This window comes from Amblyomma americanum, chromosome 2, assembly GCF_052857255.1.
Source record: "Amblyomma americanum isolate KBUSLIRL-KWMA chromosome 2, ASM5285725v1, whole genome shotgun sequence".
NCBI classification, from domain to species: Eukaryota; Metazoa; Arthropoda; class Arachnida; order Ixodida; family Ixodidae; genus Amblyomma; species Amblyomma americanum.
In genome coordinates this window covers 122,770,738-122,831,685 of record NC_135498.1, presented here as the reverse complement: position 1 = coordinate 122,831,685, position 60,948 = coordinate 122,770,738, and the positions used below count along the sequence as shown (strand labels likewise).

Sequence of the window (60,948 nt, the reverse complement as noted above, 5' to 3'; positions counted from 1 at the left end):
AGCTCTGCTAGGTCGCGGAGGATGCCGAACTTCCACGTGGTATCGTATGCCTTCTCCATGTCGAAGAAGACCCCGATACACTGCTGCTTGTGGATGAACGCCTCCCGTATGGTGTTCTCTAGGCGGACAAGGTGATCGGTGGTTGAGCATGCTTTTCTGAATCCACATTGATGTACATCTAATAGTTGCCGAGATTCGAGTACAAAGGTGAGTCTAATGTTTATTACACTTTCAAAAGATTTAGCAATGCAGCTGGTGAGGGCTATTGGTCTGTAATTGTCAGGACTTGTTGGTGGTTTTCCGGGTTTCAGAAAAGGTACTATTACTGATTTCTTCCACTCCTCAGGTATTCTGCCAGTCATCCATATTTTATGGAAGAATTCTAACAGTGTCTGTACGGCAGTATCAGAGAGATGGGCAAGCATATTGTAATGCACATTGTCTGGGCCTGGTGCTGTCTTTTTACCGGAAGATAATACCCTATTTAATTCCTGGAGTGTAATGGGCTGGTTGTAGTCTTCCTGCATGCCTGTTCCGAATGGAAGTTTTTGTTTTTCAGCTATAGCTTTGTGTTTCTGGAATGTGTTTGTGTAGTGGGATGACCTTGAGACTTCAGCAAAGTGCTCGCCCAATAAATTGGCCTGTTCTTCCAACGATGTTTGTGTACCGAGTGTTGTCAAAAGTGGAAGTGTGAAGGAAGTACGGCCACCAGTGAATTTACGAACTTTGTCCCATATTTTCTTTGATGGTATTAAACTATTTATAGAGGACACATATTTCTGCCAGGAGGTTTTCTCAGCATTCCTGCGCACGTACCGCGCTCTCGCCTTGGCCCTCTTAAAAGTGAGTAAGTTCTCTGCAGTGGGGTACCGACGCAGGGTGCCCCATGCTTTATTTTGCTGCTTTTTTGCAAATGTACATTCTTGTGTCCACCATACTTTGTGTTTGTTCTGTACGAGTCCTGTTGTTTGTGGTATAGCGAGTGTTGCAGCAGATATTATGCATGTAGTAAACCTTTCATTAATTTCATCTATGCTGAGGTCTTCAGAAAATTCTTTATCTAGAGTGGCACCTTCTGTAAAAAGTGACCAGTCGGCGAGGTGAAATTTCCAGCGCCGTGGTCTTGTGGGGATGACTGGTGTGGAAGACGAGAGTCTGATGACAGTGGGTAGGTGATCACTTCCCAGAGGATCATTTAAAACATCCCATTTAAAATCATTAAAAAGCGATGGTGATGCGAAAGCTAAATCGAGAAAGCTCATTTTTTCCCGAGCTTGGGCAACAATAAGTTACTTTTCCTGTATTTAAAAGACAGATGTTATTTGAGAGGATAAAATCTTCGATTGTTTGCCCCCTAGAGTCGCAGCGCTCGCTTCCCCAAAAAGAGGAGTGAGCGCTAAAATCCCCAACTACCAGATATGGCTCTGGAAGTTCATCTATCAATTCTTCTAGCTCATGGACTGTTAATGTAAAATGTGGAGGAATGTATACGGAACAGATTGTTGGTGTTTTATAGCTGACGATGCTGACTGCAACCGCCTCAAGTTTTGTATTGAGCTTGATTTCTCGAGCAGGGACGCCGCTTTGGACGACAATTGCGACGCCTCCTGAGAGTCGATTTGCCTGCTCTCGATCGCGTCTAAAAGTTTGATAATGTTTCAGGATATGCACATGTTGTGGACCAAGATTGGTCTCCTGAAGACATAAAACTATGGATAACATTGACCCTAAGATATGTGCTATGTCACTATAATTCCGCATAAGTCCTCTGCAATTCCTTTGAATTAAAAAAGCCATGCTTGTGTTTTTAGAAGAAAATGAAAGGGGATTTACTTATGTGGTGGGCCCGTTATGAGGGGCCTGTCTTTTTTTCGCTCAAGAGAGCTGTTCCGCCGCTGTAATGGAGGCGGAGTGGGTGTTGTATCCATCAGCTCAACAGAGGTGCTGGAGGACCACGCAGCCGCGGTTGTGTTAGTTTCAGGCCTCTCCCGATGGGGGGAGGTCCTGCGGGATGCCGACCCATGGACCGGCGGTCCCTGCTTTGACAGTGACAGGGCAGCTTTCGCTGACCCTGCCTGGGGCGTGGATGGCCCTGCCATAGGCTCGGTGGGAGGGGCCTTGGCAGGTGCCGGAGTGCTGTGTGGTGCTACGCCCCTGCGCACCACATTAGCGAAGTTTTGTTTTGCTGTGAAGGAGAATGTGTTTGTAAGCGCAAAACGCCTTCTCGCTTCTTTAAAAGAAACGTTTTCTTTGGTCTTTATGGTGATAATTGCTTTTTTTTCTTACAGGACGGACACGCCCTGGAGTATGCAGCATGTTCTCCTTCACAGTTTGCACAGCACACGGCTGCGTCACATACATCAGACTGGTGATCGTTAGAGGCACATTTTGCGCAAGTTTTACGACCGCGGCAGCTCTGTGAGTCGTGGCCGAACCTTTGGCAGTTGAAACACCTGCGAGGGTTTGGTATGTATGGTCTTACATTGACTTTCAAATATCCCACGTCGATTGTGTCGGGCAGGGTGCTGGTGTTGAACGTCAGGATCATGTGTTTTGTGTCTATTTCCTTGTTGTCCTTCCGGATTTTGATTCGGTGGACATCTATAACGTCTTGGTCGATGAGCCCTTCGAGCATTTCTTTTTCAGTTATGTGAAGAAAATCATTTTCCGATATTACGCCTCGGACAGTGTTTAGTGAGCGATGAGGAGTCACGGAGACCGGGATTTCTCCTATGGACGTTAGGTTGGAGAGCTTAGAATGTTGGACATTGTCACACAGTTCGAGCAATAAGTCGCCGCTGGCCATTTTTGACAGCTTATAGCCAATGCCTAGGGTTTCAGTCAAGCACGTTGACACAAGGAAAGGGGATATTATTCTTGCCTGTTTATCTTGTTGTTCACTGTGGATCACATGATATTTGGGGAAAGGTACTTTTCATTTTTGAAAGAAGTTGTCTGCCTCGTTCCGCCCTCTTTTGAGAGAGCGATCAGGTTTTGAAAGTTGGGGAGCCATAAAAAACTTAGTTTTTCGGTCATGGTGCCAGCCACCCACCACGGAGTCCAACAAGGGGACGGGACAGGAACTTGATAGCAAGTCCTGCCCACGCCAGCTGTACACCTCAACTATAACCAAATATGACGCAACTCAGGGTAGTTGGTCACACAAGGTTAACCCTCGCCGCCAGGAAAAAAGGAAAAACCAAGAAGCGAGTAGGATATAGGAGAGTTGTGAGACAGAGATAGGAAAGTTAAAGATGAAGAGGAGGATAGGAAAAGGCGACTGCCGATTCCCCCCGGTCTGGTCAGGCCGGAGGTGCCGTCTGCATGAAGCCGGGGCCAAAGTGGTGTGTTGCCTCCGCCAAGGGGCCTTAAGGGTCCAAACGCTCGGCATCGGCTCAACCACCAGGATCCCCTTTTCCCCGGACACGGCGATGCCACGCACGGCGAGGCGCGGGTGCTCGGGTCCGTGGTGATGCACAGTTCACCATCATCCCCTTGCGGAGATGTCCCTGCGGATGCTCGGGAACCCGCGGTGTCGCCACTCACCGTCGCGACGCCTGCAAGCTGCAGGCGCCCCCCTGCGAAGAGAAGGCAGATGAAGAGATGTTGTCAATGTGGGCGTTCCATGACAGATCATGAGTAATTGTCACACCCAAGTACTTGACCGAAGTGACTTCCCTAAGCAGGGATGATCCAAGAATATATGCATGTTTAATGGGATTCATTTCACGAGTGATGCAGAGAGAAACAGTCTTGTTCGGAATTAAAGCCATTCCCCAACGACTGCACCAGTTCACTATGTTAGTGAGGCTATCATTCAGGTCTATTTGATGCTGAGAACTCGATATTTCGCAAAACAACACACAGTCATCAGCATATAGTCACATCTGAACACCAAGCAAAACTCAATTGACAATATCATTAATGTACAGTAAGAACAGTAAAGGCCCCAGGACGCTTCCTTGGGGCACACCATACGCGACAGGAAGACAGCCGGATTGTTGTCCATACAGGGCGACCTATTGTTGTCGATTATTTAAAAAATCACTTATCCAAGAAATAAGAATATGCGGGAGGCAAATGGAATGTATTTTTAATATTAGGCTGTTGTGGGGAACTATGTCAAACGCCTTGCGTCAATCTGACCTTTAATATCTAGCACTGACGCGAAGGAATGAACTACGGATGCCAGCTGCGTCACAGTCGAGCAGCCTTTCCGGAAACCGCGTTGGTTATTTGTTAGTACCGAGTTACAATATAAAAATTCGTTGATGCGAGTGGTGATAACATGCTCCATCTACTTGCAACAGGACGAAAGTAATGATATAGGGCGGTAATTTTTTAATACAGGTCGGTTACCTTGTTTAAAAATGGGCACAAGTTGTGCTTTCTTCCATTCACTTGGTACTTTCGCTGATAACAAAGAGGTGCGAAACATAATAACAAGAAATATGGCAACAGATTCGGCATTTCTATGGAGAAAATTTTTTTGGAATATTGTGAGGTCCGGGCGATGTTTTGTTTTTCAAGTTGAGAAGCATTGAAAGCACAGTTTCGTATGTAATAAAATTCGCTTTAGAGGGGTAAGGAGGTGCAGCTTCACGTGTGTATGGGTCTGACACCGCTGAACACGCTGTGGAAGTATTAGTTGAAATGGTGAGCAATGACCCTTTGAGCATTTCTAGTGTGTCAGCAACTAATACTTCAGAAACCGGTTTCCTCGTGTCACTTAAAATGCCCAGAATTTGTTCGAGGCATTATGTATAAAGTTTGGGAGAGATATTTTGAAGTAATAATCTTTTTATTTGCGTACCGCGCCAGCGAGAGCACCTTTAAGTTCCGAGATCAGATCAAGCTGCACCCTGGTTTTTTTTGCAATTTTATTTCGCGCTTATGGTGAATAATGTCCTGATTCATCCAAGGCGTTTGTTTACGGACATTTTTGTGCTTTGTTGGCACAAAATTATCTAGACTGTAATGACCGATTTCCTTGAATTTGGTCCAGAGTGCGCTTGCGTCCGTTCCATCAAAATCTACAAGGCACGTTTCCAAGTGCTGTATTATGAGGTCGTCATCAGCGCTTGCGTTGTCTTTGAATGTGCGTACTTGTTGCTGTTTGCGTGCGCTGCGCGCGTGAAACGGCACAGAAATGCTCGCAAGGTGATGGTCAAAAAGCCCTTGCTTAACCGATACAGTGCAGTCACTAAGAGCGCGAGGTACAAGTGCGAAATCTAATATGGAATCGCGACTGCGGCATTCACGTGTTTGCTGGCGTGCAATCTGGGCCAAGTGATGTGTGAACATAATATTGTAGACAGCATTCACATGTTTCTTAGAACCTATACATTCAAGGCGAGCCCAGTCAACACCCGGAAGGTTCAGATCTCCGATCAGCAGTATTTTATTCTTTGTGTGTTTTGACATATGGATTTGTAATTTGTCTAGGTAATCATCGTTGACGTCAGGGGGCCTATAAACCGCACAAAAAATGAAACCAGATCCCCAGCAAAACTTAAGACATAGGCATTCAAGGGCGGAAACGTGTTTTATTAAGGCTGATTCAATTTGGTTTTTGATAATAACAGCTACGCCACCGCCCCTTGAGGGCCTGTCTTTCCTGAATACCTTGTCTGAGGGCGGAAAAAAGGCGTCATCACTTATATCATTATGTAGACAAGTTTCTCTTACAACGCATATGTGCGGATCGTATTCGAACAGCAAAATTTCAAATTCGCCCGCCTTATGTACAAGGCTTCGGGTGTTAACATTGATTATTCTCAGCTGTTTTTCGGGCTTTAAAAGGACGCGACTGCCGCGGATGCGCTTGTTTTTTGTGCAAGCAAGTAGGTAGGAGTGGGGGCCAGTATGCCTTTTGAGTTCAGTGGGGGCCTGTTTTCGACTGCGCCTGAAGGCGAGTCCTGGGGTGAAGCGGTTCTTCTTCGTCGTTTTTTTTTATAATGGTACCTTCCCGTTTTTATTGTCATCCCAGATGTATGCTTGCATGTTTATGAATAGCCTGGTGGACAAAGATACCTTATAATCCTTATCACGGTTCGGTTTAGAACTGTCTCAGTGCCTTTCTTCTAATACCTCTGACATTGTGTGAAAAATCTTCACCGAGAGAAAGCGAGCTGTTTTTGAGTTTGAAAGTGTTTTACATAATTTCACCCTTGCGTCGCGAATCCAGAAGCTCAAAGATAACTGGCCTAACTTTCTTCGGTGCTGGCTTTCCTAAGCGGTGAATTCGCTCTATGTCAACTTTGGTGTGTCCGAGCGTTTTTCAATTATCTTTTCATTAATAGCGTATTACACTGATTCTCTAGACACATCTTTTTGTTCTGGGGGGCCATGAACAATTAATTTTGCCCTCCTGCTACTATTTTCCAAGTCTTCAATCTTGTTCTCCAGGACTTCAACTAGGCGGTTCAGTGAAGCAAGCTGGCCATGGCAGGAGGCGACTTTAGAATCTAGCGCTGACAGGGCGTCTACTTTGTCTTCCATGTCGGGGAGTCTCTTTTATTTTATGGCCTTTATATCTATTGCAATTTCTTTCAGTTGTTTCACGATTTGGGACAGGTCGGGCTTGGATTTAGTTCGATATCTTCGGCCAGTAACAACCGTTCTTTGAGGAACAGAGAGACTTGGCAGCAGACATTTGGGCGCGGCAGCACAAATAGAAAGCTGCCATTGGAACGAAAGCATTTTCCGTAATATTTCCTCACCTGCGGAGTGAGCGCGAACGGGTTAGACACTTGCATCCTCATAGTGCAGCCGTGTCCATTGGCCGTCCTGCTTGTCGGAGGGCAATATAAAGTCGGAAAGCTCGGGGACGTTGTCCACGGGTCACGCGCACATTCCACGGAGCGTGTAGCCGCCGAGTGGAAAATGCCGCCGAGTGGAGACATCAAAACGTTAGGAGTAATAATTGATGAGTAACCGTCTTTTCTAGCGCATTTAATTACTATTCATGATAAGGTAAATAGGATTACACATAACTTCTGTAAATCTCCAAGTTTGAATTGGGGAATGAAGCCGCCTGAATTATGTATTTTAGCTTACTTATTTCTGACCCATCCGGTTTCCCGCACATACACCGAAAATGAGAAAATTAATAACCATACAATTAATACAGCTATTAAAAACATGCAAAGCTTATAGAACTACCCTGAATGTCGCTCTGTAATATCCTACCAGCAAAGCTAATTATTGAAAGAGAAAACAGACCTTACGATATTTTCCATGCCTAATTTAACAATGTCCAGTTTAACTGGAGAAAACAGGCCCATAAAATGAACATTATAGCACGCAGTTAAACGTTTTTCCTAGCCAAGAAAGTTAGCATTGGCTTAAACGCAAAATAATCTCATCCGACGATCATATATTTAGGATGGCTCCGAATCAGGTAAAACTGTGGGAGCAGCATTCATAGTATTTGATCAAACAGGAAACATTGTACATTCAGCCAAGCGCAAATTATCAATCCTGATTAGTGCAGTACCAGTACCAATAAGCAACAATTGCGGAAACTGTTGCAATAGCTAAGGTAACAGCTTATGTCAAAGAACAGAATAAAGAAAAACGCTATCAAATTCTATCTGACAACTTATCTGCAATGGAAGGTCCCCGCAATCCTTATAACACCAGTTAGTTTATCCAAGAGAATCACACACACAATTTTAACCGAAACTTCACCGTATCAGATATAACTAATTTATGTAAGGGCAAATTAAGTAAATACAGAAAATGAACCTAGTCACCGATTAGCCAATAAAGCGAGGATTACTGGAATCGCCGTAGATATTTCCCATAACCAATGCTGTTATAAAATCTCAACTTGTTGAAGAGTAAAAAAACAAGCAATGGAGTTTACTTTGTGAACAGTAATGAAAAAATACTTGCAGTTACCACTTGGTAGCGAGCATTCACAATATCACAGAGTTCTTCCCCATATCCCATCTTACTACACAAGCCATAAGTGGTGGCTGCAGATGTCTATATAATTTGAAGAGACTTGCTATTTTAAACACGGAAGAATCTATTTGTAGGAAACAAACATTGCCTTTTGGTGACTATATATAGGAGAACGTGAAATAACTAAACAAAATTAACTTAGCGACAGGATACGGAACAAATCAAAAACCAGAAATGGTAAAATAATAAAAATCTCAAAGTAATTGAAAGAATCGTAAAGACTATCAACGGAAAAACTTTCTAAACTACTTAAATCTCACCCTAATTTAGGATTTCCGTGTTGGCCAAAGGAAGGGGGGATGAAAGCTGGAAAAAATGTTCAGAGAATTTGTTTAAGACTTCAAGGCTGGCTTATTCTAGTCAGGTCTTCCGAAAAAACGATCCAGCACTTTTGCAATGCAGTTAACCTATTTCATGATTTAAATATAAAGAACCACAAAAGGAGAGCTTTAACGAAGTCTAGCAAATCGAAAACAAGAAAACATAGACCCTGGTCCAGACGCGTCGCTGCCTGCAGGTCGAGAGTTTCCACATTAACATCATCATCACTACTCACTGGTCGAGTCCTGTGTTCGTGCTCCATTATAGTGAGGCAGAACGCATACCATGCTCACATTGTAAAGATATTTGTGTACACCTCCAATCGGATTGAGAATTTATTGAGGTCTCGTAAGGAAAAGTATTCGCTGCCTTCGGGTCGAGGAGTCATGGAACTCCTCATAAGAAGTGAAATGCTAATTACGCCTCCGATGACCCCACCGACGAAGGATGTGGCCAGGTGGTATTTTCCAAGATGCTTAACTGTCATGCTCATAAAGTTAGAAAATTTAAAATAAAGATTCTTAATCAGAAGTGTCTCGGACAGCGCTAGTTGCCACAACTAGGACATTTTTCAAAGTGGTAAAACAGCACAGGCGAAGAAAAAATAGGCTAGGACGAGCGCTCGTCCTTTTCTCTTCTTTTTCATGTCTATTGTTTTAGCGCATGAAAAAATGTCGGTTCTCAATATAAGAATGCACGATTTTATTATCCTTCTTCCTCCTCATTCAAAGTTCTTCGAATGGATTCGCGCAATACCGTGGCCTACCTTCCCTAGATACTTAAACTTAGCGCAATTAATAGTGCGACATTATGCATATATAATGGGCACCCAAAAATTGCCTTATTTTAACCAGGAAGTAGAATATATGTGGGTTCAACCTATCCGTATATGCAGGGTGTTTCACCTAAGACTTTCGCCAATTTTTCAAGAAAGGATTTTTCAGTAGAGAACAGCACTTTTTTTCGGCATAGCATTGTCAGCGCTGTAGTACATCAGAATACAGCTAAGACATTCTAACCAGCTAGATGGTTAAATAACATTGAATACCTAACTTTTTAACCATCACAGTGTGGCTCCCTGATTATGGAAAGCCGTGTAGCCCACTGTGAGTAATATCCAGATCAGTTTTTAGGATTTCGATTGAGAGGACATAGTAGTAGACCTAAAGAAGCAGGGACGACAGGATAGTACAAGATAACACAGGCATTAGACATCAACTGAATGTTCTCTCCAAAATACCACGCAGTCATAGGTGACAATCAGGCGCCAAAAAAAAATCAACAACAAATTAACATGAGTGACGGCACTTCCCGATAAAAGAACTTCAATTGTTTAATTGAAAGATAAACATTCGGTTTGCTCACACACGATTGCCTTTCCGCGTGTATAACAAAGGCTTCCAATAGCTCACGCTCCTTCGGGTCTGCATTTACATATATCACACGTGTCTGCTCAAAAAATGGGTACAAGTCTTTTTATTATGTTTACATCGTTTGCAGTGTGCCGCCAAGTATCCAAGGCAAGATGTAGCAGCTGCCAGATTTGTGTGCCTCATGAGGCAAACATTGATACACTGGCCAGTTTGGCCGATGTAGCATTTTCCGCAAGATTGCGTAATTTAATAGACCATATTGGTCCTGCAGGTCAAAAATGGCTTCCAATGTTTAATGCGGCATGACAGTTTTCCTCTGGAGACATCATTAACAAATCGGCATAGTTTGCCGAGTCTGTTGGGTGCAGTCAGCACAACCCTGTATTTCCTTTCATGGCCACCTTTTTAAGGCGGTGCTTAAGCTGGCGAACATAGGGCAGTCCCACGCATCTATCCTCTTCATGAGCTTGCCGCTCAGTCGTCTGCGTATGATCTCCAGCTTTTATCTTGCATATATCAAGCTCTCAGCGACCGATACACCAGTTCTACAGGAAAACCTGCCTTGGTCATGTGACCAGCCTGCTCTTGTACACCTTCAGGCACCATGTGGGAGTAAGACTTTTCTAGAGCTGCAAGAAGGCATGTCTTAGCAATGCCTCGTTTAACCACTTTGGAGTGGGCCGAATCAATATTCAAAATTCATTTTTTTGACCTTGGATGGTGCATGTTGCAAACGTGTGATTCGTAAAAGAAAACAAGATCATCAAAAAATTCCAGACTACCGTTATTTTCACGTTCATGGGTGAAATGGAGAATCCGGGCACAGGACTTAAAAAGATAGAAAGTTTGTTGGACTAGATCCTCATTTTCGTGGTCAGCACGTTTAGCTACTACAAGAAAATCGTCTACATATCTAAAAATCCTTAAAATCTTGTGATTGAGGCGCACTTCAATGCGTTTGTCCAAACTCGCTAAAATCAGTTCGCTAAGCAAAAGGGCGATGAACGAGCCAATGCGGGCGCCCTCACGCTGAACGAATTTCCCGCCCTCAAAAATACCAGAAGTACTATAAAGATGAAATTCTAAAATCGATAAAATTTTCGCCACAGGAACTCATACATCATTTTGAAACCCTAGAGTGCCTTTAGTTTCTAAGCTCTCCTTCACTATCATTAAAATATTTGTTTGGGGAATAGAGTAGAAAAGATTTTCAACATCAATCGAGAATGCCCGCTTAGATGCCGAAGACAGGTTTTCCTGCGAGAAATATTCAATTATTTTCTGCGAATTACTCACCCTAAATGGGTCGATAAGAGGAAGGAACTTCAAGCATTTTCGGAGGAACCTGGATAGGGCACCTTCCCGAGATCTTACTTCCGTGACAATCGCGCGAAAAAGAACAGCCGGTTTTTGCGTTTTTTTCCAAATACTATACTGTCAGTCCATCTTTTCCGGCTTCTCTTATCCTTTTTTTAAGATTAGTTAAGTTCATCTTATCACAGAGTACAAGAGAACGCTTCTTGATCCCCGCACCTGTTGAATTCTTTTGAACAAAATTTTTTGAAATTGCCTGATTTGCCTTTTCTAAGTAGAATTTTTTGGCATAACAACAAACCAGCCTTCCTTGTCCGATACTGGTAACCTTAGTTCGTTAGATTTCATGTTAATAACAGCGGCTTTAACTTTGAAATGAGGATCTAGTACATCAAACTTTAGATCTTTTTAAGTCCTGTGCCCGGATTCTGAATTTCACCCATGAACTTGAATATAACGGTAGCCTGGAGTTTCGTGATGTTCTTTTTTCATTGGTGAACCACACATTTGCTACTTATAACAGCTAAGGTTGAAAAAAAATTCTGAATTTTGATTCGGCGCACTCCAAATTGGTTAAAATTGGATTTGCTAAGACTTGCCTTCTTGCAGCTCTAGAAAAGTCCTGCTCGCACAAGATGCCTGAAGGTGTACAAAAGCATGCCGGTCGCATGAATAAGGCAGGTTTTCCTGTGGAACTGGTGGCATCGGTCGCTGAGAGCTTGATATGCAAGATAAAAGCTGGAGATCATACGCAGACGACTGAGCGGCAAGCTCATGAAGAGGATAGATGCGTGGCACTGCCCTATGTTCACCAGCTTACGCACCGCCTTAAAAAGGTGGCCATGAAAGGCAATACCAGGGTTGTGCTTACTGCACCGAACAGACTCGGCAAACTATGCCGAGTTATTAATGATGTCTCCAGAGGAAAACTGTCATGCCGCATCAAGCATGAGAAGCCGTTTTTGGCCTGCAGGACCAATGTGGTCTATCGAATTTCGCTTTCTTGCGGAAAATGTTACATCGGCCAAAGTGGCCAGTGTATCAATGTTCGCCTCATGGAGCAAAAGAATTTGGCAGCTGCTACATCAGGACCTGGAAACTTGATGGCACATTGCGAACTACGTAAACACAATTAAAAGATTTGTACTCATTTTTTGAGCAAACACGTCTGATATGTGTAAGTGCAGACATGAAGGAGCGGGAGGTATTGGAAGCCTTTCTTGTACACATGGAAAGGCAATCGTATGTGACCAAACCAAATTTTTTTTTTCAACAAAGCAATTGAAATTCTTGTATCGGGAAGTGCCGGCACTGATGTGACTTTATTTTTTATTTCTTTGCCACATGATTTACACCTATTAATGCGTGGTATTTCTTAGAATAAAGTCAGATGATGTCTAGTGCCTGTGTTGTCTTCTTCTATCCAGTCGTGCCTGTTCCTTTAGAACTACTACTATGTCCTCTCAATCGAAACCTTAAAAAACTGATTTGGATATTATTTACAGTGGGCTACACAACTCTCTATAATTAAGGAACTAAACAGTAGTGGTTATAAAGTTAGGTATTCAATATTATTTAACCATCCAGCTAGTTGTAATGTCTTAGCTGTATTCTGTTGTACTACACCGCTGACGATGCTATGCCGAAAAAAGAGCTCTTCTAAGTCAAAAAGCCTATTCTTAAAATTGTGAAAAGCCTTGGTTGACAGTAGAGTGATAAACGCACTGATAGTTATAAAGCTGCACAAACATTGGAAATATAAAAAATACTAACAGGTCATTTGTTCAAACCAAAAAGAGGAAACAGTCGGATAAATAACAACTGCTATGTTGGAAACGCGAAAGTTTATTACAGTCTATACCTGTTCTAATAGATAAATGCAAACATAGCTCCACAACTGGAACAAATTAAGACTCTCTTTTTACAGTAGTCTGTCTGTAAATACCCAATTATAATCAGATGTCTTATGTTTGTCTTCAAGCTTACCAGATTCATTGCTCGAGCCAATTCTTCTCAAATCATTATGCCAGTAAAGCAACAAATCACCGACATTTCAAGGCATATCTACCACTGAAATGACCCCGGACACCTATGAGGACCTTCAAATCACCTGAAAACTGGGACCTTCAAATGACCCAGGACATTCAAGCCATTCCTTTATTAACTGTTATGAAAATCAAACAAGCTAAAGCTCTGTAATAACAAATATTTGCCAATACTCCTGCACTTTCAACGACTTTTGTATAATGTTCAACTAAAATTACCTAAATGCGTTCGACTCCTTGTAACGGCCATTACTATTACAAAATCAAATAGTCATACAGTATACTGTCACAAGTGTTGCATCTTTTTTTTAATTTTTCATTCAACCACTGCTGTGTAATTTTCATTAATATTATGTAAAAAAACTTATTATTTATCGTGAACTAATAACAATTATATAATCTAATAGACAAAGTGTGTGCTTTATTGAGTGTTTTAGCGTAATATTTCTACTACTTTTTACATAGCTTAGCATGTATTTTGGTTTCTTTCTTAGACTAAACTACAAGCGCACATTTAAGAAATGTTTAGACGACCTGTAGCGCAGTCTTTCCTGGGCACGTAGAGCTACATTAGATCACGTTATCTTTTTTTCTGGTACGCAACGAAAAAAGTTTTCTGATTGACTTGCGTCTCTTTGTTTATTTTTAATTTTTTTAAGCCCGTTGTGTCATGCGCAATGCAGGCAGGGCAAGATTTATTCATTTTTATTTTTCTGGGCTTCACACAATTTGACGAAAGTGCCAATACTAGAGTTTCTGTGTATGGCCCCGCAGGGATGAGAGTTGCGAGAAGGTCCGCCTTTATGTTCCAAGCAATGCAGGCCAGACGCTACTTGTGTGGCAGAGCCAATGATATGGGGCATCGCTGGCAGTGCTCAGTACTTGGCTTGCTTTTCCTTATGGCGCAAGTTACGACCGATTCGAAGCAACATGTTTTCCTTGTACTGTTTAATATCCCAGCCACTGATGCAATAGTCCAGCATTCATTCGAATGAAAACACTAAACTGAAAACTCCACCGCAACAAAAGTCGCCCGAAAATCTTCGGTATTTGCCGGGCGTGTTGCAGTCTCATAGCGTAACACAGTACAAACTATGCTAAAGAGAGACATTTAGCATAACGTGCACCGGTCACCGCCAGTGGCAGCGCCGGAGGGAAATCTGTGCATACAAGCAGCGCCGCACCTGTGAAGTCGGTTGCCTCGCAACGAATTGGAACTTTTGACGTCAGCGAGATAATCTTATTGCGGCTGGAATTCTTCAGCACGCTAACGTAGGCAGTAGCAATGTCGGCCATTTCAGTAGTCGGTGGCCTCCAAAAGCGGCGGCGATGTAAGCTGCCTAAGTGACGGGAAGACGATCATCTTAAATGGCGACCACCTAAGAGGGCATTCCCTGTAATCTATGTCGGGTGCTTTTATTATTGCTTTAGTTTTTAATGTGCCATAAGACCCAACGCAATACAACATTTTATTCTTACTTTATTTCTAACAATTCTCGCAGCTTTACACTGCGTTGAAAACACCATCGACGTTTCTCGATTATCAGTCTTGCACTGCATCCAGCAAACCACTTACTGACTGCCGGTGCCGCTGAAGCACACATTGGCGCGACACCAGCAGACGCTCTGTCACGATTCCTCAGTTTGATCGGGGCAGCGGAGGTCATGACACTGCGCCTCCTAGTGGCGCGCTCTTCCGACTGTGGCTGCATGCCCACTCCAGCCACGAGGTTTCGGTCTCACACGATGTGACAGCCCAGGATTTGCACAAAGTCTCGCACAATGTTAAGAAAGTCGCCGAGCGCCAAGGGGTCAATTTGATTTTTTCGGCTCCCGTTAAGCTTTCAGGTTTTTGTGCACGAATTATGCCTGGCGGAAACAAGAAGCGTTGCGCGACCAAACATAGAACTATGTACGCAGAGTGCCGCTCTGAAGTGATTTACAAGATTCCGCTGACCTGTGGGAAATTTTAAATAGGTCAGACGGGTGACTGTGTGAACGAGAGGGTGCGCAAGCACAAAACAAAAGTTGGCGCCAGTGAAGATGGCAATGTTGCTTGGCACTGTAGTAGATGTCCTGGCAAATGTTCCCCACGTTTCTTTGATGTCCCCATTCTGGGCTATGGAAAAACACGGAAGACCCGCGAAATCTTTGAGGCCTTTCAAATAGCCAAACATGGCGATGCTTTCGTCAGTTCCCCATCGATAGCGCTGGCGATAAAAGAACTTGATTATTTGAATAACCATGTCTGAGTGTCTGTCCTGCCTATGCGCATGCGTTGAGATTACTCGGTGGTCTGTACTCGGGAAAGAATTCATTTGTTAGTCCAGTCGTTGTCCTGTGTTGTCTCTCCTTGTGTGTTCGTCTTTTTTGCCTGGTTATTTCTTCTTTAACAGGATTTGTTGAGCCGTATCCGCAAGCAGAACCGTGCTTTCAAAATTCTTCAGCAATATATGGCTAAAATCCTACTACAAATCTCTAATTGCAACCACACACTTAACTGTAATAGGCATCAAGGTAACAATCAAAATTTGGTAGACCAGCTTGCTATTCACACGATTCACCTATTTTCTGACGCCCACCAACACTGGTATTAAAATGCAGCAGAAGCGACCTTTACACTGCAAAAACAGCGATTTTCCAAGGTGAGTGGCGGGCTTCCCTTAAACACCTCTTACATATATGCTGTTATTTTTTGTCTATATATATCTTTATCGAAAGACGCGAATTATACGCCCATGCTTCCTGAGCGGGTGGATTTAACGGCGAGAGACATACATCAGGGATAGAATGGAATTACAAATCAATTATTAACTAAAATTCCCGGGTCAACTTTGTAACGCTTTGTTTTAAGAGGCAAGATTACCCACTGAAATTCAGGCCGGAAACGGCGAAGACGAGACTACTATTAAAATCTTCTGACATCGCAGCTCGGTGTGAAATATCCACCATGAAAAAGTCGCTTCAGAAAATTCTCTATGCTTATTTTCCCAAGGTACACATTGATGAAATAGCGCCGCTTAAATTTCTAAAACAGTAAATACGAGCAAGGTCTTGTATTTTATTGCGTGTAAGAAGTTGACGGGGCCTTTTGTGATTATGCCCCGCACATCATGAAAGAATTAGGAAGCACAGCCAGAGCAGAGACTTTCTCTAACTGTATCACTAGGCACCCGCTGACCAAGGCAAATCAATAAGAAAGTTAACTCACACCTATAGACTACAGTACAACAATTGACTACAAATATGTCTACAACAAAAGACACCTTGATTTTATTTCGGATTTTATTCTGCACTTCGTAACGGAATGCAGAGGACCCTGCTATATCAGGACAAGCTACACGCCTGTGAAGCAAAAATGCGCTTTAAAGAAATATAACTTAAATTTCATCCGAAATTTATTTACGCGGAACGAAACCAACGCGCAAAAGGCGCTCATTTTCGTTTCAGCGACACGGCGCCGTCATTTTGCCGCCAGGCCTTCATTGGCAATTCTCGTTGTATATCTGGTACTTGGGCGAAGTGCCGCAAAGCAGTTCATACACGAACTCGCAGCAAGTCCTCTCGTCGCCTAGTGCCTCATCGGTCACCCAGTAGCTGCAGCCGGCTCCTAGAATTTGTGAAAAGAGACCCGAATCATTCTGCATAACTCGACAGCTCAAAAAATTACTTGCACATGAAATATGGCTTCAGGGAAAGAAAATGCACAAATATTAAATGAAGTCGCAATCGGAGTTCTTGTCAGTGATTGCAATAGTGACAGGTCACTATGTATGGTACGTTTTTCCACTTCGTCGTGTCATGCATCTCAACACTAAAAAGTATTCCATAGGTCGGTTTTTATCACCCTACTGTTCTATTCCTGTTTAGCACAAGGGAAGAGCAACCGTGTCGCCTGTCTTTGCTCGCCATTTATTTCTGACATCGCGCTGCAACAATATAATTCCCCTTTCACGTCACTCTGCCCTTCTAGACGCGGCTGTAGTGTACAGTGCAACCCATACAGCTGAAGTAGTTATCATCTCTTCAGAATATCTTCATCGTACCTTAATCTCGAATATGTGCTGCAATAAGGGTCTAGCCTAATGTCAATCTATAGAGCTAAATGACCATGCCCAAAAAAGCTGTGCAACATGTATTGTTCAACGGGGAATGAAACGCACGTACTGGATCTGCAGTGCTTTTCGAGAGCCAATGCTGTTAAAAATGAGTGTGTACTTGGTGGAAAATTTAAAAATGCTCGAATTCTCAAATGTGGTTTTTATGTTTTTCAAATAACATATAGCTTTCTGGAGCGATAGCATCAGATCAAAACGCTTGTTTCTAAAATACAAACAAGGCAGGCTGTACATTCGTAATGACGCTTCTGCTTGAGAACTGATGTTCCTATCTCTGACTGACACATTTGCGCCGTGCACCCGCTTTAAGCACCACGTCGATCGCTGCTTGTAATAAGCTCTAAAGAGCCATCTCAACAATGACAATCAAAGGAGAAATTTCTTTCCCTACAGCGACATTTTTCCTGCTGTTGATGGTGAAGAGTGTCTTGTAAAATATATTTTTTACACTTTTATTGCGCACCCTCTCGAAGCCATAGCCATACACTGAAAGATGACATAAATCTGATACATCAGTTGAAGTGCACCCCGCGGACCACTGAATACCTTCAGCACGAATCGGTGACTTTAAGGCTGGTCTATAAGTCAGCTGTGTTTTCCTACTATAGATGACCTACTTGAGTGGCCTAGACCACAAGCAAAACTGAAAGAGCTGTTTTATTTACCGTTCTTGATGTAGCTGTGACGAATTACCTTGCACTTCGAGCAGTCCCTGTAAGCTACAGTTAGGTTAAAAGGCTCCAGACTACCTGTAGAAAAGAAGAAAAAAACACGACGTGAGTATAATCTCTACTTTGAAGTTTTTTACGTCCCCAGAAAAAAATACCCAGTATGGCTCGAAAGAAAGCCCATCTACATACAGAAGCCTCCTTGGCTCTGTTTCCTAGGTGCTAAACATGTGAGGCACTGATGCCGGCCAGCATTGATGCGGGAAACATTACTCTCGCCCCAGTTCCCGAAAATGGCCAACCTGAATACCACAGTGTTCGCTTAGTTCGGACAGGAAGCGGTTTAATTATAAGGATTTTTCGCCTTTTCTCAAAAACATGAGCTTAAATTATTGCATATAAATTTCAAGAGCTTCCCATTCCTCTTTTCGTGCGAACTTGGAACGACCGCCCTGATCCGCACGGCGGTGGAATATGCACTGCTCCTCGTGCTCTGGACAGTTGAGACGCTTTGAAGGGCAGTCCACGTGACCGCTATAAGGACATACAGGACTGCCTGAGACGTATCTACGCTGCAAGAAGCCTCCAGAGAGCAATGAGAGGTTCAGGAGGGCCACCGCAAACCTCGAAGACTGTTGTGAGCAAACGTAATTTAGCTTAAGCGTAAAGACCAGGAATGTCCTTTCCGCTCCTAGATCGGTACCTTCTGATCTAGAAACAAACTTAACCTATTTTTATCAATAAACACATCTCTGCCTGTCCCTCATGGCTACCAGTTCAGACGAAACACATCCACGCTTTTCTTTCACTGTTGGTGGCTGGCCAGAACTGGTTATATTTGAGTGAAGTTGCTTGCATTTTGTTGAATGAGTTCTTTTGCTGCACCGCTGTTTCAATTTGAACTTAATCGCGTTACAACACTTCGCTCAATCTGCCTTGATGTCCTTGGAGAATATCGCCTACTTCTATCTCCGCTGAACCTGGGGGAACGACTTTCCCGATTACGGCAGCTTCATAGTTTTTCGAAGCGATTGCGCTGTCGTACTCCAGAATGAAAATTTTGCCCACTAAAATTTGACCTGGCGGTCTGCATCCTGTACCCGCTAAGTGCTCAATCATAACGTGCACAACATTTAATGTTCTCCTGTCGCCACGGCGTATTCAGGAGAAATATTTCGGCAAATTGCGCAAACGGGAACAGCCCAAGCTCACCTTTAAGCTGTTTTCCCTGAGGCCCTTTTTTTTGGGATGCAGCCGCAGCGTATAATTGGGCACGCATATTGTCCTTCAAAAAATAGAAGCAGCTATTCTGCTGAAAGTACGTTCGGCTGTTCTTTTCTCTGTATTATCATCCCTGCTGATTGACCATTCCTATTTTTGTTATTATTCTATGTTCTTTAAAACCCAGTGACCTCATTCAGTTCATTTTGACTCACACGTCTGCCACTTTTAAATTCCTCTTCGAATAGACCTTATTCAGTTCATTTGTGCCTATGCGTGTGAGTTTTAAATTTGTCTTCGAGTATCGCCAAATTTTGCATTAAGAGTGGATTATGTGGCACGCGCCAAGCCCTTCGCCAATGTAGAATCGAATGTCAGCAATCACAGGAAGTAAAAGTTATTTTTTTAAAAAAGCGCTAACACATGAGCCATTCGGTGGACCATGACTCAAATGTGCACACTACTTAGGAGACAAGACACAAATAGACAGACGGACGCACACTGCAGACACAATGAGGTGTGTGTCCTTTTGCCCATTTGTGTTTTGGCTCCTAAGTAGCGCGTAGATATCACTGTGAGTTAATTTCTCGCCTTAACGAGTGTTCAATACCATACCATACAATAGTATCAGCGCGTTTCATTGCAAACTGCATTCCTGAAGCTGCAGACCGGCGTCGACCTTATTTTCTTCCTCGCGTTGTACTTATAACGGTCACCTGTTGCACATTACTCACCATCTAGAGGCTGAAACTGCACCACATTCCCGGCAGTGTAACCCGGTGACGACAACGCAGTCGTGACGAAGTCACTAGAAGAAGAGGAAGAAATAAAAGCGATACTTTCAATCATGAATACCACGCAGTGAAGATTGTACTGTTTTTCTCAAAAAAGAGCTGCATATTCGCATAAGTCCCGTGTCTTTTGAGCCGCATTCTCTTGGGTATGGACCCTTTCGTCATCTTTGGATATCAAGTACTGAGGAAGAAGGACAGCTCTCCGTTGTGTTTACGCCCATGAATCCGTGCTATTCTATGTAAATTAACTTGCTGTACCCTACACACACGCGCGCATGTATGGGATTAAAAAGGAATCAAGCTGTTATCTAACGCACTCCAATTTATAGAATGGAGTGCGATATAGGACTCCCTGTTTACTTTTGTGTGTTTAGAGTGTAGTTCTGCCTGGAAGTTATCCTGAGTGTAGTTATTCTGCTGCAAGGTATATACGCACGTTATTGAGAAGGCCTCTGACTCGCGAAATGCACCGCAGAACGACCGCATGCATGTTTTAATAGGCGCAGCTTCTTCCCCACGAAGTACAGGAACTAACCTTTCATAGTCTTTTTTTACCCACACTGGTGTAGAAAGCTTAGCTTGCTTCGAAAGTGTTTCAAATAACGAATATCTTTGAACTACCCACTCAAAATATTTTAGGCTGCCAATAGTTACTATTCCGCCTTGGGCGTTCAGCATACGTGCAACAACACAGAGAGAAGAAATCAGCGCACAACAAAATGTGCTCGACGACGCAGAACTACAGAAGCTCTGTTGAAACAACGTAATGCGCGAAAAAGCAATCACGCATAAAACCTTTGAATAGGGCTTTTTCGCTTCATTATGTCGTATTTTAATCGTCGTTTGGCTTGGTCTCCAGGCTTTACAAAGATCGTAGGTTTTCGAACGTTTTGCACAGTGAAAAGAAATATAACGTGTGGCGTTTTATTAAAAGGTTCCTCCGATGAGCCTTGTTATAAATTCGAAGCATACGCAAAAACTCAACATCTCTCGACAAGCTGGCAGCATGTGTTTTTCTAATAATTGTTACATGGAAAGCCTGGGCACATCAGACTAAGTGTAGACAGCTGGCTATATCCAGCTGGATGCGGTACTGGCTCGTTAGAAGAGACTGCTAGTGTCCGGGGTTTGCGCCTAAACCACGCAATCTACATGTCGTGCTGTTTCCACGTCGGTCGGCAAAGACGAACCGCACTGGGCACATTTGCTTGGCGACCATATCATTTCACAATGCCCATGCAACTCTTTGCCTTCTGTGGCCTAGCAAATTCTGTCTGCTGCATTGTACCATCACACGGACATTTCTTTTGCTCTGTCACTCTAAAAAATAACGGTATTGCGGTTGGTAAGGACTGCCCTTTTCCCTTCATCAAGTGCCGAGGCAAAAGAGTGTGTTATGTGATATTGTTTGTCTTAGCCGGAAAAAAGTGCCACATTTTTCGTGCAGCAAAGGTTTAAAGAATAAATTTTTCTTCGTTACTAACCATGATACAGCACCTTCTTGTCCATGCTTCGAATTCCCCATTGGCACTAGCAACCACGCTTTGTTAATTTCAAATATTTTCAAAGATACTTCACTATATAGATGAATAGGACAATTTTTATTTCTGGTGTCTGCCACAGCTCATAGCTTTTTTCTAAAAATACGCTTTCTATTTAAAACTACCCATTTTTAGAGACTTTCGGAAAGATTCCCTCAAGGACCCATCGTGTATAATTAACAGTTATACTTTAATATTATAGTAGCTTAAATTTATGGATTATGCGTGCAGTTATAATCAGTATTCTTCAGGCCATGATGACGGTGTTTTCCATATTTTGCAGTTTTACTTCACTTGTTCTCTGGAGGCCTCCCCTCACCCCTTTCGCAGCAGAACTGTGCTCTGAGAGCTCTTGCTGCAATGTTTTGCTGTATTTGTGATGTGCGGGCGTCAGCCTTCAAAGATGAAACGTGGCTGCATGCAAGTGTTCCAGAGTACGTGCGCAGGAGTACGTGTTTGGTGCATTCGTATCATGGCAGAAACCATGGTGCACAGCGGGGCGACTTCGAGCTCGGCACTGGACAAGCTTGTCAGGTCCGCCGAGACAACAAGGTCCGGCCTGGCCAACCTCGCCGCGCTACTCTGCCAGCTACCACTCTTCCGCGGCCTACCGGCCAGCTCATCGACGACTTCTGCCAGCCACCAGTTTCTCGCCACCCTCAGCGGCTATCGGCACAACCAGACCATCCGACTGTGATGGCCCGGTAGAGTTTCATGATGGGTGCCCAGGGTCCGGCTCCGTGTGAGGCAAGCTCACCAACGAGGAACCCCTTCACGTCTTTCCTTCCACCTGTTTCCAATAAAGTAGGCAGATAACGCGTTTATTTCAATAATAATACCATTGCACATGAAAATCTGTGGCAATAGAGTGTGTTGACGATATGCAAATACCACGGTTTAGCAGGGCACGTGCGACGGCTACTACACATGTGGTAGGAGGCGGCGCCTCCTTCAAGCGGTATTGCTGTTAAGATAACTAGGAAATGCGGAATTCCTAGTTAAGATAACTAGGAAAAGATGGTGGTCCCAACTTGTATGGATATTGTAACCACAGGAACGACAAAGGGCAAGGGACTTTCTTCGTCTCTTGTCGTTCGCGCGGTTACAATATCATACAAGTTGCTGTTACCAGCTTGTTGGTTTCGGCGCGAAGGAGTCGGGCAGCGAGGAGTATAGTTGGGAGCTGGGGGTGATGTGGGCTGCGCAAGGCAATGGGAAGGGCATGAAAATAAGCGGCTGCGTTCAGAGGGGGAAGGGGTTGTCTACCTTTGGAGACACTGATTTGCTTCGGGACACTTGTGGCTTTGGAAGCCACGTGAGAGAGAAATATGTGGTAATAGCTGTGAAAATAAGCGCCAGTTTTCAATGGAGGGTGAGGCGTGAAAAGATCATGATGAATTTTAACGGCGGAATTGCGGCTCTTACTTAAGGCTACTGTTTTATTAACCCAAGGCGTGGTCAGAGACCCATTTTCAAATCATGTCACCCAAGAGAACCCGAGCACTAGGACAGTGGAAGCCTTGCACCCAATGTATCAGCGTTGGTTACCCGGCGACACTGTGTATTGAGCCCCGCAGCTCTCGCATCCGAGGCGGATGCGGATGGAGGGATGAGGCGCTATAGAGGTTGCTTTTGAGGCGCTTAGCAACACTAGTAGCTAGAGCTAAGTTTAGCGCGTAGTCTGACAAGACTGAGGGAGCCGGAGCATGGGTACCCTTTACAAAACGCTACCTGAAGAGTACCCACAATAGCGACCATGCCCATTCTAGGACGTTCGCTTTCCCGCTGTAGGCTTGTTTTTTTTTGCTCCTTTGTGCATTTCCTTTTTAGCTTGATTTCATCTTTCCGCCAAGTTGATACACTTTTCTGTGAGTTGTAGATGCACTGTCTTTCTACTGCTCTGAGCTGGACCTGCACCATATCAAGCCAGCAGAATGCCAACATGGTGTGGCCAAAAAACTTGAATGAAATATGTACCATTCACCTCATGTTTGCACTACATTCTAGGAAGAGGTCTAAATCTGGCACACTTGTCCTACAGTATAAAACGCACACTGAAAAAGCTCGCACAGACCAAGACGGGTCCCGAGTAAAGCAGATCGTTTCCCGCTAATTTAGACACCCAAGCTGATATAGGCGCCGCGACCCTGAATCATTCTGGTACACCAACCCTAAATAATTCTGGTGGCCAGAATTATATAGGCCCTCTTCCCTAATAACGCTCTCTGATACTCGTTCGCTCCAGTAGCGCTATTATTAGAGATGCGGTGTTCATTAATCGGGTTTAAAATTATAAGCTCGTTTTTAAGTGGTACAACCGTATATCAAACATCACCTAATTAATTCATGCCAAGGTTAGATTGAAAAACTAGGCACACAAGAAGGGTAACAAATATGAACTAGCCGTTTAGATTACGACAACAATTATTTATTGCGCTTCATGGGAGGGGGGTGTAAGGCCGCGCTTCATCAACGCGTACATTTTTTTTACTCCCTTAGCTTGCGGTCACTGCGGGCCTCCGGTCTACGTGGGGAGCTCTCAGTGAAGCACCGAGCTACCCCCTACCCGCATGCCACCCCCCCCCCCCCCCCGCAAGCAGTGGCAAAGGCGCAGGAGGCACTGGCTGCTTGACAGCACCGCTGTGACCGCCGAAGACACCTGGCTTTGTTAAGCGCGCCAAGAAATCATGCGAGGCGCGCACAACGAGCACTTAGTGCCGCTTGGTCTTAGGCAGCATTCCTACGGCGGCAGAATGCGAACCACCTCGCATTCCGCGATCTGCCCTTTTTTCTTTTTTTCGCATTCTCGATGGCACCGAAGCATCGCGGTTCGCCACCGTGTGACATTCCTGCTGCGAGCGAGTGGATTAGTGGTCCGGCCAATTAGCTGAAAAAAAAACACGATTCATCCTTCGAGAGGCGACGCGCGGGTACGGCAGGGAAGGGGAAAGCATCAAGCAATAAGGGCGAGAACTCCACCCCCCCCCCCCCCCGGGGAGAGGGTTTTCAGAATGTTTTCTGTATGTGTTTCCTTTTCTTTTTAGTCAAGCTCCGGCTCGAAGTTGGGTCCAACCTGCAGGGGTTGTGGCTACCTCCATTGGTTATCGAAGCTTAGGGCGGGCCTCGAAAAATGACCGCCCAAACTTCTTTGTTTGAAAAAGCTTTAAAATTGCATGTAAAATGATTGGAGGGCAGTGTTGTCTAGCTGAGCTAGAGGCTCCGTGCTGTGGCACGTAATTGTACAGACCTAGACTAACCTCAGGTCGAAGAGTAAGGTCTTGTCTAGTTTCTCTGCGTGAGATCTTTTCCTTTAAGTTACAGTTTGACTGTCTGTGTGACTCAACTTTTAACGCAGTTTGCCCTTGTACATCCTGTAAATATATTTTCTCTTTGTCTCCATCATCTGGCATCAATCATCGTCTGCTCCTTCAACACCGTCGAATTCACGTTTGGAGAGGTCCTGTGCCCCTCCGAAGAAACGCGAAGAACCATTGTGAATTTACTGGGTGCCACAGTTTACTCACAATGCATACTTGCTTTTCTCTCTCTATTTTGTTCCTTCGACACAGCCGAAGTGTATATGAACCATACTGACAACAAATGCGATCATAAGTCAGCTGAATACTGCTATTTTTGATGTCTCCAACAAAAGGATCAGCAAAACGGAAGCACTCACATTTTGCCGTCACAGCCATATTCAAACGTTCCGTTCAGCGATAAGTCGACCAGGGGCCCTGACGGCCCTTTCCTTACGACGCACTTCACCTGACCTCCGAAGTAAGGGTCGCTCTTAAAGTTTCTATAGATCTGGTGCAGGTCGGACGTGAAGGGGTAACACTGAAACATAATAAAGAAATGAGCACATTTCACCACACCGCGGTTAAAGTCCATGGAGGGAGCTTAATCCCGCTCTGCTTGCAATGCCCAAAACATGCAATAGCAAAATACGGCTCACGGTTTCACAAGCTCTAGCTTAGGCAAACGTGTTACGAAAACTGTAAAGTCCGCTGAGTTAGAGCAGGGACGAAAGGATGTTCCCGGTTCCTAGTTGAGATATTTTAAACGGACTATACGAGCATTGGTTTGCCCTAGGTAAGTATTTCGCAGGTAATACTTCTGGAAGCCAACGGTTTCAGCCGGATCCCTCATTCTTATCCATCTTGCCTCTTCTGGCACGAAAACGTGGCGGGAATGGCGCAGCACACCGTGCCGTTCCCCTTACGCCTCTTAGCGTCCTCTGACTGGGTCGGTCTTGAACGTTGTTCAGTAACCAGACAACCTTGGCTCATCTCGTAGTCTGAAACAAAACAATCCTTTTTCGGTTAAGTATGCCCTAGCCAGCCGCATTCAGCCATAATTGTTGTCACATGTGTGAGAGAGACGACGAGCCGCACACGGGCACAACCGCCCTGAAGCGGGCTCCCTGAGCTCATCAAGCGAAGTACAAGCGGTAACATCATTTCTTTATGCTTCCAAAAATTCCACTAGTTCCTGGATGGCAACGGCGTGATGATAGCGGGGCACCATCATTAAGACAGCACTTTGTAGCGAAAAGAATGTGCAAAACTTGGAGTACATGCGCTTTATGCTTTTTTTACCTAACATGCGGAAACGAGCTATCCGCCGTGGCGAAGCTTAACACTTGTTTTATACCATAGCTCGATGCACGAGCATCCTCGTTATGCAGAAACCATAGAGGGAATGCGTCAGCGTAGAAGTTACTGCAGTTATGATGGAAAGGAGAAAACCATATATGGGCTCTGCCCGCAAACGCGCTTCCTGAAAACCTCTGCAAGTTTGTACCTACGCATTTTGTATGCTGCCATACTAAAACACGAATCTTCCCATATGGCAATTTCAATATTTCAAAACCGAAAAAGATTTTGACGTACTCAACTAGGGGACTTATTTAACGGCCGCTCGTTCAGCTTATCTACTTGAAGTTGGTTTTACATTGCTTACGCTTAAGTGTGAAAGGACCGGCAGCGTGCTTGACTAACCAATGAAGGTCACCCGTACGCCGATTCAAAGCTTAAAGCGTTTATCAGAATCATAAATATCTGACTCAAGGAGTTTCCTCCGGCCATTGTAAAACCGGGTGGTTCTACCCATACCAGAAAATCGCTTGGAGATATACCCAACCACGTCCTCGGAGTAGAGTGGTGCCCTCGTTCGCCTCTGAACGCGCCTGTGATAGCTGCAACCATACCTATTAACCAGGCCACTTCTTTTTCTCAGTGCGAATCACCTGCTCAGTGTTGTCCCGGTATCGTAGTGGTTCCTAAAACCAACCGTATCATTTGTTTATATCTCTCGAGTGGCAGCTTGACTACACTCTTGTTTTCACCTGAATTACACAGATGGTGTCTCAGACAATCAAATCATCCTAAATTGAAACCTGCAGTATGCACCAAACCCTCTACAGAAACTTCATATATGCTGTGCAAGTGAATTCGGGGAATAGCGGCCCCAATTTAGGAAGAGCCGCGTGCAATACGGTAAGCCGCGGCTTGCTCCGTACCGACTCGGGGAGGTCAGCAAGGCGCTGGGTGCTCGCGCCGGCGGCCGCAGGCGTTTGTTCAACACTTTTCGACTGCTCTTTTTACCGTGGGGATGTGAAATGCGGTGTGATTAGAGTGCAAAGAATGATGAAACCGACAGAGTCACGTACCTGTGTGAAGTGCAGTATATGACGTGAAGGGACAAGTTTTGGTAGATCCCATAGCAACCACGCAACGCGTATTGCTTGCAAAGGTGGGGGCAACGTGTAACGTCGCTTCTCAGAATGTATTAAAAGCGCGATTGCTTAAACTGTAAAGAAGCCGGCGTGTGGCTCGACGGGAGTTGTGCACCGTTGGGAAGCATTTTTGCAAGAGTAGGGCCGCAAGGTTGCGTCACGTTGAAACCGTCGTGCGGCGCACACCACCGAGACCAGCGTTTCTCCCCACGGCCCGTACTCTTCCTGCCAATGGGCGGACGGCGGCATCGGCCATTTTTGCCTGCTCGCCTCCTTCCCTCCTCGTGCGAGCCATGACGCCCATTTTCGTGCAACCCCATCGTTTACCGCGCAACTTCATCTCCGCTGATGAGGTTTCCTTGGGCGACCGTCCTAGGACGTATTTTACCGCGGCCCTGCTCGCAGCGGCGCATTTTTCTGCCGCCGCGCTACTACCCAACTCTGCCGCGGTAACGACAAGCGTATCGCGCTCGGCTTCCTTCCCGCGCCTCTGTGTGCCCGCTACGCTGCAAACTGCATCACTGGTCCAGCCGTGGTAGTTGGTAGAGCGAAGGACCGTTTAATGTGTACGCTTCCCTCCGTTTCACAACTTAGCTCCGTGATGGTCTTTAGCTCACGTGTGGGAGGTGTATGCTGTGCGTGCCGGGCGCGGCAGTGTGTGCACTCGTGTCCACGGGTCCGGCGACGCGGGTGCCCCAAGATGCTGTTGCTACCGCCACGTAGTAATGGATAATACTTCTGCCGCGACTCGTCCTCGCAAGCCGCTCTGTCCGTAGCGTTCACTGTCCGCGTCATTTGCGGACTTACCTTCCTGGATTATGCCGCCTGACGCCTCAGGTGACGTCTCCACAACGGTTTTATTCTTCCTCCGTTCCCCTGAGCGAGGCAACTCTGTTACTACATGTGTTACCCTAATGTGTACTGTAACTGTGCCATGCATCAGGTGCACTGTAATAAACGTTTTGCGTAGTATCACTTCCGCTCTCATTCAAAGGCTCCCAAAAGCAGCACGTTCAAGAAAAAAAATCCAACGAGAACACAGGACCCAAAAATATACGTTCCACAGTAACAAAAAAATCGGTAAATTCCTCAGTTAGATACGAGTGGTTGTAAAATAATTCCCAAAGGCGACCTTTCAAACCTCCTTGTGAGCATGTAAAACATTCCCTCCGCACCCCGTACCAATTCCTTGAAAGAACTAACAAATATTCCCATTGCGCCCTGAAGAAACCTCCCTGGGCTGACAAATTATTTATGTCGCTTTGAAAGAGCAAAGTGAACTCTCAATAGGGAATAGCTAAAGGACAAGCGATTGGATGTTCATATGGCATCTGTTGGGTAGGTCCGTGTTTAATGTGTGCGCATGCGGGAAACTCAGAGAAAGAAGTCTTGCCTGTCTGCGCTGACAAAAAATATTGAATTTATCTTTTTAAGGGAAGGAAAGGCACAGTAACTGCCTCACTCTCGGCAGACTCCAGAACCGCACCATCAGGGATCGGATGAAGTAGCGAGTGAAAGGAGAAAAAGATAAGGAGGTGCCGTAGCCGAGGCCTCCGGGATAATTTGGACAAGCTAGGGTTAACGTGGACTCTGCTCTAGCCACGCTCGGCATTGGATTCATTGCCTCGCCCGAGGCACGAGTGTCCTCGCTAAAGCTGAAGCCATGGAGAGTACGAGTCCGCGCAGCGACAACAAAGCAAGCATTAGGAAAGGCGTACCATGAAGAAAGGGGTTAAAGGGGCCAGATATTTGCAAAAGAATACTGACAACGTTCGCACTACCTCTGGCTGAATTTCCTTCTTTACACAGCAGGCCTAAAGGTAAATATTTCTGCACTACTTTCACCTCTATCAGAATTCTGCCTGGACTGAGACTGAAACTTTGTTTTTGGGTAATAACCAATCATGAATGCGGTTATATTTTCCCGACATAAACTCGCACAGTGAGCACGGCAGAATGCAGAGAGCTTCCTTGGCTCACGCTGGCATACTCTTATTCTTCCACGAAATGCATTAGTTTTTGTTTAATTTCGGTAGTTCCTGCCTTAGACAGTTAACCGATCTGGGCCTGTTAGCCGGGCAGTTAAGAGGCCTGGCGCCAAACACCGCAGTTTTGTTCCTCGGCGAAAACACCAAATTTAGACGGCTTGCCGGCTGACCGGAAAACGGAACGCCGCTGACACTGTACGCATGCCAATACTGCCCGTCATGCCAATTTCTTTGTTTAAGGTGAGGATCACAGGAAACGGTCATCATGAAATGCATAACGCATCGAACTTGTACGGCATCGAAATGTGGGACATGCCAAAAGTTGCTCTGTAGAGTTCAGCGACGTCTTCGGAAATTTTAGCGTTTTTTCGCTCATGAAAATGTTGCACTGCCTAAAGAATGATAAGCTCTCTAACAACAAAGAAGACTACGACAGCATCTCGACTGATGTGATGGCAGTGTATAGGAATTTAGAGACAGGGTTCTGGCGAGTTAACTGGAACGATATTTTATGAAAAATGCATCCTTGTGAGGTGCACTCAAACCACTTACGTCTCTTTCATCTTGATAGGCTCCTAGAGAAGGGTTTAGGTCCGGCGTCGAGCGTCTGGCTGAGCTACCCGCTAAGAGCACGAACGCTAGAACAGAAAGTGCGACCGACATTTCCGGTACGATGTTGGCGATCACAGCAATGGGTGTAAGCGACGCGCGATTTCAAGTAGGTTACCCACGTGCTACTCTCGACCGGATACAGAGTGTGATTCGACGGCAGAATTAACGGCACGTGGCGATTTAGCAAAACAAAAGCGCAGAAACCTCTCTGTTTATTCATTTTAAGTCGTCTTGCATCCACCGAAGTACTGACGGCAGCCTCACAGGAGGTCTTCAAAAGTGACATCTTCCAACAAGTGTACTTCTGTCCATGTGTAGCTCTAGTAACCAGGAAATCATCCCGTCCCTGGAGGGCCTACCAATGCACGCAACGTGTATTGGTGGGCAATTTACATATACAGATTGTGCAGTGTAAAAAAAACAATGCGAAGTGCACTAAGCGAAGCAGTTACATTCTGCTTTGAAGGATCTGGAAAGGTTAGCCAATGTTACATGTTTAAGGAGGGCGGCTTTAACCGGGACATTTAAGCAATATTGCGTTACTGATTTAAAGAATGGCTATTTCACCCTAGAGCTGTGGTCACCCTAGGCGTATATTTTCCTTCACATCGCTGACTGGGATTTCTAAAAGAGGGGCTAGCGCCACCTTGAGGTGGCTACCAAAAATGTGCTCAAAGTAACAGCACATGGGCTCCGGGTTTCGCCATAACCATCAGTTAAGATTCCGTCTCTATGCAGTCGAACTTTGATGACAGCTGGTATAAAAGTTAGTGCTGATGCTTCCATGCTGAACACGACATCGTCGTTTGCGTTTCTGGCGCTGCACAGTGCTGACTGAATCTTCGTGTCAGAAACACACCATAAAGGCTTAAAATCTATGATGCTGCACGGTAATTAGCATTGGCGAAGCATCTCGACTGGAATGACACACAAGTGGGAGACGTTAACTACCAAGGATGGCGTCGCTTGGTAGCCTCCGACGTCCAGACCGAGATAACGCGCCGGAACTACGGCTGCTATGGCCCTGCGTTTTCTTACTACACCGCTCGCTGCCTTGTTGTCAGGAACAATGCTTGAAAACGATGACTGTGCGTCAGTGCACCACCGTGCTAACCACAAAGAGACGCATGGAAACAGTGCTTCAGCGTAAGTCTGCTGCCTTTCTTACCGTGCAGTTCCTTACTGAAACAGTTCGACGCAAGGACGTACTCATTTATAATGATACCGCTAATCTAAGACCGAAGTGGAGCTGGAACTGGCTGTAGGTGTTCAGTGCTTCGAGCGTTCCCTTCACCTGACACACGCAATTCATTCCTTCACCCGACTGGCACCACTAGAAGGCCTGCCGCACCCATAATCATCCTGTTCTGTGCGCAAGGCCTCATTTATCTTTTTGGTTTGGTTTATGACGGTTTAACGTCCCAAAGCGACTCAAGCTATAAGAGACGCCGTAGTGAAGGGCTCCGGGAATTTCGACCACCTGGGGTTCTTTGACGTGCACTGACATCGCAGAGTACACGGGCTTCTAGAATTTCGCCTCCATCGAAATTCGACCGCCGCGGCCGGGATCGAACTAGCGTCTTTCGGGCCAGGAGCCGAGCGCCATAACCATCATTTTTCTGTGTTATGTGATCTAAGTAGGCCTCTAAGTAAGCCTAAGTAAGCCTGTAGGCCAACGTAACTTGATTACCTAAACTACACATTGCTCATTTCGTCCTCCAGTAGGCGTATAACTACGACAATAACCTGTTAACATTGCTCTGATAATTAGTACCTATCTTATCAAGGTTGGATGACATTGCAGTCATTTGGCTATACGACGGACACGACTGAGATGGCCTAGCACCATACCGTAAAACCTGCCGTGGTGGCAAAGTAGTTATGGTGCTTCGCTGCTGATGCAAAAGACACGGGCTCGACTTCAGCCGCGGCAGTATGATTTCTATGAAGGTGAAACGCTAGCGCCCCTTGTACCATGCGACGTCCGTATACGTTAAAAAAAACCAAGGTGATGGAAATAATCCGAAGCCCTCCACCACGGTATCCCTCGTAGCCTGAGTGGCTTTGGGACGTTAAACCCCATAAACCAAACTAAACCTGTACCACAAGACCATAAAAGGCGGCGTAATCGGAGCACAAGTGAGCACCTCAGTTTTCCCTGTGTCTACTCCTCAATAATCCTAGTTTCTGTCGATGGCGGACGCAGTTCTCTAACACGAGGTCGAAATGCGAACTTGATCGTGATTGCCTAATGAAGAGCAGTTTGTTGCCTGAAATAATTAGCAAAACATTTCAATGTTTATATAGAGTTACTTTCGATGTTCACTGTATTTGTAGGCTAGCACGTCACAATTACCAGCACTTTTTTCACTCAAAATGAAATTGCAGGAAGAGCCCCACTTCACACTGTATCGCACTACAACTGCGGAAAAAATTAATAATAATAATTGGTTTTTGGTGGAAAGGAAATGGCGCAGTATCTGTCTCATATATCGTTGGACACCTGAACCGCGCCGTAAGGGAAGGGATAAAGGAGGGAGTGAAAGAAGAGAGGAACAAATAGGTCCGTAGTGGAGGGCTCCGGAATAATTTCGACCACCTGGGGATCTTTAACGTGCACTGACATCGCACAGCACACGGGCGCCTTAGCGTTTTTCCTCCATAAAAACGCAGCCGCCGCGGTCGGGTTCGAACCCGGGAACTCCGGATCAGTAGTCGAGCGCCCTAACCACTGAGCCACCGCGGCGGGGCGCGGAAAAAATTGAAAATTGGTTTTTGGGGAAAGGAAATGGCGCAGTATCTGTATCACATATCTGCGGACATCTGAACCGCGTCGTGAGGGACGGGATAAAGGAGGGACTGATAGAAGAAAGGAAGAAAGAGGTGCCCTAGGGGAGGGCTCCGGAATAATTTCGACCACCTGGGGATCTTTAACGTGCCTTGACATCGCACAGCATACGGGTGCCTTTGCGTTTTCCTCCATCAAAACGCGGCCGCCGCGGTCGGGTTTGAACCCGGGTACTCCGGATTAGTAGCCCAGAGCCCTAACCACTGAGTACGCGCCTTCATTCAAGACGACGCTGGTGTACCTAGCCTCTTCTCTCCACCTACTGTGCCTCCGCTACCATTAAATATTTGCACGTAGAGTGTCAGTAAAGGCTAGTACTACACTCAGTATTAAACGATTTCAGTTTCACATCTATGTTGCATATGTTCTGTTGTTGTTTTTCAGCGATTTTCATCTTTTTGAAGCCAAAAAGGGGCGCGAGTGATCCGAAATTCTTTGCTCAGAAATAGATGCCTCTAATCCCGTGTGCCAACAAAATCAATTTTCCGACCTGTAACTTCTCGCCGCTCGTCACTAGAGTGACGATCAGCGAATGGAGAGGAATTTATACTAAAACTACCCGCTGTCATTCGTTGGTAACTCAATAGTTCATTCGTATATTTTCCACAAGCCCGTACAACTAACCATTCAGTTTTGTGGAACAGCGAAAAAAAATGACATTTTGCTGCATTTAGAGAACTCGCCCAGCGCATGAAAGTGATTACGGTTTTTATGCAAAAATACTGCAACGACGTTGTTTCAAGCACGGCTATCCCAAATAACCATTCGGCGCCAAGGCAGCGAGTACTTAGGCATGTTTTGCATACGCAGCTTAGGACGAGAGGCCTTTGCCAAATGCACGACTGCCAGTCCATGCAGGCGAGAAAGCATATTTAGAGCACAGGTGTCAGTGAGATAGATATGTAGGACACACCGGCGCATATGTCCTATATGTGTCTGTTGTGCCCTACATGTGCGTTCATCGTCATCTGCTTTCGCTTTGCTTAGAAAAACGATGTGGAAAAAGCGGGTGGAAACAACGAGAGCAACGTGTCCCTCATTCGAGTGATATACTGGAAGTTTCAGGGAACGTAAACCTTTTTTTTTAAATAGATTTTTCCGGTAGGAAGGCGGCTTCTGCGGCACATTTATACCTGCGTTGGCGGACATCAGAAAGCATTAAAATAATGCCAACTAGCCAGGCGCTTAACCAATTTCTCATAATTCACTTTTTAACTACAACAGCCACCGCGGTGGCTAAGTAGTTATGGCGCTCGGCTGCTGACCCGTAAGACGCGGGTTCGATCCTGGCCGCGGCGGTTGAATTTCGATGGAGGCGAAATTCTAGAGGCCTATGTACTGTGCGATGTCAGTGCACGTTAAAGAACCCCAGGCGGTCGAACTTTCCGAAGACCACTACGGTCTCCGTCAAAGCCTGAATCGGTTTGGGGCGTTAAACCCCCATAAACCATAAAGCAGTTAAACAACTGGTTGCAATCATGAGGCTTGTAGCCGGTCGTTAGTAATAGCCATATCTGTTTTTAGAATTCCGGAAATGCGATTACCCTCGCCGCTGTGGCTCCACAAACTTTTTCTCCATCGTTCGAAAGTACATGCGTTTTCGCAAGCATGCAGGCAAAGTAACCCCTCCAGTGTACGTCACTAGTCCAAAAAGGAAAATTTTGTCGAGCCACAGAAGCGAGAGTAATCCTGTTTTCGTAATTCTAGAAACTGATATGGCTATTACTAACTATTGGCTACAGCTCTTTAATTGCAACCAATAGCCTAGTTGTTATAGTTAAAAAGTAAATTATCAGAAATTAAATAAGCGGATAACTAGTTAACATTATTTTTATAACTTCTGGTGTCTGCCAACGCAGGTTATTATAGTGCCGCAGAAGTCACCTTCATACCTGAAAAAACCTATTTTAGAACAATTTGGTTCACCTTCGCTGAAACATCGTTTTTTTTTCCTCATTTGCTATGGTTGTGAAGCTGCAATTTGAGTTGGGCTTTCTCGCGCTCATGACCCGACAAAAGAGCCTTTGAAAGGAGGCTTATCTGAATTCAATCTGTGCGCGGCGCGGCCTTTATACTTGACGCTGGCACGACTCTTGAATAGCGAAGACAGTTAGTTAAATGTGAACGGATGTCCCATGCATCATTATGTCTGCTGGGTGGTGGTGAAAATTTATAAAAGTGCATATACTGAGGCTTCGGAAAGGTGTGCTAGCATCTGGTAATGTATTTTATCAGGGCTAGGCGCTGTCTCTTTACCGGCCGACAGTACTTTGTTGATTTCGTTGAGTGTGATTAGGTTATTATATCGCTCGTTCGAGCCGCCACTTGTTGGAAGGCTTTGTTTATTAGATATGTTCCTGTCTTTCGAAACTGAGTCTATGTAGTGTGCGGAACTAGAAATTTCAGAAAAATGTTCTTCTAGAATGTCACCCTTTTCTTCAATACTTGTTTGTATGCCTGGGACTGTGAGAAAAGGAATTGTGAAGGGGGAGTAGCTGCCATTTATTTTGTGTGCTTGTTTCCACGTTTTATTCGATGTTATTGAACTATTTATAGATGATATATAGCTTTAACATAATGTTTTTCAGCGGTTCGACGGATACACCTCTCTTTGGCTCTTGCCTTTTTGAAATTTATAAGGTTAGATGTGTAGGATATCTACGAAAGTTCCTCCTGCTTTATTTTGTTTCCTTTTTGCTTGTTTACATTCTTGTGAATGCCACACTTTATGATTTGGTCGTACCACGCCTAAGTACTGAGGAATAGATAGGTGTGCAGCTCAAATTATGCAGGATTTGAACATGCCATTAAGGTCGTCAACATTTAGGTCATCCGAGAACAGTTTCTCCAGACTGGCATTCTCACAGAACAGTGCCCAGTCAGCCAAGTGTAACTTCCAACGGCGAGGTTTACTCGGGATGATTGGCGGAGAGGATGAGAGGCTAATACTGATTGGCAAGTGATCATTTCACCGTGGGTTATCCAGAACAGGCCATTTAAAATCAGTAAAAACATATGGTGAACAAAACGTAAATCTAAATAGTTTATTTTTTCAGTGCTCAGGCAGCAATATGTGTGTGTTCCCGAATCTAGTAGACATACATTATTGCACAAAATAAAACCTAAAATGCGACCTCTAGTGCTCGTTTCTTCACTTCCCCAGAAAGAGGAGTGTGCATTAAAATCCCCAAGGAATAGATATGGTTCTGGTAGCTGTTCTAGAAGTGTTTATAAGTCGTGAAATGCAACTGCTAGGTGTGGCTCGAGATATATGAAACACACTGTGATAGTTTTAAAATTAGCGACAGTGACTCCACCAGCTTCAAATTTGGATTTTATCTTGATTTTACGTGTTGCCGCACCAGACTGGATAATAATCGCAACACCTCCAGAGAGCCTACTCGCTTGTTCTCGGTTGCACCAAAAGACTTTGTACTTTTTTTAATGTTTGAATGTTTAAAACCGAGTTTCCTGCAGGCTTAAAGCCGCAGGGGAAACCGTGTATGAAGGGTCTGTCACATCGCTGTAGTTTTATAAATGTCCACGACAGTTCCAGCTAACTAGGAACGTCATGGTGGGTAAGTTTTTTTTTTTTTTGGGGGGGGGGGGGGCAGTTACAAACTTGGTCAAGGTTTTGAAGGTCCTGTCTTTTCTTTTCAGCTCAAGAAAGCTGTGTCGCCGCTGCAGCGGGGGGGGGGGGGGGGGGGGGCGGTGGGCAAGTTCTGCTTTGTGTCCTTTGCCTCACTAGAGGCTCTGGAAAGCCACAGAGAACCCGCGGGTATGCGGTTTAGAGGCCTCTCCCGACAAGGGGAAGCCTTGCGGGTGGCCCGCAGAAATTCCTTGGGGCCCTTTGTTACGAGTGGCAGGGCAGAATTCGCTGCGCCTGCCGGGGGCGGAAATGGTCTTGCCAAAGGCTATGCCTGGGCAGTGGCCTGAGCCTGGCATGGTGTTCTGCCCCAGCGCACCACATCCACGAAGTTTTTCTTCGCCGTGAATAGAAATGGATTTGTGAGTGCCAACCTTTTCCTGGCTTCTCTGAATGTTATGCTTTCTTCTGTTTTCAGGGTTATAACTTCTTTTTCTTTTTACCATCTTGGACAAGATCAGGAGCAAGCAGGGTGGTCTCCTTCGGAGTTGGCACAGAGGGACACCACCGCATCGCAGTTCTCATTTGCGTGCTCTTTCGAGGCGTATTTCGCGCTGATTTTGCGACCACGGCAGCTGTATGACCCATGGCCATAACTTTGACACTTGAAGCATCTGCGAAGGTTCGGTATAAACTGACAGACTGGAATTTTCAGGTAACCTACTTCTACCGTTTCTGGTAGTGTGCTAGCATAGAATGCGAGGATGAGGTTCCTTGTAGGAATCACTTTGTCGTCTTATCTGATAGTTATCCTTTAAACATTTGCCACATTTTGGTGATCAGGACCATCTGACATTTCCTTTTCATTGATGTGTGAAAATTCAAGGTGAGAAATTACGCCACGGGCAGTATTTAATGATCTATGTGTAGCGATAGTAACCGGCACTTCCCCAATGGACTGAATGTTCGAAAGCATTCCTTGCTGAGCTTCATTATCTAGTTCAAGGAGCAAGTCTCCGCTGGCTATTTTCTTTACTTTGTACCTTATGCCTAATACATTTGTCAAACATTTTGATACTAGGAAAGGGGAGAAGATTCGGGCTGGTTTTTCTTGGTCTTCGGAATGTACCACATGGTAATTAGCAAGACTTTTTTGTGAATTGCAGAAAGTCTGCCGTGACTTCGGTCCGCCTCCTTTAATCGGGGCGATCAGAGTTTGAGGGACTGGAAGCCATATGGCTTCCAGTCCCTCAAACTCTGACTCGCCCGATTAAAGGAGGCGGACCCGAAGACCACGGAGACTTTCTGCAATTCACAAAAAAGTCCTTGCCTCCATTTACACTGTAGCTACATACCGAAGACATGAAAAACAGCCGAACTCTTCTCCCCTTTCCTAGTATCAAATGTTAGCCCCATGTATTAGGCATAAGGTCAAAGTAAGGAAATAGACAGCAGGAGACTTGTGAGAAACTAGATAAGTGAAAGATTGAGACCGAAAGCGAATGCCTTTCGAACATTCAGGTCCATTGGCGGAAGTGCCGGCAACAGGAAGCTGGGGCCAAAGAGGTGTGTTGTCTTAGCCGAGAGACCTTAAAAGTCTAAACGCTCGTCATCAGCTCAGCTACCAGGATTCCCTTTTTCCCGGACAAAGCGATGCCACGCACGGCTAAGCGCGGGTGCTCGGGTCCGTGGTTACGCACTGCTCACCATCATGCCCCTGCGGCGATGTCCCTGCGGATGTTCAGGAACCCGTGCTGTCGCCACTCACCAACACCTGCATGAAGCAGATCCTCCCGCGCGGGGATAACAATCTTTGTTAAGCGAGCTTAAGAGTAGTGGCGAGAATTCAATGAAGATTGCGGTTCAGATGCCCTAATGTGCGTGATGCTTTAGCTGTTGCTTTCGGTACATGACTGGATCAAGAATGGTTACCCTAACAATGAACTCCGAGGTGTATGTATGAACACATGTGGGCGACTAAGCTTTTATCAGAGAAGTAACAGAAAGCGCAGTTAATTTTTTGTTCTGGTTGAACGTCTTTAATTTTAATCGGTTGTAAGTGACAGTTGATATGACGCGCAACATGTAGTTATGTGATCGAGGTATTTTGAGGCGCAAGCTGATATGTAGGTAAACGGTTCTGGCGGTAAATGATGCAGTGATCTGCGAAAAATCGAATGGCTGGTAATTAACTTAGCTGAGGAACAGTAATGAACCCAGATACGACCTTGGGGTACATGATATTGCACATCGTTAAGCAGGGATGAATGAACTTCAAGCAATACCAGGTAATGTGCCTAGTACAGTGAACGTTTGGCACATCTCTTCAAAACGCAAGACCAGTGGCCTGATAGTTTGCGGTCTGTTATTAAACAGCGTCCTAGATGGGCACTTTGTGACTATTTGGCGACAGATGTGTTTAGGTTGTGAACGAATATTTAGGATGTATGAACATGTGAACATTGTTTTTCAGTCTGTAAGTGTTGGTTGGTTAGTTTCTACGTAAAGACTGCTTATAGGCGACGCCCTGTATGCACCAGTCTAAAGACGCAAACATAAAATATGTAATGTATCCAGTCGTTTAAGGTACTATTGTCTCGCTGGTCTATAAACTACATATCCATAATCCAGGATAAAGCGTAGTAGGTTGCAGCAAATTTTTAAGAGATATGTCCTATCGGCACCCCAGTGTTTTCGTGACAGCAGATTATGTTCAATGATCGAGAAGCTTTCGTTTTCAATGCTTTTATGTGAGGAAGGAAAGTGAGCTTTGTATGAAAAGTTATTCCTAGAAATTTACGCTCATTTTTTACAGGTAATTCGATTTCGTTCAGTCTTGTTTAAGCGAGACAAGAACGACCACTGTTTTCTGTGGAGAAAACCGGAAACCATTCCTGTCCACCCATATTGCCTCTTTCTTTTTAGTAACTGAACTTGTCGTTCACATGTTGATATGTTGGACGATGTGCAAGCTATAGGAAGATCGTTGACAAAGACTGAATATATTATACAGTTTGGGATTATTTTGCTTATAGAATTCATTTTTATAACGAAGAGCCTGGTACTTATACCACACCCTTCAGGTTCTCCGTTTTCTCGAATAAAATTCATTGAAAGAGTCGAGCCTAGCTGTACCTGCAATGAACGGTTAGACAAGCGCTCTTTTAGGAAGCTCAACATCCTGCCACGGATGCCAAGCCCAGCCACGTCCTGAAGAATCCCGAACCTCCAGGTTGTGTCATATGCTTTCTCTAAATCGAGAGTCAGCAAGACAGTGTTGTTTATGTATGAAATCTTCTCTGACAGTATTTTCAAGAAGAACTACGTGAACTGTAGTGTATCATTTTTTCTTCAAACCACTGATGGATGTAGAGAAGTGCACAGGATTGAAGGGCAGGAGTTGACCTTATATTCAGGACGCTTTCAAAGGATTTGGCCAGGTAACTGGTAGGGGCTATGGGTCTATAACTGCTAGGAGAGGCTGATGGCTTTCCGGGTTTAAGAAACAGTAAAACAATAGCTCTTTTCCAGGCCTCGGGTAATTTCCCCGATACCCACAGTTTCTTAAAGATTCTCGAAGGAGCCTCTACGGAGGTTCAGAGAGATGGCCAGGATTTCGTAATGTATTTCACCCGGGCCAGGTGCGGTCTGCTTACCGACAGAAAGCACTGCATGAATCTCTTGAATTGTAGTTAAATCATTTGAGGGTTCGTTTGTGCTGCCGCTTCTTGGCAGTCTTTGCTTGTCTCTTGTGTTTTTATGTTTTAGAAATGATTCTGTGCAGTGTGAAGATCTGGAAACTCCTGAAAAATATTCACCCAGAATGTCTGTTTGTTCATCTAAATTTACACTCCGGCAGTTGTCAGAATGGGAACTGCGAGTGGAGAGTAGCTACCATTTAACTTTCAAACCTTTTCTTACACTTCTTTGAATGTGGTTAAGCTGTTTATCGAAGACACGTAATTTTTCCACAATATTTTTTTAGGCACTACAGGGGATACATCGAGATTTCGCTCTCGCCTTTTTAACTGTTTTGAAATTCTCTTTTGTTGGATATCTACGACGACTGCTCAGGCTATGTTTTGGTTTTGTTTTTTGGGGCTCTTTACATTCCTTGGTGTACCAATATTTGTGATTTTCTTTTACTACTCCAGATGACTGAGGAATAGCTTGGCGCGCAGCGCTAATAATAGTTTGTGAAAGTTCGTCTACACTCAGGCTGTTCGAAGGTATTTTATCAAGACTGGCCTTTTCTTGAAACATTGACCAGTCGGCTAAATGCAGCTTCGAACATCGTGGTTTTGTTCGGATGACTTCCAGTGGAGATGTTAGGCTGATTGGTACGGGTATATGGTCGCTTCCATATGGTTGTCTAAGACGTCCGAATTAAAATCCCTAAAGATAGGTGATGAACTAAAAAACAACTCTATACAGCGCAGTCTTCCTGAGCTAGGACAACAATAGGTTGGTTCTCCACTCTTTAGTAGGCCAAAGTTATTACAGAGTGTAAAATCTTCAACCACTTGACCTCTAGGGTCGGTTTTGTAACTACCCCAAAAGCTGGAGTGGGCGTTAAAATCTCCCGCCATCAGAAATGGTCCTGGTAGTAGCTCTAATAGGTGCTTTAAGTATATGAATTGTTATTTTCAAATGTTGGTCTATATACAGGGCGTCCAGGTTAACTTTACCTAGTGTTAAAAAATAAGATATTTGAGGTAGGCCAGGAAAACCATTTACATACAGGTTACATACCGAAAATTTTTTCTGTTGCGGTTAATTAGGTAGTAATTAAGATAATTTTTCTAAATGCGTAAATATTGACTTTAGACAGCACATGTGTATAGCAAAGTTGGAGAGCACCTTCAGAAACCCCCATTTCATTTATTTGCGATAACGAAAGCCTCACGCGTATCTTTTTTCCCAGCTCCAAAGAAAGCCCACGAAATACAAAAAAAAGTTACGGGACTAGCGCATACGCGCGCCACGACTGTGCTGCTCTCAATCCTGGCTTAAGTGAAGGATTTCAGCTCCTGGCATGGCGCGACTACCCCATTGCTCCGGCAGGCCAATATGCCGAAGGTGGTTGCACCGTCACGCTTGCAGACTGGCTCGCGCGTGCGTCGCAACCATCGTCCACATATCGGCCTGCCGGAGCTACAGGGTCGTGGCGCAATGCCAGCAGCTGATTTCGTTCACTCAAGCCAGTATATAGAGAAGCACAATCGTGGCGCACGGATGCGCTAGTCAGGCGATTTTTTTGTATTTCGTGGGCTTTCGTTGAACTCAGAAAAAAGATACACGTGAGGTTTCGTTATCGCAAATAAATCGAATGGGGGTTTCTGAAGGTGCTCTCCAACTTTCCTATTCCCATCTGCTGTCTAAAGTCAACCTTTACACATTTAGAAAAGTTAACTTAATTACTACATAATTAATAGCAACAGAAAAATTTGCCTACATGCGCAAGCAGGCTGGTAGCTGTATGTAAGAGGTTCCCAGGCCTACCTCAAATATGTCATTTTTTAACCCTTGGCTAAAATTAGCCTGGACACCCTGTATATGGAGCACACTGTAATTGTATTAAACGTGTGCACGTTGGCCACCACAGCTTCTAATCTAGCCTTAAGCTTGTGTTGGGGAGCTGCAACTCCATTTTTAACGATAATGGCCACCCACCCGAAAGATTACTGGCCTGCTCTCGGTCGCGGCGGTAGATATTATAGTTTTTGAGAATGTTTTCGTGTTCAGCGCCTAAGTTTGTCTCTTGTAAACATAAGGCCACAGGTGAGTGTGTGGCTAGTATATCTGTTATGTGGTTTAGGTTATGTAGGAGTCCCCGGCAGTTCCAGTGTATGAAAGCCATCTTGTATTACGCGGGAAGTGAAAGTATTAATGGTGTCTTCGACTGTCGCTTTAGATCGCTCTAGAGCGCTCTGAGAGGCGACCGCACATTCGGCTGGTCGAAACTTGCCGCTCTGACTACATTTGGCTTGTTCTTTCTGAGCGCTCGCCTCCAGCTCATAGCGCTCTGACATGCTCCGAGAAAAACGTCGGAGCGGCTCCGAGTTCTGTTCACTTGGCAGAGCCACTACCGCTATGTCGCAAAAGCGATGCGATGTCTCACCTAACCTCGACGTCCCCTACTCGTAGGCAGAAGCAAGTGTCGGCTTTTGGTGTAGTCACACAGTTGTAGTGTCGTTGCTGAGTTGTGTTTTGCATGGGCCGCACTGTGGGAAACAAAAAATGTCCAAGAGAAGCCGGTCAACTACGATAGGAATGCGGTCTGTGTTGCTGTCACATCTAGCACATGACAACAGCGATTCCAGCAGCAGCTCAGACGAGGACGACAGTGCTGTCTACAAGGCGATGTTTAAAGAAATCTTCAGCGTGTCACAATGTGTGCCGAAGGTAACACACTTAAGTACACACACTGACTACGTCTGCACAGTGGTGCAACACTACTCCGGAGAAGAGGTGTTTATGCGCGAGTATGTTCCAATGTGTAATGATGTTTTACAGTCCCGCAGGAATTTCTGCCTGAGACGCCAGGCATGCTATGACCTCACAGCGAAGTTTGAGGAGTCTGAATGCTTCCCGTCGAACAGACACCACGGCGGTTCTCCGGCAAAGACGCCGCAGAACACATTCTTTCCTTTGTCTGGTGAGCTTCGTTTTAAGCGCCATGAAAATGTGAAACGTTAGGTGGGGATGCGAATAATGCGTGTGATAGATGAAAAATTCTTCTGAGCTGTGTGGCAGTTTGTGGATGCAAAACAAGATATGCAACCTCACTAATGTTTTCATGTCGTACTCATGTTTGCTATAGTTTCTTCCAGTTGAATATGTATAATTATAATATAGTAATAATCCAAATCCAAATCCGAATATACTTTATTTCCAACCTAGAAGTTGGGGGTCCCCCAGGCGAAAAGCTGTCACAGAAAGCTTGACTGGGCCCTGGGGGCCTACAGGCAGCATCATGAAGTTGACTTCACAGCAAAATCAAAATAATATGAAGAGCAAATTCCTAGAGCAAATGAAGTGCTTAGACTTCCTGAAGAGTTATAAAGTAAGATTTAAATATAATATATTTCATTTCAGTACATTTCAAGAACCAAAAGACGCTGCACATTATGATGACAACAAAAGAATCGATTAAAAACCGATCAGTTGGCCTTCGGTAGAGTAGTGGTGTCAGTTCTTATTGTCAGTGCCATTTATTTGGATCGCAGTAATATTCATTGCCTCAACAGAAAATTTGTTAATTCGTGTCTAAATGTGTTAAGCGGGGCAGTAAAATCAATTTGGTTTTTAAGTTTATTATACAGTGATGGTATGCGGTATTTAAGAGTGGACCGGCCATAATTTGCTCGTATACGTGGCACTGGTTTTAGTTCCCTACGTAAGCTGTAAGCATGCACAGGAGGTTGTGCATTATTTGGAAGGTTATGTTTTTCTCAAGAATTCGTACCACCTTTTTTGCAGTCGCTTCTGTTTATTGTAATTATTGATGGCTGTAACTCCCCAAACTGCAATATGAAAGACGAGATTAGTAATTAGCAAAATATATTGCTTTTTGGAGCCTCACTGGAAGTAATTCTCTCAGCTTATAGAGACAGCCAACTGTTCTACTTAATTCTATCGCTAGCTTGTTAACATGCTTCTTCCACGACATCGTATCTTTGAACCAGATGCCTAAATAATTTTCTGATGTCACACGCTGCAAAACTGTACCTTGAAAATTTAAAACCAGCTCAGTGACACATAAAAAAAGAGTTTATTTCTATCAAAGAGGTGGCTGTGAGTAAAAACTGCCCGAAGGAACGGCAGCTTGACCAAAGCTCACAGCCCCCTCAGCATGTTTCCACTCTTTTTCTAAAGCACACGTTCTAAAATTGAGTCTTGGTTAATTCTATAAAATCATTCTATTGTATGCACTTGAAAAGAGTGAGGGAAAAGAAATCAACGATACCGCTTATTAGATCCCAACATGTTTTCATTTGGCACACAAGGACATGCTATGAACAAATTTTTAAAGACTGGATGAAAGTAGCAAGGCTTGCTCAGAATAGCTCTATTGAATTATCATGCTTTCTGTTCATCTTGTAACTGCAAGAGTGTTTGATAGTGACTGTCGGTTTGGTAAATTTTAAGTATTTATTTAACAGGTATGCTGCCAACAAAGCGGCGATGCGAGAGTGTTCTGTCCTGTTTAACATGACAGAGTCAACCCAGCTAGTGGTCATAAATAGGGTCCTGGATTTCCTGTGCCAGATAGCTCCGAATGTGATTCACTTTTCATCAGATAACACACGCTGGCCAAAGATTTCCGGAAAGTGAGTGTTTAAACCCTCTTGGATTCCTGTTAAACTTTGAATAACTGATTTCACCCATGCCATGTCCATGATCCTTCGGCTTAGTGCAGTGTAAACAATGCATATGTTTAAATGTTGTAGCATTTCATACGTTAAATTTTCTACCTTTTGACTTAAGCATGCAAAAGAATGCTCCTTGCTTACATCTAAAACTGGGGTAAATAGAAAAGGCTCAGAAGCAAAAAGTAGTGACCGGTTGGTTTTGCCTAAGCTTGCACACTGCTGTCATGTAACTAAATTCCCGCATTTGCTGCAAAGTTATACCACCATGCTTGAGCAGTTTCATTGATCAACCATGGAGAAGGTCCTGGTTTTCCTTTTGTAACTGTCGCTGTCTCATCTTTTCCAGCTTGCAGGCTTTCCAAATGTCATTGGATGTATTGATAGAACCTACATGCCAATACGGTGCCCTAGGAACAAGATCAGGTCTACTTACATAAATATACATGATCATGTGTCAGTCACTATGCGAGGAGTATACGATGCGAGAGGAAGATTTATTGATGAGTGTTCACCAACCCACCAAGCAAAGTGCTTGATGCACGAGTGTTGAGGCTGTCTCCAGTGCAAGAAGACTTGCTACACTGTGAGAAGTCATCAAGTTCCACATTTTAGGTGATGCCACTTATCCCATTAGAGAGCACTTGTTGACACAATTCAAGCAATACGGGCAAAATGACAGCAGCCAAAATTAATTACAACCAGTGTCATGCAACTACAAGGGTGATCATTGAAAATGCTTTTGGAATGCTGAAGCAAGATTTCGGCAGCTTTGTTACGTCGAGTTTACAACTGTAGACAGAATAACAAAGTTCGTCGTAGCATGCTGTGTGCTCCATAACATATGCTTCGATGGAGGTGACTTTGGCGTAAATTATTTGCTGACAAATGATGAAAGAAAAGAAAGAAAAATTGATGCTGCCCTTCATAATAGGCTCAGCCTAGCAGAGTTAAGGGCAAGTCGACAGCCTGTGTCTGAAAGCGAAGGCACTCTTCGCCGACTGGGCGAATTAAAGAGAAATTCCTTGGCCGATAACATCTAAGCTGCATTCATAGAGATCAACTTTTTGCTGTAAAAACATTTATTGCACATCAAATGTTTTCTTTGTCAAGTTTGTTTCATTATGAACTCACCACGCATGCAACCTGTACATATTATTGCGTAAATAGTTTTTTTTGCATACTATGCCTTCTCCCTATCTTCTCTTCCCTTCCCCTCACCTCTTTAATTTCATTTCTCCATTTGTCCTGCTATCCTTTATTTCCGCTGCCCCAGCTCGGGTCTTCAGCATTGATGACAGATGCCGGGGCTAGCAAAAATCTTTTCCTTCCTTTTTTATTATTATTTCTATACCACTTACTACTGCTACTTGTCAAAGCGCTTTACAAACGACATTTCAGTTTTATGAAAAATGAGATCAAAGCAAACATTTATTGCATGCCATAAAAAGTGTTGTGTAAAAATATTAGAATCAGTTTCGACAGAAGATGTACCTCCTGTCAAAAGTATTTGGCCCAAGGAGGTTTGCTAGTGAGGCCTCCTGTATGCCTCGTTATGCATCCTCAGTGACCATAACCTCTCGAAAGAGGTATGGCTTCACGTCCTCAGCCCTCCCAAGCTTTGGACTGCTAGATGCTCTAGGGAGTCAACTAAATATGCCAAAGTAGAAGACTGGGCGAGTTGGTATGTACTCATACTGAAAAACAGCGCACACAATACAGAGACGAAGAAAAGAAGCGACAACAGGAGCGCTGACTTACAACTGATCTTTATTGAGCAACATGTGCACAATATATAGGAAGAAAGGAAGTAGCAGATGCAATCAGCAGCAGTCAACGGCAGGTGTAAATGGCCGTAAAAGCGATAAAAACGTAAAAGGGTGGTAAGGATAAAACAAGACGAAATCTCAAAACAGATGGAACGGTGACGAAGCACTATGGTTGACTACATAGCGAATAATGTCATAAGGTGTAAAAAGCCATAAAAACGAATATACATGAATAACAAAAATAGATAAAATATAACATAACAAGTAGATGGCATATGAAGGTGATAAGGCTTTGCTGGCAACTCCACTACCTTATTAAAATACAAAAAGATGACATGGTTGATTTAAGCGTGCGCCAACACGTTTAACAAATTTTCTAGAAGGGAAATTCAGTCTCATTCAACTGTTTTTGACATGTTACATGCACATTGACACGCTTGCACAAGGAATTAACAACCACATGTTTTCACATTTTTATATTTTTCTTGTTCTTTTTTTCGAAAGGAACGTCTATTCTTTGTCAGATAAGATTATAGACGGCGCACTGACACAGGTATATTTATTAGATTTTATGTTGAAGGCTTCAATCACTTCCCTGGTCAGTTGATCAGCGCGGCGTCCTATGACATTGCATTGTTTGAATTCTGGCTGACATGCACTGCAGTTTTCTACGTGGGCTGCTATGTCCTTTTTCCCCTTTTTCCACTTATTTGTCATGTTCACGTAACCGGTCATTAATGCATCTACCTGTCTGCCCAATGTATTTGTCACCGCATGTTAAGGGGATTGAATAAATCACTTGCTTATCACATGGAACGAACTGTTTTTGATGTTTGGTCCTGCATGTTCTTGCTGTCTTGGAAGACGGGTTAACACGATTGCAGATATTAGCCAACTTCTCTGGTGCTGAAAACACCACCTTTACTTTTCCATGATTCATAATCTTTTTGAGATTATGGGGCAGAGTGTGGCAGTATGGAATGACTGCGACTTTTTGTTTCTTTTGGTCTTTATTCTCCCTAGCTCCTTCAAATTGCCTGCCTTTTCTTTTCATCTACTTTTGAAGCTTCTGGGAGACGGAAATTAAAAGGTGATTGGGGTAGCGTGCTTCTGATAACCTATTGCATTGTTTTTCAAAGCTGGACAACATGCGGTGGAGGCATGATTTTTTGAGCGCATTAGACATACAAAGACTAGCAATCGCTCGCTTCACTAATTTGGAATGAGCTGAATAGTACGGAATCACCGGTTTCTTATTACGTGGTTCATAGGTCCAACAAATGTGGTGACCTTGGAATTCCAGCTTGATGTCTCGAAATCTGATAGTGCTATCGTCTGGCACTTCGTGTGTTAAACTAGAGGGGAAATTTTTTAAGCTAAATTTACTGCCTCAGGGCATCAATGATGGGGGAAGGTGTGATAAATGATGTAGAAGAGATTAAATGAATGGAAAAAGGTTAGCTGATTTGATGAAGTCAAGTAGAGAACGATGGTGCGGTTCCTGCATCCAGGCAGTGTATGAATCAGGGTTACTTGGTGAAAGACCTGCTACCATCAGGTGCCGGATCCTTGTAGGCTTGAGAACTGGGCAGCCCCACAGTAAGTGATAAATGTCGGCCTCAATGTCCTCGTGTTCACATATCGGACACCCTGGTCCAGGTAACAATTCTCGGTACTGAGGCCACTTCCGAGTGATGACTGGTGTGAGGGCAACCCCGACCAGGATCCTCCTATGCGCGACCTCCTCTGCACGGGTAAGACAGCGGGGGAGGGTTACCGCACACGGAGGGATGGGAGCACGTGTGCGGCGCCGGAGGAGTTCCTTTCTTGATGAAAGAAGGGCAAAATTGTCCAAATGAAGGAGCCGAGGCGGTGATGAGTTTGTATTCCCAAGGCGGGTCGCTAAATCTGCCTGGCTTTGATAGGTCAGCCGATCCCGTGGGACCCACTCAATACGTACTGGCTGCGCGATGCGTGCCGCGAGCCGGTGGATGTCCTGACATATCGTTGGACAGCGGCTAACACGTCGTAGCAACCGGACAACTTGAAGGGCTTCAGTGCGGATGACAACGCGGGCCGCAGGGAGCATAGTTATGTTGGCCACGGAGCAGAGTGCTTCTTGAACTGCAACGAGCTCAGCACAAAAGGACGAAGGGGGTTCCGTAAGTTGAAACGAAGAGGTTTGATTCAGGGAAGGTCTGCACGGGCAGTAGATAGCTGTTGTTGCTTTGCAGTCCTGTATGCTTGATTCTATGTAGACAACAATGGATCCTTCAGGCAGGCAAGCATCTTGTTCCTCAAATTTCTGGCGAAGCAATGATGCCGAATGAGCAGATGTTGGCCGGCGATTATTTGTTGGCTTGTTGTCGCTGAGCTGTACAAGCTTCCATGGGGGAAGAACTGGCGTTGGCGGCTGAAGAATTAAGTGTGACGTTGCATAAGTCTTCAGTGCATGCGTGGAGTGCGATAGACTCGCCTTAAGGCTGCGCGCTTCACGGCGCCGCTGCACCAGCTCATCAATGGTATTGAGCTGCGCATTCTCTTCTAAAGCTATGACCGGTGTGATGCGTGGAAGGCACGTAATGGTCCTCATAGCCTCTCGGTTCACGGCTTCAAGGCGATCCCATTGGGCTCTTGTAAGATGTTGAAACTGGGCTTGATAAACAATACGTGGCTGCAAAACTGCCCTCACCAATTGCCGTGCAACGAACGAGCATGCGCCACCAGTTTTAGGGGCAATTCTAATCAAACCCAAAGTCTGAATAGTTTGCTCTTTTGCCTGAGGAAGCCATGCAGTCGCTGATCCTGATTGGTGAATCATTAAGCCAAGGATTTTTACACTCGGACTTTCTTGTAGTGGAGTGCCTGATAGACAAAAACGGATTGGACTTGCAGCAAGTTTACGGCGTCCCCAGCGGTTGGCGACTGACGTGTATGTTGTTTTATGCACGGATAGCTGAAGTCCGATGGATGATGCGTAATTACAGGTAACATCCAAGACAGATTGAAGGCTCCACACCGTGATGTCGTCAGCGTATTGAAGAAATGTTATGTCACGGATGTCATGTAAGCGCCAAGCCAGCGGGATGAAAGCAATATTAAATAACGTCGGCGACAATGCTGATCCCTGGGGCACGCCGCAGAGAGGAACAAATGATCCGACCGCTTCGCCGCTGAGGCGTATTGCAAATTTTCTGGCTTCCAAAAATGATTGGACAAAACTACGCACTCTCAGAGGGAGATGAAGCATGTCAAAAGATTTCAGAATGGCTGCATGACTGATGTTGTCATATGCCTTTTCAACGTACATTGCTAAAACAGTACGCACATTGCGGCTGCGGGTAGATGACAAAACTGCAGGTGCTAAGACAGCCAACCCGTCCTCTGTACCAATATATGGACGAAAGCCGATTTGTGCTGGGTGATAAAAACCGTGCTGCTCTAGCCACCATGACAATCGTGTGGCTAGAATTTTCTCTGCCAGCTTGCACAGCGTAGCAGTTAAGGAGATAGGTCACAAGTTGGCAAGGTCCGTCGGAGGCTTTCCTGTTTTCGAGATAGGAATCACGACAGCAGATTTCCAGCTCTCGGGCACTACGCCATCCAACCATACTTTGTTTATGGTGTCAAGTAGTTGAGGGAGTGCAGCGCTACTCAGGTTCTTGTACACCTCGTACTGAATATTGTCCGGGCCGGGCGCTGTTTTCTGTTTCGCATCATCTATTGCAGCCAGCAACTTAGGCATAGAGAATGGACACGCAATTCCATCTACGTCGACATCAGACGGCATTTGATATACATGCGCTGGAATGCCTGCCATAATTAAACCAGCGAATGAAGAAGGCACAGCATCGTATTTTCGGAAAAACTTTCGTGCTGCTTCTTTAGCGAAATCATCTGGCGACAAGTTAGCCGCGAAGCATGCGGTTGCCGCTGCGTCAGTCGAACGGCGACCGCGTTCCATTGTACGGAATGTTCGCCAGAGAGATGCATTCGAGGATTTTTCAGAAAATTGTTCGCACCACGCATGCCACTGACGCTGAGAAAGGTCGCGTTCATATTTGCATGCCTTAGCTGTAAGATAGTGTAATCGCATACGTGCCTGCGACGACGTAGGGTCTCGCGTAAAAGCAAGCTCGGCTTGACGGCGTGCCGCCCACAAGTTAAGAAGGCCGAGGTCTGGTGCCGGTCGACCAACATCAGTCCAGGTGGTAGTTGTAGCACTGTTTAGCGCTGTTTGTATGCGCTCAACAAGGATTGGCGAAGAATCTGAGGAGAGATTGTCCATACAGGAGCGAAAACTGTCCCAGTTGATCACGGAACATTTGTAGCGTAAAGGTCGGGAATGTGAGGTGTGAAGACCGATGATGATAGGGTGATGATCATTCCCCAGCAGTCTCGCTCCATGTGCCAGGAGGGAGTACCCGGACCCGACCACCACGTCAAGTCTGGAGCATAGGAACCACTGCGAGTTTGCCGCACTGGCCATGTTGCTGTCTAAGGATGGTTGAGCAGCACAAATTGGGCATCCGTGAAGGCGTTACGCACACGCCTGCCACGAGGGCTGGAAGTGGAGTACCCCAATCTTGGTGAGGGGCGCTAAAGTCGCCCCCGACTAAAATCGGACACCCGGGATACTGCCGACGGACACTTGTTAACCAGCCGAGATTAATAGGGGAGGAAGCACCACCGGCCGGTCTAACGTAAAATGAAACGAGCACAACGGTTCCCTTCTTAAGTTTCGCAGCCACTGCCACTACCTCTTGATACGACGTGCACCAGTTTGCGAGAGCAAGGCGTACATGCGGAAGACGTGAGTCCACATACACCGCCGCCTTTCCCGGAGGAGCAGCAGTTTGTACACGACGGTCTATCATTGACGGAGGCATGTAGGCACTGAAGCCTGGAATCGATGGCAAGGCTTTTGTTTCTTGTAGCAGCATGGCCCATACCTGGAGCTTGTGAACTTTTAGTCGGGTCTTGTCCTACCTTCGTGGAAATGCCTCTGCAGTTCCACTGCAGCACACCAGCACGACTGGAACTTGCCATTTCTAGTTACTAGCCCAAACGCTGTAGAATCATGGACGTCAGGTTGGACAACTGGTTGACCATAAAGCGGAGCAAAGAGGTCGCAGTGTTGTCCAATTGCATTGCGGTAATCTGGGAAGAGGCGGCAGGAAATGACACTGGTGGGCGGATGGAAGGTGATGTTGCTGCGCCATTGATAGATGTGGCGGATGATTCCGCTGCCCGTCTACGTCGAGCGAGCAGTTCGCGGTGTTGCCGGAGCTTGGTGACCTCCGCTAAAAGACGTGCGATTTGTTCGTCGACTGCGGCCATATCGTCCTGCGGTAGTTCAGGCACACTGCCCTGCTTTGTTGGCTGTTTTCAAAGGCGTTCTTTTCGCACAGTACCGTTAGAAGGCTGCTGAGCCGAAGGATCATGCGAGGTGTGCTCAGGGAGCTCCGGCCACTCGTCGTTTGTTTTGTCGGACAGCTTGGAGATGTTATCTCGTGGCCGTCGGATTTACAAAGGCCGCATCGATAAGCCACTTTCCCTTCCGATGTACTTTCGCCGGCAGCAGTGAAGGGGCAGGATTTGCGCATATTTCCAGTACGGAAGAAGTTATAGCAATATACCGCACTCGATCTATATGGCCGAGGCCGTAAAATACAGCCATAATAGTACAGACGGGCTGGTAGTGTCAGAGGGCCTTGCAAGGTGACTATGCAAGAATGCCCCTTTCCCATGCGTCGGGCCTGGATGACACGGTGCGTGGGACACTAACGCTCACGCTGGAGTGCAGTGTGATCCTCAGTTATATCGACGTTGTAGACGACGCAGCACTGCAAGTCGGAGCCTTCAACTAAATACTCTTTTACTGTCATTGAGATCTCGCTTGTCAATGAAATACTGGTGAGCTTTTGCAGCCGTTCTACGACAGTCAGAGTCGGAAGCCACACTGCAATGGTGTTTGTCCTGGCTGTGAAGCCCCGAAAACCTTTGGTTCCGAGGCACGCGTCCAAGTTGGCTTGTAAAATCTTGTTCGGTATATCCGTGAGACTTTTGTTGGCCAATGATTTAATGGTCACTTTGTAAGAAGACGATCCGGGTGTAGGCTCCACCGAGTTCTCGATCGTAAGACAAGTGCGCTTACCTTGGGAGCCATCACTTGCCGAAGATGGAATCGGTTGACTGTCATTTGAAGGACGCTTGTGAGTTGCGCGAGGGCAGTTTTGCACGGGCAGAGGTGCCGATAAGTCCATTGGAATGCCCTGTTCATCATGCCGTGCGGTTTGAGGCCCATCCGGTGGTGTAGAGTTGATGGCCATGTGCCCTGGTGGCAGATCACTCACGAGCATTCCGGCATTTCGGGAAGGCAGGAAGGGGTGCATCTTCCGATGAACCGGGAGCACAAAGCTGGACCTGGCGCCGCGGATCAGGTGTCGACTGAGTGGAAGGTGCTGCCACGAGAGACGCCGGCAGAGCTACCTCCGCCAGCATGGCAGCGGAGGCACCAGTGCCCAGCTCAGCTGCACTTATGCATGGTTCCCAGGATGCCTCAGACGGTGGGAGGACGTCCGGAGCTTCTTCAGAAGGCAAGGATGCAGTTCTCTTCAAATAGGGCACGTATTTACGTGGATGACGAGGTTTTCTGAAGAGCGGTGTGCAGCCACTTTAGCAGGAACACACTTCTTCGAGCGCGCTTCTCACTAGAGGGAACATGGTCGAAGTAAAAGTATTCTTAATATTCTGTAAGGCTGAGTGAAATGGCTGCCTGTGACTGTTTATGACCACGAGATAATCATCGACGTATAGAAACGTCCGTACCACTGACTAGCTGGGAAGGGAGGAAGCCAAGGTCCTGTCTGTAGAAGCCAGAAATATGTCACTTAGTATGGGTGCAATACATGAACCTATGGGTATTCCAGATTTTTGGAGATATTCATTCCATGTACAAAATGTTGAGGAGAGGTACATAGATAATAACCCGAGAAAGCCTTCTACTGACATACCGGAAGCGTTCTGAAAAGCGATAGAACCATGGTGATCAATGCACTCTTCTACTGCCTTAAGCAATTTTCCTTTTGGTATAGAATAATAAAGACCTTTAATGTCGATAGAAAAGGCAATATTACCTTCTCCCTTCTGACCTTTAAGGAACTCTATAACTTCACAGGAACTTTTTATCAGAAAGGGATCATCTATTTGCAGGATTGCTAGATGTGCTTCCAGAACTGCTACTTCCTTCCTATATATTGTGCACATGTTGCTCAATAATGATCAGTTGTAAGTCAGCGCTCGTGTTGTCGTTTCTTTTCTTCGTCTCTGTATTGTGTGCGCTGTTTTCAGTATGAGTACATACCATCTCGCCCAGTCTTCCACTTTGGCATATTTCATTTCTCGTACAAAGGGCCCTTTTCAATGTTCCTCCTTAAGTCCATGTACCCTAGTCCCTCTCATCGCCACGGCCACCTGCAACTCCAGAGCGCTTGGATTTTACATCCGCCACAAGATTTTACCACCCGAACTCCGCCGCCTGTTTGGCGGCTACCTACCATCGCAAGGACATGGCATCAGAATCTGCAAAATCATGAGATCCGAGTGGCAGGAGCTGGGCCGTCTTCATCGCGATGCTTTGCTCCTTCAGCTGCAAGCTACATGTGGCCCGACCAGAAGCAAGCAGTTCTTCAGAGAACATCTCACCGTAGCTGACAGGTTCACCTACTTCATCTGGCAACAGGCTTTGCCTCACCTGCGAGCCTTACTACCGAAGAAAACAGGCATGACAGCGAGCGCCACCTACTACTGCACCGGTGGGGTTTCCCTTCCGCACGATGTGCGCCGTGTGCTCGAATTGGGACCTAAGTTCGCTGTTCCACCAAAGAAAACGCCTCCGTAACTAGTGGCAATGGTTCATCATGCTTCCCGTCTAGCCGTGGAATCTGAAAAGCAAAGATGTATATCAGAAGGCATAGACGCTGTAATTCGTTATGAGCCGTCAAACTGCAACATTCCTGTTAGTCGAACTGTATCGTATCTAAAAGAAAAATCCCTATGCGTGCTTGTAGCAGACAAAGAAGGGGGTTTCGCTGTGTTTTCAAAAGCCATCTTTCCAAAGAAAGCACTCGAAGCCATTAACTCGATGTTCTTTCAAATGAATGAAAACTCATTAACCCTCAGCAAAGAAAAAGTAAGACAGATATGCTTTAAGCACAACTTAAATGGTTTCTTAAAACGTATCCATGGCAGTGAAAACAACACCTTAAAGATGTTCTTCTCTGCAAAAACTCACAAAGTTCAATGCCCTCTTCGTGTAATAACATCCGAAAACGGTACATGGCAAGTCAGTTTCCATGTTTCTGAAAGCACACCTAGCAATCCTGCGAATACATGATCCCTTTCTGATAAAAAAGTTCCTATGAAGTTATAGAGTTCCTTAAAGGTCAGAAAGGAGAAGGTAATATTGCCTTTGCTATCGACATTAAAGATCTTTATTATTCTATACCAAAAGGAAAATTGCTCAAGGCAGTAGAAGAGTGCATTGATCACCATGGCTCTATCGCTTTTCAGAACGCTTCCGGTATGTCAGTAGAAGACTTTAACGGGTTATTATCTATGTAACTCTCCAACTTTTTGTACATGGAGTGAACATATTTATCTCCAAAAATCCGGAATACTCATAGGTCCATGTATTGCACCCATACTAAGTGACATTTTTCTGGCTTCCATAGACAGAACCTTGGCTTCCACCTTTCCCAGCTCGTCAGTCAGTGGTACGGACGTTTCGATACGTTGATGATTATCTCACGCTCATAAATAGTCATAGGCAACCATTCCACTCAGCCTTACAGAATATTATGAATCGTTTTACTTCGACCATGTCCCTTCTAGTCTTAACACATGAGGTGCCATACGATAGCACTATCAGATTTCTAGACATCAAGCTGGAATTCCAAGGCCACCACATTTGTAGGACCTATGAACCACGTAATAAGAAACCGGTGATTCCGTACCATTCAGCTCATTCTAAATTAGTGGAGAAAGCGATTGCTAGTCTTTGTATGTCTAATGCGCTCACAAAATCATGCCCCCACCGCATGTTGTCCAGCTTTAAAAAACAATGCAATAGGTTATCAGAAGCACGCTACCCCAATCACCTTTTAATTTCCGTCTCCCAGAAGCTTCAAAACCAGATGAAAAGAAAAGGCAGGCAAATTGAAGGAGCTAGGGAGAATAAAGACCGAAAGAAACAAAAAGTCGCAGTCATTCCATACTGCCACGCTCTGTCCCAGAAAAAAGATTATGAACCATGGAAAAGAAAAGGTGGTGTTTTCAGCACCAGAGAAGTTGGCTAATATCTGCAATCGTGTTAACCCGTCTTCCAAGACAGCAAGAACATGCAGGACCAAACATCAAAAACAGTTCGTTCCATGTGATAAGCAAGTGATTTATTCAATCCCCTTCACATGCGGCGACAAATACATTGGGCAGACAGGTAGATGCATTAATGACCGGTTACGTGAACATGACAAATATGTGGAAAAAGGGGGAAAAGGACATATAGCAGCCCACGTAGAAAACTGCAGTGCATGTCAGCCAGAATTCAAACAATGCAATGTCATAGGACGCCACGCTGATCAACTAACCAGGGAAGTGATTGAAGCCTTCAACATAAAATCTAATAAATATACCTGTGTCAGTGCGCCGTCTATAATCTTATCTGACAAAGAATAGACGTTCCTTTCGAAAAAAGAACAAGAAAAAGATAAAAATGTGAAAACATGTGGTTGTTAATTTGCTTGTGCAAGCGTGTCAATGTGGATGTAACATGTCAAAAACCGTTGAATGAGACTGAACTTCCCTTCTAGAAAATTTGTTAAATGTGTTCGCGCACGCCTAATTCAACCATGTCATCTTCTTGTATTTTAATAAGGTAGTGGAGTTGCCAGCATAACCTTATCATCTTCATATGCCATCCACTTGTTAGATTTTATCAATCAAGATTTTATTCATGTATATTCGTTTTTATGGATCTTTACACCTTATGACATTATTCGCTATGTAGTCAACCATAGTGCTTCGTCACCGTTCCATCTGTTTTGAGATTTCGTCTTGTTTTATCCTTACCACCCTTTTACGTTTTTATCGCTTTTACGGCCATTTACACCTGACGTTGACTGCTGCTGATTGCATCTGCTACTTCCTTTCTTCCTATATATTGTGCACATGTTGCTCAATAAAGATCAGTTTTAAGTCAGCGCTCCTGTTGTCGTTTCTTTTCTTCGTCTCTGTATTGTGTGCGCTGTTTTTCAGTATGACCAACTAAATAGCTTAAAAGCAAACCCCTTGGGGTATATTCTTTTGACGAGAGCTGTATATCTCAAACCAAGTTCTGGATGCTACTCCTTTTCTGAAAGAGTTTGCAAAAGTGCCATATGCTCGGAATGAGATTTTAACAGCTCCCGATGCCTTTGATCCTTCGTTTGTTCTCTATCTTCCTTTTTTTCTCTCTCTCGCTGTGCAAATTGTTCATTTGGTCAAATAACAACTCCATGTGTTGCATTCTAAAGTTGCTTGGGGGCAACCTCCTGTCGGCTCTTTTTTTTCTTGGGCTCTTCGTCCTGCGAGTCTGTACCGGCTTCGAATGAACAGCCTCCCCCCGATGATATGAAGGGCAGGGTATCATCACTTAACTCTGAGTTTTTCAGGACGTCTGCGACAGTTGATGGTCGAGGACTCACTTTACTAGCCGATGCTTTCTTATACCTCACGGTGTCCACACCGCGCAAGACTTCCGGCTCCAAGCTCTCACCTATAGCCTTTATGGCATCGAACTCTTGCTCATATCCCACGCGGCAGCGGGAATTTTCTCATGTATTATTGTGCTTCTCTTCATTCCTCTTCCGCTTTGACACAGTCTTGAAGCGTGTTTTGCACTGCACAGCAGTGGGGTGAATGCCAAAAATGTCGAACATGTCGCAGGCAATTTACTCAAACATAGAAAAACTGGTAATGGCGCAAGAAACGGGGACACAGAAGGCACACAAAAGCCAGGACTGACGCTCGCTTGCTACGAAATTTCTTGACTGGGCCCACGTCTCTGTCATAGCGTGCATAATAGTCGAGAAGCAGCTTTGTTTGCCGTTAATCCAATGAAGCTGCGTTGGCAAAGAAATAGGTGAAACAAGCTTCTCTAGACATTCTTGAATGCAAAGTGTCACAATTAATTATGAGTGTTGTTTATTTGGTTTAAATCCCCAGTATCTTCGTGAAAATACCTCGATTACGTTGAGGGTTTATGTGAGGTATGAACGGGAGTTTTTTGTCAAATGGTATGCCCATAAATGTATTTTCCTATTTTACTGGTAACCAAACTTCATACATGTACAGGGTGGGGTCGGTCGGTAAGCCTGGCTTGAGCTAGTATAGCACTGTCATTGATTTTGGTGGGGAAAACTTGAATCGATTTCTATCTGCCCAATCAACCAATTTATTTGCTGTCATCGGTATCTGTCTCTCACATGTTCATTCGCTGGAAGACGTCCATGCAATTAGCAGGTCATCTACACATTCTGAATACATAATCAACTTGTAGATAATTTTTGCTATGTAGTTCATTTTTACTATGAAAAGTGTAGTACTTAGAATTATACCCTTGACGTACACCTTCCCCCTTGATGAAAGTCGCTGATTGGGTACTACCTACAAGTACTTGGAATAAACGGTCTGCTAGAAACTCGCTCAAGTCGTTCAGCATCCTGCCTCGGATGCCTAGATCTGCTAGGTCGCGGAGTATGCCGAACCTCCAAGTGGTGTCGTGCGCCTTCTTCATGTCAATGACCGCAAGACAATGCTGCTTGTGTATGAACGCCTCCCGCACTGTATCTTCAGGACGGACAAGATGATCTATGGCGGGGCATGTTTTTCTGAAACTTGACCGTACGTCGAGAAGCTGACGACATTCAAGAACTAAGGTTAGTAGGATGTTCACCACACTTTCAAATGATTTTGCTACACAGCTGACAAGTGCAACTGGTCCATGGATACCAGGATTTCATGATGGGTTTCTAGGTTTCAAATAAGGCACTATTAAGGCTGTCTACTATTGGTCACTTATCTTCCATGAAACCCAGATTTTGTTGAAGAATTTTAGGAGTGCCTCAACGGCAGCCTTAGAGAGATGTGCAAGCATATTGTAGTGTATGTTATCTGGGCCTGCTACTGTCTTTTTGCCTGCAGGTAATACTCTGTTTAGTTACTTTATAAAAATTTTCCTGTTATAATTTTCATTCAAGCCTGCTCCTGTGGGAAGTTTTTATTTTTTCTGCTATGGTTTCTTTTTAAATTTGTGTAGTTGGGAGAACTGCGAACAGCAGCGCATTGCTCAAACAAAATGTGGGCTGTTCTTCTCATGCTCTTGGTGTACCAGGAGTGGACAGAAGTGGAAAAGTGTAAGGAGAATATTTGACGCTGAATTTCCGGACTTCATCCCACAATTTCTTCGGCGGTAGTGAACTGTTTAGTGTAGGAAAATAATTCTTCCAGGACGTTTTTTCGGCATTTCTGCGAATACGACGTACTTTGGCCCTGGCCATTTTAAATATTAACAGGTTCTCCGCTCTGGGGTACCTTAGAAATATTCCGCGTGGTTTGCTTTGTTCTTTTTTTTTGTTAGTCTGCACTCCTGCGTCCACCAAACCTTGTGATTTTTTTCTGATTTGTCCTGATGTTTGCGGGATCGCTATCTTTGCAGTAGAAATCAGACAGGTGGTAAATATTTCATTTATTTCATCTATGCTCAGTCCATCATCGAACTTTCTATATAATATGGCATTTGTGGCGATTAGTGACCAGTCGGCTAGTTGCAGTTTCCAGTGCTCAGGTCGTGTTGGAATGATGTGAATAGAGGATGATAATTTTAGAATTGTGGATAAGTGGTCACTTCCTCGAACATCATTTAAGCATCTCAATTAAAACCAATAAAAAACTGATGGCGATACGAAGGTTAAATATAAGCAGCTCATTTTTCCTGAGCTGGGACAGCTATATGTAATTTTTCTGTATTCTTTAGCCATATATTATTTGTAAGTTAAGGTCTTTAATTATCTGGCGTCTGGTGTCTGTGTGCTCACTTCCCCAAATGCCAGAATGCAAATTAAAATCCCGACTACCACATATGGCTCATGCATTTGTTGGAAAAGGCTTTACAAATCGTGAAGAGTAACTGTGAGGTGTGATAGTGCATATAGATTCATACTAATATTGTTTTGTTTCTGACTACACTGACTTCTACAGCATCAAAGTTTGTTTTCAATTGCATATCTCGCGAAGGGCGCCACTTTGCGTTATAATTGTGACGCCGCCTGACAGCCTGCTCGCTTGTCCTCTATCTCGTCGGAAAATTTGGACGTTCTTTAAGATATGTGTTTTCTGGCCCTAGGTTTGTCTCCTGAAGACACTAACCTATAGGCGGAATTGATATAAGAATGTCTGTAAAATCTGTTTAGTTGCTCAGTATTCCTCTACAGTTGCATTCAACCAAAAATGCCACGTGTAAGAGTGTTGGGTACTGGGGGGAAGGTTGGTTTTCAGGAGACATTATAATTGGCTTTCTTTTTTTTTTCACTAGAGGTGCGCCGCCCCTATTAATACAGCCGTGCTGGGGGTGGTATCCATCTCTTCCCTGGAAGCGCTGGAACCCCGTGAAGCTACGGCCGTACGAGTGGTGGACCTCTCCCTCTTGGAAAGGATTTTCTGGCCTCCTGACTCTAAAGTCGACGGGCGCTCTTTCAGAGTTAGCGGTTCAGCTTTCGCTGCCTCTGCCAGGGGCGTGGATTGGCCTGCCAGGGCCCCACTCGGCGAGGCCTTGGCAGGCGCCGACGACCGCTCTGGTGGAACACGCCATTGCACCGCATCGGCGAAGTTTGTGTTTGGAGGAAGGCAAAACTTGCTCTTTGATTTGTTGTCTTGCCTCCTTGGATGTAATGTTTTAATTTGTTTTCAGTGTAATCATTTCCTTCTATACTTTCCATGATGTGCATGCTCTTGAGCAGGCAGGATGACCCCCGCAAAGGTTTGCTCAGTTAGGTGGAGAAGTGCATTGCTTGGAGATATGATCGTTGGCGGAGCATTTCGCGCACGTTTCTTGTCCATGGTAGCTCAGCGAGCCCTGGCCAAACCGTCGGCACCTGAAGCAGGCGCGGGGGTTGCAGATGTACGTACCGACAGATGTTTTTAAGTATCTTATGTGTACTGAGTAGGGCAGTTTGCTGGAGGCAACGGTGAGGACCATGTGCTTTGTGGAGATTTCCTGGTTCTCTTTCCGGATTTCTTTCCGCTGTAGGAGCGCAACAATACAGGGCTCCCGGAAAAAAGGGCCGGAAAGGGGCCTAAAAACACAATAGGATGTATTTGCGGCTGCCACGAGGAAATTAACAAGCCGAAGGAATCGGCATAGTGATCGTACCGTCGTTAAATATAGCTAGGAACTGTCCTGCAAGGTATCACCAATGACAGGAACTAGTTCCTGGACGTATTCAATCACTTCCTTGGCTCGATGCTTGAGGCAACAGCGCTGCGTGAAAGCCCATTCTTTGAAGAGACCGCCACAAAGTGCAGCAAGGGCTAGATCCTTTGGGATTTTCTTCAGACACGATAAGTACCACT

General features: G+C 45.0%; 1 protein-coding gene across 1 annotated transcript; it reads right to left on the bottom strand.

The window, feature by feature from the left end:
- Positions 1-16,295: 16,295 nt before the first annotated feature.
- Positions 16,296-29,769, bottom strand: LOC144119047 (uncharacterized). The gene is made up of 5 exons (XM_077651780.1): positions 29,644-29,769; positions 25,043-25,203; positions 19,766-19,839; positions 17,808-17,891; positions 16,296-16,634 (listed from the first exon to the last, which is right to left on the bottom strand). Exons 1-5 carry the CDS (start codon positions 29,752-29,754, stop codon positions 16,507-16,509), a joined length of 558 nt encoding a protein of 185 aa, XP_077507906.1. The 5' UTR covers positions 29,755-29,769; the 3' UTR covers positions 16,296-16,506.
- Between the last annotated feature and the right edge of the window lie 31,179 nt (positions 29,770-60,948).

Bases quoted from the DNA above. Each gene is read 5' to 3' on its own strand.
- LOC144119047 (XM_077651780.1), bottom strand. From the start codon at position 29,754: ATGTCGGTCGCACTTTCTGTTCTAGCGTTCGTGCTCTTAGCGGGTAGC. The intron at 19,840-25,042 runs GTGAGTGCTTCC...CTCTTCTTCTAG, and splicing joins TATGGCTGTGACGGCAAAAT to TGACTTCGTCACGACTGCGT. The intron at 16,635-17,807 runs GTAAATAAAACA...CACAAATTCTAG, and splicing joins TCACAGCTACATCAAGAACG to GAGCCGGCTGCAGCTACTGG.